Raw genomic sequence first — 72,089 nt, 5'->3', positions numbered from 1 at the left:
ACCAGAAACGGACCCTTTGGTCCAATTCATTCATGCTGGCCAAGTTTCCCAGACTAAATTAGTCCTATTTTCCTGCCCATAACCTTCTAAACCTTTCTTGTTCACATACCCACCCAAATGTCTTTTAAATGTTGTAACTATGCCTGCACTTACCACTTCATCTGGTAGTATATTCTATGTACAAACTACTGTTTCTGTGAAAAAGCTGCCCCTCATGTCTCTTTTAAATATTTCTCTTCTCAACTTAAAATTATTTCCTCTAGTTAGGAACTCCCCCAGCCTAGGGAAAAGACCTTTGCTAATCACCTTAACTTTGGCCCTTATGGTTTGTATAAACATCTGCAATTGGTCGCCCCACCCCCCACCCACCCTACCCACCTCCTACGGCCCAGTGAAAAAAAGTCCCAGCCTATTCAGCGTCTCCTTATAACACAAATCCTCCATTCCTGGTAACATCCTTGTAAGTCTTTTCTGTACCCTCGCCAATTTAATAATATCGTTCCTGACTCAATATAAACCCATCTAAGCTAACGTTAGATTAGATTCCCTACAGTGTGGAAACAGGCCCTCTGGCCCAACCAGTCCACACCAACCCTCTGAAGAGTAACTCACCCAGACACATTTCCCTCTGACTAATGCACCCAGCGCTATGGGCAATTTAGCATGGCCAATTCACCTGACCTGCACATCTTTGGACTGTGGGAGGAAACCAGACCACCCGAAGGAAACCCACGCAGACACGGAGAGAACATGCAAACTCCACACAGACAGTCGCCCAAGATTGGGATCAAACCTGGGACCCTGATGCTGTGAGGTAGCGGTGCTAACTACTGAGCCATCGTGCCATCCGGTTACAGATGCCATTATGTGGGCTAATCTACAAAGAGTGGTCAAACTGTATTGAAATATTTTGTAACTTATTTAGTTCAGACATGGGATATGCTGCAAGCAACAGCAGTATTTATTGCAATCTTTAATTGCTACTGTCAAGATGGTGGTGGTGAGCTATTTTCTTGGACCACTGCCATTGACTTCCCTATTAAAAGCCCCATTGAGAGGTGTTTTTAGGCAGTGTGGTCCACTCCTGGCATGGTGTACTATGTCTATAATTCTACACACAATTCATGTGATTATTCCCTGCTGATGCATGCAGCCATTGATCAGCAGGAAAAACATTGCTGCATGCAACTGTGATTTAAAACAGCAGGAAAAACAAGTTTCATATGCTAGCTCCCAATGAAGAGATGCAGGTTAATAGTGTCCCATGATTCCCACAACACATTCAGTAGTTATCCAATTTAATCTCCAGCGCCTCCTTTACATTTGCAACACTCGGTTGCACCACCATTTACTTTGTAGCAATGTGAGCTCTCAGTATTCCACTCCAGTTCCTATTTACTACGTAAAGCAGGGAAAGGACTAGCGTGTTCATACTTACATTAATAAATGTGCAACTCTGTGTTGAGATTTTTTATTATTAATGAGGAGCCAAGTATCAATCAGCCGCCTGCATTCTAAATTTCAGAGTTTACTTTGAACCAGTTGCTGTACAACAGCTGCTGTTGTTGGACCAATCTCTGCAAATCTAAAATAAACACAAAACAGTGCAGATGCTGGAAATCTAAAACAGAAACAGCGAATGCTGGTGAAACTCGGCAGACATCTGGAGAGAAAACAGAGTTAATGTTTCAAATCCAGTGATTCCTCTGGACCAGAAACATTAACTTTGTTTTTTTCTTTATTGACGCTGTCAGATGTGCTGTTTTAACTCAGTACTCAGGTTTTGTCACTGCAAAGCTAAATTAGGTAGAAAGTTCTTTCAGCAGATAGTGATGCACTATTACTCCGACCCCTAACTGAAGTTAGTTCACATTCAGTAATATGCACATTTAATATCTCTTTTCTCTTGCAGGAAAACCGTACTGCAAAATATGTAGCAGAATTGGACTGGGAGATGCAAAGTTTGCAACATATTAAGAGAGTCTAAGTACTGGATTGCTAAAATGAGACATACTCTGTTTATTGTGAATTCAATTCTGAATTTAAACTTTTATTTAGAAGCTCCTTCATTATTGTAAGTTAAAATAGCTACACTCTGGAAATTAAGAAAAATATTGAAAATGCTATTTTGATTTGGGTCGTTATAACATAGCTCTTCCTTTTTGTTCTTTTGTCTACTGCTCAGCTAGCTTTGCACTTGGTGAAAAACTTCCATTTTAACCCTCTTCTAAACGACAAAAAAAGTCGATTGCCTTTGTTAACTTTGTTTCTCTCTCTACAGATGCTACCTGATTTACATGGAATTTGCATCATTTTTGATTGGAAATTTCCAATGTACACAGTAAAAATGCAATCTGTAGGATTCAATTGTCAATAAAATTCATTTTGTTATGCGTGCGTCGCACAGCCAATTCAGATTGAAGCTTGCATTTTCATTAATGACATAGCACTGACAGCAAAGTGCTTGCTGATGTAATTTGTAACTGCAATAAAATAGGGCACTTATGTTTCATTTAACATAATAAAATTGTCAGGGAAAAGGACTCTAATGCTTTTCTTACTGTGACTATTTGCAGAATTTCTTCCATCTGCCCAAGTATGTAACTATAGCAACCTATTACCATCTGCCATCATCCTTCATTTGTTCAGATCATATGGAGATAAAATTTCTTTTTTAAAAAAATGCTGTAAGAAACTAATAGAATTTACAAAATCTATTCAAGCGTATTATTACATTTGACAGTTAACAGCCTTTACATTATGTTACTCCTGCTAAATTATAGTCCTCCACACTACTGGGAATAAGTTTGATAATGCAGCATATTTTGTGAAACTTGGTTGCACCCATCTCCCCAATCATTTTCTTTGGCCCTATAAGGCTGATAGGAAAGTTTTCAAACTTTTGTTACTTTTTGCAAATGTATTATTACCAATAACCTACTAAATAAAAACTGTGCAACTGGTTGCTATGTAGATCTGGAACGGTGCACATTTCAGTGTTTCCATCTCAAGATGACTTTAACATGCTTTCTGAAAGAAAGTTTCACATGACAATAACAAGTCATTGAGTGTCTAGATACACCAATCTTTCATGATGGCGACTTTGTCTGGAGGTGCATTGATTTCCAGTCATCAATGGTAGTGTCTAACATTCTTATTCACGTAGTCAAGTTTTTCTTTTATGGACTGAAGTTGTTGTTTCTAAATTTGCTAACCTTGAACATTACATCCAGGCTTTACTCTAGATTTGCCTCAGATTGACCTTGTTCCTCAAGCTATTTTGAGTAGTTTAAATCTTCATGTGTTTACTCTTTTATTCATACAGTCATATTCCAGCTCATTTTGAAGCCTTTAATTTTTACATCCTGGACTACTTTAATTCAATGAATATTTTAGCCTTCTGTTGGTCCAATATATTTTCTCTTTCATGATTTGCTCTGGTAACTGTCCAGTCTATTCAATTATCTTTTTCCATTAAATTTTCCTTGAAGGCTGGACCACTTCTATATGGTCCTTCAGTGGTTATTTAGTTTCCACTATAACCTGATTTAGTTCTTTCACCAGGGCATCCCTGCTGACACTAATTTTAGAAAGGACTGTCTCGTGAATGCTTTGCAACTCTTTGTTGTGTATGCTATGCATCGCCACCTGCTTTCCTAGGTTAGTCACTTTCCCCAACATTGACTTGAGCTCAAGACAATACTTCTACAGAAGTACTGAGGAAGGGTCACTTGACCCGAAGCATTAACTCTGATTTCTCTCCACAGATGTTTCCAGACCTGCTGAGCTTTTCCAGCAATGTCTGTTTTTACTTTTACAACTGTTTCTGTTGAGCCTGATCTACTTTATGTGCGAGTTGCTCCAGACTTTTCTGCAAACCACCAACAGAGATGTAGAGTTGTACAGCACAGAAACACACCCTTCAATGCAACTTGTCCATGCCAACCAGCTATCCTAAATTAATTTAGTCCCATTCTCCATCACTTGGCCCATATCCCTCTAAACTTTTCCCATTCGTATACGCATACAGTTGGCTTTTAAATCTTGTAATTGTACCAACCTCCACCACTTCTTCTGACAGCTCATTGCATACATGCACCACCCTCTGCATGAAATAAATGCCCCTTAGGTCCCTTTTAAATCTTTCCCCTCTCACCTTAAACCTATGCCCTCTAGTTTTGGACTCCCCTACCCCAGTGAAAAGTCCTTGTCTATTCCCCTTATCCCCTCATGATTTTATAAACCTGTGTAAAGTCACTCCTCAAACTCTGACACTCCGGGGAAAATAACCCCAGCATATTCAATCTCTCCCCATAGCACAAATCCTTCAACTTAAGCAACATCCTTATACATTTTTTCTTAACCATTTCAAGTTTCTCAGTTATTTTCTATAGCAAAGAAACCAGAATTGAATGCAGTATTCCAAAAGTGGCCTAACCAATGTCAGTACAGCCACAACATGACATTTCAACTCTACTCAATGCACAGACTAATAAAGGCAAGCCTACCAAATGCCTTCTTCACTGCCCTGTCTACCTGCGACTCTGCCTTCAAGGAACTATGAACCTGCGTCCCAAGATCTTTTAGTTTGGCAACACTTGCCAGCTCCCTACCAGACCAATCTTTTTTCATTCAATGAATGAAGGAGATCTTGTAGTTCATTTTGCTACCTTTTGTGTTCTTTAAGCTCTTCATTCATCTTTGTGAGCTTGGTGGAAGTTTTCCTTAAAGACTTTATCATCTCAAAGACCCTGGATTTATCTCGTGGTAGCACTTCAATGTTTTCCTCATGAACTTTAATTTTGCTGTTCACAGCAGACAACTGAGTTTTTACCACCACTAATTCAGAAGAAAGTGAGGTGTTTCATTTTTCTTTCATAGTCAGTCCTGCGTATGTTTCTTGAATATTCTGCCACAGTGTCTGTTGTATCTTTAACATGGATTGTGACTAATGGGAGGTCATGGCATTCTGGTATGCCTCCATTCTTGGTCCATTAAAACATCCCTCCATTCCTTGCATATTCATGTGCTTATCTAAAAGTCCTTTAAACACCCCTATCATATTTGCCTTCACCACCACTATTGACAGCACATTCCAGACTCCTACCACTCTCTTCCAGCACATATGCAACTTTCTGGATGATCGATTGTATGGAATTAGTGAACTGCTATATGCTGACAGTCTTACATTCATAGTTTTCATCATGGCTTTCCATATCTATGGTAAATGTCTTTTTTAGAATTTGCAAGACTAGAATATTAGTGTCTGCCTCTGTGACAATCTTAGCCAGTAACAAATAGTCATCAGTTTTTTTGAGGACAGATCATTTGGAATTTTGGCAAACACATCAGATGACATTGATGTTTTCCAAAAGATCGATATTGTGAAGAATAAGTGCACCATTCCTTGTCTCATTATAAGCATCACGGAAAAACATAGAAATATAGAAAGTAGGATCAAGAATAGGCCTTTTGAAGTTTGGCATATCGAAAATGATAACGTAATTACCTGTGTAATGGCAAATATCCCAACTTCTATTCTGGTGTCTGTATTGAAGCTTGCCTTAGGAGAATATCCTTCTGTGCTTCATGCCCCCAAAATTGGAAGACAGGTTGTAAGTAACAATATTTGCATTTTTGCTCGATATAAGAAAGAAATTTTTCCTTTGTCTTTATTTTTAATAGCAAGGGTCTTTTGAAATGTTTTAATGCAAGGAAAATGAATAAATTGCAAAGTTAGGTAAGAAATAAATGAATATAAAGAACAGTCTAAAATGACAATGTCACTAAAATTGTCTTATCCTCGATTATTTAATTACCTAGGAAATTGACTGTTTGACAGACTGGTTGGAAGATTGAAAATAATTCAGATTAATGCTTGAAATACTCTCTTTCATTCTCAAGCAAAAGCAATAGGACCAAATTAACAAATTATTAGACCTGGTACACAGTCATTCAGAATGGAAGTACATATTGAGAATTACTTTCTAGAGGTCAGTAACCCCACATAGTATTTTAACCTTATAGAGTTACAATAGTGATTAAACTTTAAAGCTTACAATATTGACTGTAAAGCACTTTGAGGTATCCAGTGATCATGATAAACAGTATATTACTAAAAGTGTTCCTTTTTATGATAGATTGTTAACTTCCATGAATGAATTCCTGATATACACCATCCCATCCTGTTCTATCCTGCATTGCAGGAAGGTTTTCAACAGCAGTGCCAATTGTAGGAGTCTGTGAACAATTGAAGCTAGACATAAGTGCTCAGGCAAATATGCATTCTAAAGCATAATTTACAAACTGAAAATTCAAAATTTGAAATCTTGCCACACTGATTGACACTATTGCTATTATAAAAAATATAACCTTCACATCTTGCCAGCTATTTAATTTGGCATAATATTCTCATTTCTCTGCTTTTTATCAGTCATCATGTCAGAATGTCAGAAATGAGTATTTACCTCGATTTCTATAACTCTGCCTCCCTGGTCAGACTGGCAATGACTGGCAATGGAAAGCCTCTGGCATAACTTTCTGTTGGTATGTCAAACTAAGGTTTAAATAATTTGACCTTTTCTTATGCTAAAGGAGCACCGATTGACACATAAGAAAATAAGAAATTCAAGGACTGGAATTAACTCCTTCAGTCCCAAAAACTATTCCATTACACACTCTATCATAATCTACCTAATTTTCAATGAATTATTTTCACCATTATTTGGCAGAGGTTTTCCTTCAGGGTTGGTATTGCTTCTGGGTGCTGCACCAGCCCCAGGTCACTAACTGGTGTTTGGCTCTCGAATAATTAAGAGGTGTCTATTGGTAGGCAGGTCCCTGAATCTGGAGGGTCAATCAGTGATCTGCTAGTGTAAATGGGGCAGCATGTGTAATGGAAGTGAAGTAAGAGAGAGAGAGAGCACTTCAACATTGAGGCATACATTCTCCAATGTTTTTAAGTATTTAAGTAAAACATAACTTGGCTTATTGCTATGAGCTAGATTGACTGCAAATTAATTGCAGTCAACCATTATTGAGCCAAGAGGTTAGATTAGAGTGGTGCTGGAAAACCATTATTGAGTCAAGTTTATGTACACCTCCGACAAGAGAGAGACAGCAGAGAGGGCAATATGTCAAAATTCTTAGATCTTGCAACATACAAATAAGCTTGACATCATCCAGCACAAAGCAACCTACTTGATTGGCACCATGCCCATTATGATCTCATGGTGCCTTCTTTATTACTCCTTCTTTATAGGGTAATATCCAGTTGATGTTAAAATTGATTGTCAGATTCCTGTCAAAACGCTGGCCAGATAGATCACTTCTTTTCTAATCAATTTTTAAACTCATATCTGCTTGTTAAATGTTGCAGTCTTTGTTTTAGTAATTTAAAGAAAACAATAGAGATGAAGATAAACAAGGGAAAGACCACTCTATTCCTTTACGACACAGATTCAAAGATTTGTAAACACAGTAGAAATGATCCATATGGAAGCAATTCACACTAGCACAGCTTCCAAACATCATTGTAACTCTAAGACAGTCTAGTGCTTCACTTCAAGCAACCCAGCACAGCTCATTTCTAGGGGAGATTTTATTTTCTAAAAATCGAAAGAGGGGGGGATCCAAGATGGCGGCGACCCAGTAAGACTGAGTCTATAGTGCTCCTCCCAAGACTTGGGCACAGTGGGTCACCTACCCCCTACCAAGCTCACCAAATCATTTATAAATCATTTATAATAGTTTAGTAACTGAATTAGTGGTGTAATATTACATTTAAGCAACTTTATCCTAAGTTAAAATGACTAAAGGGAAGGGAGCCCGCAGCTCTCAGCAAGCAGGAACCCCTCCCCCACACTCTCCAGCTGCAGCAGAGGCGTCCACAGCCGCCCCGGGGGACTTACCTACAGTAGCAAGCCTTGCAGAAATGCTTTCCAAGCTTGACTCGAAGATCGATGCCTTTATCGTCGAATCCAGGAACCGTTGGGAGTCGCTGTCGGCCGCGCTGAAGAAGCACGACCGTGAAATTGAAGAAATTCAACGCCGAGTCGGAGGGGCGGAGTTAAAGGCCGCGACCTCGGAGACAACCGCTCAATCGGCCGTGGATCAGGTCCGGACTCTCGAGCAGCGAGTCCGGACCTTGGAAAATCATATTGACGACCTCGATAATCGAGGTCGTCGAAAAAATATTCGTTTGCTGGGCCTTCCCGAACGGGAAGAGGAAGGCCAGCTTACAGCATTCCTGGAGCAGTGGCTGCCACAACTTTTAAATCTGCAAGCTGGATCAGGCCAGGTAAAGGTGGAATGGGCCTACCGGGTAGCAATACGCGGGCCTGGCTCGAACCAGCGCCCACGCCCGGTCCTGTTCCGGCTGCAGAGCTACAGGGAGAGGCAGATACTCCTAGAAGCCTCTAGAAATCTCGGAAAAGACCCCCAAGCTATGATCTACAAAGGATCCAAGATCATGCTATTTCAGGACTTTTCCCCGGCTCTGGTTCGAAAGAGGAAGGCATTCGACGAGGCGAAGAAGCGTTTAAGGGACTTAAATGTACAGTACTCCTTACGCTACCCAGCGATGTTACGCTTTAACCATGAAGGATCTGTATATAACTTTGGATCACCAGAAAAGGCTAAGGAATTCTTGGACTCTCTTAGATAAACTGTAGGACATAATGGATGTTGGTCTGCCTTCCCCCCCCGTTTTGGTTTATATCCCCTCCCTTTTTTTTTCTTACCTTATTGCTTAATATTATTATGGGGGGTGGGGAGAGGGATTTGATTTTCTCCCCCCCCCCCCCTTGGAGTTGTTTTCTGTTATTATTTTATGTATATATGAGGGGTGTATGTATATGTGTGTGTGTGTGTATGTATGTATATATATATATATATATATATATGTATGTGTATGTATATATATGTATATATAAGTTGGGGGATTTGGTTAATGTTGGTGGGGGGAGGTGGTTACCTTATTTGATTTTACCTCTGTCTTTAGGAGCGGGGTTGTTTTTCCCTTCGTTATTTTGTATTATCATATTTAATTATTATTTGTTGAACTGGTAATTTTATAGTTATATGTTTATATATGGTATTAACATTACCAAATATACCCAGGTGTTGGTAGGGGTGGGGGTGGGGTGCTCACTGTTAACTCTAGCTTTGTATTATATTTGAATTTTCCTCACTTTATTGAGGAGTGCCTGGGTCAAGGGTGGGGCATTGGTTGGGAGAGGATATGAGGGATTTTTGGAGAGGAAGTGATGCCCCCTGGGAACAAGGGGGAAAGTCTCCACTTAGATACGTTTTATATTTTTTTTATTTAGAAATAGTTTTTTACTGTATTGTTGTGGGTGTATTAAAGAGGGTTTATTTTTGTAAATTTTACATGTTCCATGCTCGGGATGTTCTGGATAGGGTTCCCCCTCCCGAGGGGTCTCGGATTGGCCCAGAGGATTATGGTTGATCAATCGGTTAAGTGGTGCACCTGGAATGTCAAAGGGAGTAATTCGCCACTTAAAAGGAAGAAAATATTATCAAATCTTAAGAAGGAAAGAGTTGATATAGCTCTCCTACAGGAGACGCATCTGTCAGATAAAGAACACTTGAAATTACGACAGGGCGGATTTGATCAGGCCTTTTTTTCTTCTTTTAGCTCAAAAAGCAGGGGAGTTGTTATTCTTGTTCGGAAGAATTTCCCTTTCAAAATCCTAAAGCAGATAAAAGACGAATCTGGACGATATATCTTGATTAAAGCTCTCATAAATGGAGAGGAATATGGGATTTTAAATTTGTACTGCCCCCCGGCACACCCCTTTAAATTTATAACAGAAGCCTTCTCAAAATTGATGGCTTTTGATGCCCGTCATATAATTATAGGGGGAGACTTTAATTGTATTATGGATCCGGAAATAGACAGGATTCCCAAGAGTACTGCAGGAGTATCTCCCAGATCTAGACAATTGATGGATCTGAACAAAGAATTAGGATTAGTAGATGTATGGAGATGTCTTCATCCACAGGGTAGAGATTTTTCTTTCTACTCTAATCCACATAAATGTCATACCAGAATTGATATGTTTTTTGCCCCCTCAATTTTTTTAAATTCCATATCATCCTGTAAAATAGGTAATATAGCAATTTCTGACCACGCTGCTGTATATATGGAAACTAAGGCGAGGAACAGTGGGTCATCCCCTCGGCATTGGCGTATGGACCCCTTCTTAATGAAAGATAGTAAATTTGTAAAGTACTTCTCTCAAGAATTTAAAACTTTTTTAGAAATTAATTCAGGTACAGCTAGCAACCCGTCAATGATGTGGGAGACCATCAAAGCTTACACGCGAGGCTTGATCATCTCCTACTCAGCGACCCAGAAGAAATTAAAAGGAGAACAACAGCGTTTGCTTGAAGCCCACTTAAAAGCGGCTGAAACAGCATACACTGATAGACCCTCTATTATTAAATTGCAAAGGATTACAGCTCTTAGGACAGCTCTAAATACTACACTTACTCAAACGGCTAAGAGGGAAATATTATTTGCAAAGCAAAGATTATATGAATATGGCGACAAACCGGGTAGATACTTAGCATTTCTTGCAAAGAAAAAAAAGGCCCCTCAGACGATTATGTCTATCAAGGAAAGTACGGGTATTTTGACTCATGATCATAAAAAGATTAATGCGACCTTTAGAAAATTCTATTCTGAGTTATATAAATCACAGGATTGTGAAGATAGGGCGAAGAGGATGCAGTCATTTTTTAAAAATTTGACTTTTCCAGACCTAACTCCGGAACAAGTATCGGTCCTAAATGCTCCTCTTACACCCCAAGAAATAGTTGATGCAATTAGGCACCTTCAAAATGGTAAGACGCCGGGCCCAGATGGCTTTCAAGCTGAATTCTATAAAGAATTTACAGAAATACTGGTTGGTCCACTTATGGACATGTATAACTATGCATATAGTCAGGGCTGTCTCCCGCCTTCGCTGAAAGAGGCAAATATCTCTCTTATCCTCAAAAAAGGAAAGGACCCAGAAGATTGTACATCATACAGACCAATATCCTTGCTAAATGTAGATTTTAAAATCCTCTCTAAAACGTTAGCACTGAGATTAGAAAGGATACTGCCACATATTATAAAGGAGGATCAGACGGGGTTTATTAAGGGCCGTAGATCATCCAATAATGTTAGAAGGGCTCTGAATATGATTCAAGCTTGTCATCAGGGAAAGATACCAGGAGTAGTGGTTTCATTAGACGCGGAAAAGACATTTGATAGGGTCGAATGGTTATATTTGTTTTACACATTGGAGAGGTTTGGTGTTGGACAGGTGTTTACCAAATGGATCTCAACATTGTATAGTGATCCCAAAGCAGTTGTGGTTACCAATGGATTAGGCTCGGATAGCTTCAGTGTGGGTAGGGGCTGCCGTCAGGGATGTCCCCTCTCGCCATTGTTATTCACGCTAATAATTGAACCACTAGCAGAAGCTATACGAGCTGATCCTAATATAGTGGCCCCAAGGATTGGTACAGGTAAACATAAAATTACCCTTTATGCAGATGATGTTCTTCTATTCCTCAGTAACCCTTTGATGTCCATACCTCGCTTAATCCAAGTTATTAATACATTTAGTGCATTCTCAGGCTATAAAATTAATTTTTCAAAATCGGACGCTATGCCAATGGGTGGCCTTGCTGTGATACCCCGCTTAGCGGACGGTTCCCTTTTTCCCTTTCGCTGGTCCCTGGAGGGTTTCTTATATTTAGGCATTTTTATTACTCCAGTATTTGGTCAGTTGTATAAGGCTAATTTTGTGTATTTATTGGAAAGGATAAGGCAGGACCTCCAGCGATGGGGAGACCTGCCAATTTCCTGGCTGGGTAGAATAGCATTAATCAAAATGAATATCCTGCCCCGTCTCCTATATCCTATGAGAATGCTTCCGGTGATGCTGCCGAGGACAGCTTTATGTAAATTATACGGCTGGCTGAGTTCCTTTATCTGGAACCATAGGCGACCCCTCATTAAGCTGAAGAAGCTACAGCTTCCACAGGCAAGGGGTGGATTGGACTTCCCAGATTTTAGGAAATATCAATTAAGTTCCCTATTAAGTTATATAGCTGATTGGGTCTTGTCTGATCCACAATCAATCTGGTTGGACATCGAGGCTTCTCAAGTAAAATACCCACTTATTAACATTTTATTCTCAGACAAGAGGAAAATCATTACAGATCACTGTAAAAACCCTATAATACTGAATACAATCAAGGCTTGGAATATAATGCGGCAAAATGAGGGTAATTCACATAAAACATCCCCCTATGCACCGATAGTGGGAGCATGGGGATTCCAACCGGGGTTAACAGATGCCACTTTTAAACTCTGGAGAGCCAGGGGTATCTCATGTCTTGGGGATTTATTTAAAGATGGGGTCCTGATGTCTTTCGGACAGCTGCGTCAGAAATTCGGATTACCCAATGGAGACCTCTTTCGATACTTCCAAATTCGAGATTTTATACAGAAGAAGACTACGTTATTAGATAGTCTTTATAAATCCGATAGAGAATGTAGTGTCCTACGACCAGTGGGGGTATCTTCCGTCAGTAATATTTATCATTTGCTACATGATGAAGTATCGGGAGATATGGATAATCTGCTTAAAACATGGGATCAGGATCTGGGACTAGAAATCTCCACAGAAACGTGGAATGATATCTGGGAAAATGCTAGAAGAATTACTATTTGTAACAGAACCCAGGCTATCCAGCTGAAGATACTTCATAGGGCCCATATAGCACCGGTTCGATTGGCAAAATTTAAGGCAGGAGCATCTCCAATGTGTCCTAAATGCAAAATAGAGGTGGGCACTCTTGTACATTGCTTATGGACCTGTCATAAGATCCGTGGATATTGGACTAAAGTAGCAAGTACCCTGACAGAAATTTTAGGAACGGAAATAAAAGTGGACCCCGTATCTCTCCTCTTGGGCTTTTCGAACTTTCCCTCCCTGGACACGTACGGGAAGAGACTATTTTCTATTCTTTCTTTCTGTGCAAGGAAAAATATTTTGATGAACTGGGTGGCGGAGGGCCCCCCTGGACTTTCAAATTGGCACAGACTAATTATGGAATGTATTCCCCTTGACTTCCTTACAAATATGGTGCACCGAAAGACCGAATTATTTTATAAAATATGGCAGCCCTTTTTGAATTACATAAATACAGATATTTCGGCTATCCTAACAAGGGCTTTTATTTAATTGAGACTACAGACCTGGCTGGTCCGCGGCCCCTCGGGGGAGGAATCCCGCACGAATACGGGTTTTATCATATCTGATGTTAACACATCCCGAGCATGTAAGAGACTTAAATATACACCCTGGTTAGTTGTAGGTTAGATTAGTAGATAGTTGAGTTTTGTCTGTTTGTTTTTTTTTTGTTGTTTTTTTTTCGGGTTTTTTTTTTGTTGTTTTGTTTTGTTTTTTTTTTGTTGTCAAATTTTGGCTATTGTATATTTGAGCTAATTGTATATCAATGTTTATATCTGAGAGTTTTGTTTATTTTTGTAAACTTGTAAAAATGTTAAATTTCTAATAAAAATATCTATATATAAAAAAAAAATCGAAAGAGGTTCTGTGGAGTGGTCACTGGCCCCAAAACATTAACTCTGATTTTTCTTCACAAATGCCGCCGGACTTGCTGAGCTTTTCTAGCAACTTCTGTTTTTGTTTTAGATTTTTTTTCTGTCTGTTTTAGTGTATTGATGGGCTTGAAGTGATAAGAATTTCAACTATCTTCTGGAATTGTAGATAACTCTTTCTTATTTTGTTACTATTTTCCCGGTTTTGTTTCCTGCCATTACTGAACTATCCTTGCCACAGCTTCAGTTCCTGTTTTGTTTTAGTAAAACTTTGAAAATAAACTTCTCTTCTACTGACTGTGCCCTTTAATCTCAGGCTAATAAGAACTTCTTAGCCTAACTTCTTACTTTGAAATTCCTTTCTTAATAATACTGCTTAGCAGATATTGAAAGACTTATCAGCACTTTGGTGCTTGATAAATGTTCCTCTATCAAATGATTCCCAGCATAGACTGGATCAATCTGGAAAGTTCTCTCTCACGAAGCCCCCTGGATAGTTTCCCAGGAACTCTGGATAACGTTCACTCACACGGAATTATGGGTATTGTTATTTACCCCTCTAAACGCAAGTGTTAACCCCAAACTCCAAGAGCTCAAGCTTACAGCTAGTGACACCAAAATGCATATATATATATCTCAGTTTCATCCAAACAAATATCCACTCTGTTCACCACCATTGTTCAGTGAAAGTAGTTGCGGTTCAAATCGTGGACACGGGTGATACTCACCATGTCAATGGCCCTTGCAAATTCACATAGAGATTTCACTGAAGCAGATGTTATCATCACTGAATTTGAAAGGAATGGATACTAGCTACAATCAACTCTGTTTGGCACAGAGCCAAGTCCTCTACACCTACACTGTAATGCTAGGTGCCACTGCATGCATAATTGCTTTCATGGTTGATTTGGAGCTGAGATGGGAAGGTGAGGACAGATACAGGACGAGGAGGAGAGTGTAATGATGTTAGTGTCCAGGAGCAGCAATAAGCTGTTGTGGAGGCCAGGGAGCGCCCAGCTGAGACAAAGGTCACATCTACAGGGCCCCTCAAGATGCTGCATTAAGTCTACAGGATGGCCAGAGCCTTTTGCCATCAAATCCATTTCCTTGGGATCCATGAGGCGCATAGTTGATGCAGTTTCTGTGTTTCCTGGGGCACAGTGACAGAAGTATGCCAGCTGCTGAAGTGAGACCTGAGGGGCTCAGGAATTGGAGGCCATGCTCTCCTGGTGGCAGTAAAGGTGATACCTGATACCTGTGTGGGATCTCTCAGCTGTGCACTCACAATGGATCAGGACAGTAACACCATCAGTACAAGAACGCACCAGTTCATTTCATTTCATTTCCCAATGATGAGATCAGTGCTGCCACCCAAGCAGTCCATTCAGGATAATAAGTTGCTTCTCCCAGGCACAGGGGACCATTGACTACATACATGTCATGCTGAGAAGGCCACATCAAAATGCAGCAAAGTTAATCATAGAAAGAGCTTCCATTCAGTTCAACTGCAGATGAACTGCAATCACTGTTGCTCCTTTTTCGAGGTGTGTGCCTGCTACCTTGGCAACTGCTACAACTCCATGGGGGCAAGGTATATAGTTAAGGGATTGGCTTTGAGATAATATGGCAAGAAACCTCACTGGTACTCATGAAGAGAAACTCTTTGTGAAATTCATTAAAATTAATACTTAGCCAAAATATCATAAGATTTTGCACATAATCATTAAAATGTATGCTTTCTGCTTTCAGTTATTTTCCAACTGGATTATTTTACATGTGACCCACTTATGGAGCAGTTGTGAAGTGTGACACAGACTCAGTTATCAGAACAATGGCACGGAATTAACATAACCTGCAAGAACAAAACTTTTCTTGCTATCGTCAGTACTCTTAATCTTAAGGAAGAATGAATTCAGACATGTTGTTCAGTTGTTAATCAGCAATGACTGATTTTCTGAATTATTTAATACATTCATTGACAAAGCTGAGCAAAAGCAGCTGGATAGCTTTCTTTCTCATTGATTTTGGATTATATTTTTGACAGCTTTCCTGTTACTGACCCAAATTTGCCACTTGAGTTACAGTAGTTCCCTCTTGTAATTCTGGTTAAATTTGCTGTAATTGTTATGAAAGTCTTTCCATCAGCTTCCTGCTCACCTTATTGTTTCTAACCGTGCTTGAAATGAGGCATGCTATTGAATATACCCACTTCAAAAATGTATTAATTTGGGCAAAAATGCATGATGTGATGTAATTTCTATCATCAGCTGGCTATTAAAAGCTGGTTGACAGCTTTTGTGCATTCCTTGCATCAAAGATTGTTAAGGGAGACTTGAAAATTAAATGACTAATGCAGCCTCTGAACACAGCCATTCTTTAAAAAATATAATTTGGCTTTCCCCTGCAAGAACCTTTTGGGGAATGCTACAGTCATTCTCTACTTCCTCCATGTAAACTCCTGGCAGAGATTGTGGGCCCTGCTGCACTGGCACAACTATGATAAGGTGAAATCATCTGGATGCAAGGCACAAATTTGTTGTGGGTGGAACTCCTGAAATAGCCAAAATGCATCAAACTTTCACCAGCATGGAAAATCACATTTATAATGGCTGCTCTGGAAATATACGGGCATTCCTTCATAAGTTTTGTAACAATGCTAAATGGTTTTGCATTTTATTAATGGTTGTGTGATTAATCATAGAAAGGAAATCACCCAATTAGAATTAGTCAAGTAGTGTGAGAACTGATAAAGGTGTGTAGTCTTGCATTATTTTGGCTTCACACCAACTACAGTTTTATTGCACAAAGCAAAAAATAATTATTATCTTTCATGTTTACCTTCTCATGTTTGGAGAATCTCAGTTGTGCCTCCAAATACATTGAAATGTAACCTGCTTTTGAAATTAAATGAGAAGAGATCTGTACATATGTATTTCATAGAGTTCTGTTCTTGATCGGCAAACATATAAAGGGTAATTTAAATCTCTCTACAGTGGACAGGTGAGTGTCAATTGGGTTAGGGAAGTACATTGGCAAATAAGTGAAACTTGACCTCATTCCATTATAAGTGTGCCTATCTCAGGGCTAACTATGCCAAGTATGGATACTTAAAGCAATCCACAGTGGTGAGGTGAGTCCATAACGATGCATTTAAATGAGGAAATATTCCTCAGGTTTTCCCACAGTGCAGGAAATCTACTTTGAAAGCAAGGCAAGAGCATTTAGACCCAGCAGATCTTGGGACAAGAGGAGCAAAAGCATTTCCTCTAGACCAACTGCAAAAATATGACTCTCTTCCATGCAATTTGATGATACCCTTCTTCATTATGCATTTTCTCTCCTTCGTAATTGAGGTATACTAACCTCCCCCACTCCCCAATTATTTGTGATTGCTTGGAATTTTCCCACATCGTCCTTGCCTGAAGGCTTTGACTTCTCTCTTTCCCACTTTACCAGAATTCACAGGTTTATTTAAAATCACAAGCTTTCATGTGGCGTCTCCTTCATCAGCACCTCATTTTCCCTGACAAAGGCGCAATGCTTCATAGCTTGTCATTTTAAGTAAATCTGTTGGACTAAAACCTGCTGTCATATGACTTCTGATTTTGTCCACCCCAGTCCAACACTGGCAACCCCACATCATGGCTTTCCCACTGAGCAGCTAACCAGGCTCTCAACTTTACCAGTTACAAGGCATGAAACAAAGTAAATAAAAATGTTAATGACATTCTGCTGTTAGATTTGGAAGGACTTCTGAATCTGCAGGAGTCTCAATTTCCTTGTCACAATAGATTCTCCCCATAAATTTTCTCTAATCATTTTAATAACTTAGGTCTACTTGCTGTAGTTTTGCTGAGATGGACGCAGTCTTGAACTAATATTTTATGGAGTTGATTCAGCCAGCACAGAATCATTCATAACCATTTTATTATAAGCATGCATTTTCATTTTAGTGACTGCTTTGTGTGGGATCTCATTAGCCCTTGGCTACAGCACACAATTGTTATGGCTGAAGACAAATGCCACTTCAGCACTTTATTAGCAAATAAATGTATCTGCTGTTGAGCTTGGCAGTGATCACACACTGAGTGCAGTCTTCCATGCAAACTTCAAAAACTAATTTATCTTACTAGCCTAATTAATGCTTCTATTCCAGGGATTCATCATTATAAACTTCCTTCTTTAAATAGCATGTTGAATTAGTTACAATTCAAGTAGAGTTGGCCAGAGGTTTCTGTCAAGCGTGTTTAATGAAATAACATAGTGTTACTTCTATAACTGTATTAACTCAACAAAGGATTAGAAAAAAGACATGCTGCTGAAACATTTTCATCTTGCATTGATCAGGGAAAATACAAGAATGCCAAATAACAAAGAGAACAACAATTTGTGCTTCTGGAGATAAAAGAGTGTAATGACTGGTAGGTAAGTGAACTCTGATTGGAAATGCACTGCAAAATAAATTGTAAAAAATATTTTTTGTTTGTTTGGAAAGGTACATAACCTGGCCAAATTTTGCCTACAGGTGAATAAAATGAATAAATGTTATTTAGGACCTTTTTTTAACGTGTGATGTAAACTTTAAGATATTATTGTTCCTTTTCAGATATAGTTATCAATAGCAGTTGTTAAACTGATGTGGAAATATGGAAACTCTTTGGAGAGAGCTTGAGTTTGAATCCTCAGTCTTGAAGCTGATTCTTCATGCTCATGGGTCCTGAGTTACATAGAGGTATACAGAAAGAATAAAAGGTAACAGCTACTTCAAAGAACCTGAGGACATTTTACTGTTTCAAAAAGACTACATATATGTATATTTGGAGGAACAAAAACTGAGATCCACAGTTCCTTCTCCACCTATTTCTGCATTTATCAAGAGCTGATACATTAATGTCAGGTTGTGAACAAATAATGCCTTTATAGTAGAACTTCCTTAATCCTTTCTGCAATACACCAGTTGAATATTTTTACAATAACAGGAGACAATTGAATAAGAAGACAAAGCTTCCTTCTGATTCTTCTACATTGTGATACGAGGTGCATTCCAAGGTCTTTTCTGATAGTTCATTGACTTTCTGGAGCAATGTTTCCCAAATGTTTTTCCAACGTGAATCCATTTTGAAGCTGACTGGTTGTTGTGACCACTTGATGAGAGGCTCAGTGGTTAGCACTCTGCCTCACGGCACCAGGGATCTGGGTTTGATTCCACCCTTAGGTGACTGTTTGGAGCTTGTACATTCTCACCGTCTTTGTGTGGGGTTCATCCAGATGTACCAGTTACTTCCCACAGTCCAAAGATGTGCAAGTTAATGTGCATTGACCATGCTAAAATTGCCCACAGTGTCCAGGGATGTGTAGGTTAAGTGGATTAGTCATGCGAAAAGCAGGGTTACAGCAATGGAATGGGTCTGGGTGAGATGCTTTTCAGAAGGTCAATGTGGATTCAATGGGCTGAATGGCCTGCTTTCACATTGTAGGGATTATATGATTCTAAGCAATAGGAGAAGAAGACCTGTGAGAGCAGGGCAAACAGAAAGAGCTCCATGGAGCTCATGACAACAAACCTTCAGCTTGCAATCTCATTTTGCATCCTTGCCCCCACTCTTGGAACCTCTGTTGTAAATGTACATTTGCCTCTTGCATACTTTTCAAAAACCTGGATAATGGGATTATTCATGGAAACCTTCTGGGGATGTGACATAGATGGCTAACTGGACAATTAGTATAGTTAAATCCCTGAGTGAAGTATTGAGTAGGGTCTGAATATCTGTGTGTGCAGTTCAAATAGAACAAGTTAGGGACCATAACCAAGTTTCATGTGAATAGCTGAGGAACACAAGTAAGGCCCAAAGACACTGACTTTCTGTAACTAACTCCAAAAGATACTGCTATCTGGACCTGGCTGACCATTAACTGCCATTAGGTGAGCAAGTGGGCCATTGCAGTGATGGTGGAAGACATTCAGGAGGGACTGGGACACCGACAACTATGCTGGCACTGTCTTTATACAACATCATTACTGAATGTAGCGTAAGCCCATCTGCAGTTCAGACAGCAATCCATGAAGCTCCAACTAGTAATGTGGACCTGTCTTTGGGACAAGGTTAAGAGGCAAGTGCTGTGAAGATCTGAAGAAGAGGCACTTGTCAACAATGAAAAAGGAAGATCCCAAATAAAGGCTTCCTGTATGCTCTACTTCAAAATACTTGAGGAAGGTAGAAGGTTATTACAATATAAGAAATAGTAGCATGAGAAGACCCTATGGCTTGTGGAGCTTATTCAACATGATTATGGCTGAGCTTTGGTTTCAATTCTGCTTTCCCACCTACTCTCCACATCCCTTATTCCCATGAGTCAGCAAGAATATGTCTACCTCAACTTTAAATATATTCAGTGATGAAACATCCATAACCTTCTGGAATCAAAAATTTCAAACACTTTAAATGAAGAAATTTTGATTCAACTCTGCCCCAGTTGATGGTCTCCTTGTCCTGAAACAGTGTTCCATCACGTTCTTAGTTCCTCAGCCACGGGAGACAAATGGATAGTTGAATGTTTCATTGAAATTACTTTCAATTTTCCTAACCTCCAGAGAATATAGTCTCCAATTTACTAAACGTCTTGTCATTGCATAACCCTCTAATCCCAATGAATTTAGTGAGCCTTCACTGTATAAGTGCTTTCTTGCTTAAATATGGAGATTAAAATTGCGCACAATTTTGGGGGCAGAATCTTGTGGATGTGGTGGATCTTTTGCTGATGAGAGTGTAGCAAAATCAACATATTGCCCCTTTTGACAAAGTGTGTCTCACCTTATGTCATTCCAGCACTTGAAAAGCCAGCAAGTCTCTGGGAGCAAAAGTTCTGTATACCGACAGTTGTCAGTCAATCTGAGGTTGTCCTATACTCAGCAATACCACTGGGGAAGCAATGGTTACTACTGGAACTACGCCCCCTTGAGGCCTTGGATTGAGGACAGTTCTGGGCATAGGTGGTAACAGCAAGAGGAGGGATCATTAGGCGGGCGCAATGGTGGAGGGGGACTCAAGAGTAAGGCATGGGGAGAGCTCTAAACTGCCTCCATCCCCACTTTCACATGCTGCATTTCTCATTAAGGCGTGAAATGCCTTTGAAAAATAGATTCCTCATCTGTCTGGTGAGGGCAAACACATATATTACCCGTTGAGTTTATATCAACAGCAACAGAGTGAGGTTCATGAATGTGGATGAATTGCTCACTTGTGGCACTCAATTGGTGATGCGTGGGAAGGCTACTATGAACCTAATTACAGATGAGACAGAAAGATAGCAGGGTCTTACATCCATCGCACTCCCATCTCTTGTCAACACCTTTTCTATCCATCTAATTGTTGGCAGCCAAATGGGATGATCATGGCTCAAACTCCAAAGTACTGCATTTGAATTCCCTCTCCTCACTGTCTTGTTGCCCCAGTCTTCAGGGGCTCACCAAACAACTGTTGAATGTAGCACTGGCTGGAGTTGCCACTTTGTTTCTGTTCTTATGTCCCTGTTGTTTGCTTCTCTCTGTTAGCATCCTTGCTGATTTTCTATTATTTTTATTTTGATTAACTTATCAGTCTTGGTTTGGAGCTGAAGATGCTTTGTGAACTTTGGGACAGTTTATTGAAAAAGCAAAGAACAGATCAAACAGCTTCTGGGCAGCATGGAATAAGTCATAGTCATAGTCATAGAGATGTACAGCATGGAAACAGACCCTTCAGTCCAACTCATCCATGCTGACTAAATATCCTAAATTAATCTATTTGCTAGCATTGTGCACATATCCCTCGAAATCCTTCCTTTTCCTATACCCATCCAGATGTCTTTTAAATGTAATTGAACCACCCCCACCACTTTCTCTGGCAGCTCATTCCATACATGCACCACCCTCTGCATGAAAACGTGGCCTCTTAGGTCCTTTTACATCTTTTCCCTCTCACCTTAAACCTATGCCCTCTGGTTTTGGATTCCCCCCTCCTCAAGGAAAAGTCCTTGTCTCTTCACCCTATCATGATTTTATAAACCTCTATAAGATCACCTCTCAACCTCCTACGCTCCAGGTAAAATAGCCTCAGCCTATTTAGCCTTTCCCTGTAGCTCAACCCCTCCAACCCTGGCAACATCCTTGTAAACCTTTTCTTGACCCTTTCAAGTTTCACAACATCTTTCCGATAGGAAGTAGACCAAAATTGCATGCAATATTCCAAAAGTGGCCTAACCAATGTCCTGCTCAGCTGCAACATGACCTCCCAACTGTACTCAATGCATTCAGCTGCAACATGACCTCCCAACTGTACTCATAAAGGCAAACATACAAAATGCCTTCTTCACTATCCTGTGTACTTGCAACTCTACTTCCAAGGTCTTTGTTCAGCAACAGCCCTCCAGACCTTCTATTAAATGTATGTCATGCTCTGATTTGTCTTACCAAAAGACAGCACCTCACATTTATCTAAATTAAATTCCATCTGCCACTCCTCGGCCCATCTGATCAAGGTCCTGTTTTACTCTGTCCACTACACTGCTAATTTTGGTGTAATCTGCAAACATATTAACCATAGCTCCTATGTTCACACCCAAGTTGTTTATATAAATGATAAAAAGCAATGGCCCCAATCCTTCTGACACAATGCTGGTCACAGGTCTTCATTCTGAAAAGTGCTCCTCCACCACTACCCTCTATCTTCTACCTTTGAGCCAGTTCTGTATCCAAATGGATAGTCCTCCCTGTATTCCATGTGATCTAACTTTGCTAATGAATCTACCATGAGGACCCTTGTCGAACATCTTACTGAAGTCCATATAGATCACATCCACTGCTCTTCCCTCAGCAATCCTCTTCATTACTTCTTCAAAAAACTCAATTTCGTGAGACATGATCGCCAAGCATGTTGACTCTTTCTAATCTGTCCTTGTCTTTCCAAATGTATGTAAATTCTGTTCCACAGGATTCACTCCAAAAACATTCCCACCACTGATGTCAGGAAAGGGACTGGAACATCTCATATTAGAGAAGACCATTCACATGTTTGATCTTTAAAAGTAGCTCTGAGATGGTGTCAAATTTCCATGTTTGATCATTTCTGAGTTACACTAATCAAAACTTCATCACAGTGAAGTTGACTTGTCAGTTTACTGCTGCAGGTAAATTAATCTTTGTGCCAGGTTTCAGGGAAGCTGACTTTTGTGAGAAAGTAGACAGATTGAATAAGATGAGTTGTGCAAGGAAATCGTATGAGTTAATAAATGACTTTAATAAAATATAACTTGAACAATTGAATGGTGGTATCCAAAGTGAAACATGTTCTAAATCCCAGATTGCTCTCAAGTAGATAGGCAGAAATAGAAATGGGAATTAAACAAAGCAAGATCTATCATTTCGCCAATGGAAGAGTGTACTTTTAATAGAAAGCTGGCAAGACCTTTATATTAAAAAAATGTTAAGAACCAAATCATGATTAAAAACAATATGAAAGCTTCTGCTGGGTGCTTTTGCAAAGAGTCCAACCTAAGGCTTACCGAATTATTGGTACTTTGGAGGAAACTTTCACGTCTAATGGTGATGGAGAATGTTTGATAATGGATCAGACATCATTGTGTATGCTAGCCAATTTTCCTCTGCTTGAATATATAGGCCTTTCTGTTAGCACTCATTTTTTGTGCAGCAGCAGCAGCAGCCAGATTGAAAAATTTCCCTCCTCCATGTACCTTCACAAGTGAGAATAATCCTGAATTTCATGTGCTCATGAATAGATGTGTGGCTAAATGTGAATGCGTTAAGTTAATGCAAAATTAGTCCTGACTGATCCTGATGGGCTTCACCCTAGAGCACTAAATGAAATGTGTTATGCTGGCCACTAGCTCAAATATTTGGCAGTTCACAGAGGTCTGGGATTATTCCCATAGAGTGGAAGGTAATCCATATGGTGTATTTATTTGAAAAGAGGATTATGTAGAACCTGGGAATTATAGGTTAGTTAGTTGTTGATTTCAGAAAAGCCTTCCCTGAAGTGCAAACAGATGGTGATTAAATAAGGTTGCATCCTGTGAGATTGATAGTCAGATTTTAAATTTGATTTTGAATTAGTTAAATTTGCTCAAGCAGGGATTTTTTACTAATTGTAACCACATTCAGTCTGGTCAGTAGTCAGTTCTGTATGAATCAGTGCTGAATGGCACTTTAGGTTAATGAGTGGCTGTAATAAAATACAACTCATAAGGCTGAAGTAAATAAAACCCAGAATGTGTTATAAGCTATAAATTACTCTCAAGTAGATAGGAACAAACAGAGAGGAAGTAGTCACAGAGGAAGTAGTTACCTGAATCACTCTGAGCCAGATTGAGGGACATAGTGTAGAAATGAGCACCCACTCTAACACAGCTTATCTGGAATATTGAATCACTTAATGCCCAGAGAATTCACTCTTAGTTTGGAGCATCTTCTTGCATCATTCATCATCTCATACCACTTTCCCTGACACAGCAGCAATAAAGAGACACCCACACTTAAAACTTAAAATGCCATCATTTCTTAAATGCAAAATATGTGGAGATAATAGGACCACATCTCAGTGACCCACTCAGTGCTCTTTACGATATGATGGCATCCATCATTCGTCAATCCTACGTGGGGTTCCCCTTGTGGCCTTAGCTGAGGCAGAGGCTTTCTAATGGTAAAAGAATGCTTTCAGAAACTTCCATTATTCTACATTATATTTTACATATTGTTGAAGGTTACTGAGGTTAGCTAACACATGGTTGGAAGTTAGACGACATGGCAGATTAAATGCGATAACTGCAGCTAAATCAGTGACTTTGTATGCTGTTCTTTTAGCCATAACATTTCAGGTGAGGATAAACACAGAGATATTTATGGTTTTGCCATGGAACTGATATGCCTGCAGTCCAAGGAAATAAGCCATTTGATCTGACGAGTGATGCCAATGCTAACAGTATGAAATCAAAAGTGTGGCTGTGTTGAATCATGGACTGTTTTTAGAGGGTGATAGCAACACTTTGACAAGCTTTATTGATCTTCAGTTGAGTACTTTAATGAAGAAGACTTTCAAGATGCGGCCTCATACAGGAGAAACAGCAAGTTCTAAATATGCAGAAAGCTTTGAAGAAGCATGATGGGGTGATATCAAATACCAAATTTCAAAGACATGCTTTCTGTGAGATGAGACAGAAAGAAAGTCGACAGCACCATTAATTCATAACTTATTTGAGGGAGGCATCAGACAGATGCAGTTACTTTGCAACAGACTTGAACCAGATAATGAATCATGTGGTTCAATATTGCAGGTTGGACAAATTAAGGAATAATTTGTCAGAAAAGGGAGGTGACTTAATGTTGCATGACACTTTGAAAATAGCAGCTTAATTGGAAGCAGTAGAAGGACAATTTCACAGGATGAAACTCAATCCTACTCTGTCATTAGTGTGACAAATGTGGTGGTTAACCAAGTGGCTAAACGAATTCCAGGAACATGTAAAACAGCAAAAGTCTAAGAGACGCTGTTTCAGATTTGACTACTGGGGCACAATGAAAGCAACATTCTGACACTCTGTCAAGGGGAAGATATGCAGAAGTATGGGAGCAAAGATCATTTTGGAAAGAAGTGCAATAACAAAGCTGACAGAGATGGAAGTCTAGCAACTATATGAAGCAAAGAATGATAACTGGAGTGCAACTGTGAGAAGATGCAAAATGTGAGGACACCATTAGTAGTTGTGAATACATGTTTTCTGTCAATGGAACAACCATGAGAAAGTTGGTGGGCAGTTGAAATAAGTGTTATTGTAGATTCAGACAGTGGCAGAACTGGAAGGAACATGGAAGGAACTAACGATAAAGAGAGTCCTTACACACCTTGAAATTGTATCAAAAAGCTCAATCCTTACACACCTAAACTCCAAACTGTTGGATCTATCATTGCAGATGTGAGAACTGATAATCAGAATGTAGAGGCAGATCAAGATTTGTGTAAAGATTTGTAGCTTGGGTGCTGGTTGCCGTAGTTGTGGCTTTGTTCATCGAACTGGGAAGTTGATTTGCAGATGTTTCATTCCCTGTCTAGGTGACATCTTCAGTGCTTTGGAGCCTCCTGTGAAGTCCTGTTGTGCTGGGTCTTCTGGAATTTATTTGATTTCATTCCTGTTGCTCCTGGTTGCCAGTTCCGATTGTTTGTTGCTGGGTTGCCAAATTGGGCCGAGGACAATGTGTTTATTGATGGAGCCCATGGATGAGTGCCATGCTTCTAGAAATTCTCTGGCAGTGCTCTGTTTGGCTTATGCTGTTATCGTAGTGTTGTCCCAGTCGAATTTGTGGCCCTTGTCATCTGTGTGCATGGCTACTAGGGACAGCTGGTCATGGTGTTTAGTTGCTAGTTGATGTTCATGGATACAGACAGTTAGTTGACTACCTGTTTGTCCTATATAGTGTTTCATGCAGTCTTTGCATGGAATCTCGTACACCATGTTGGTCCAGCAAATGATGGGTATTTGGTCTTTTGTCCTGCTGAGTTGTCTGAGCATGGCTCTCAGTTTATGGGCTGTAATGAATTTGAGTGGTCGGAGAAGTCTGTCTGTTAGTTCTGAGACTTCATATTCAACACTTCATATTCAACAGCCAGATATATAATCAAATCAATTGGACACCTATGGGCTCACCCATTTCTGAGCTAATAGAAGAAGCAGTGATGCAAAGACTGGAACAAACAGCCCTTCCACAAATTCACCCTAAACTCTGGATCAGATACGTGGATGACACTTTTGCAATAATTAAGAGAACAGGCAGTGAAAACACACCAGATTATCAACACCATGCTCCCGGGGCTCAAATTTAAATGAGAGGACGAAACGAACAATCAATTCCCATTCCTGGATGTGGGAGTAGAAAGAGTACAGAAAAGGGAATGCACCACAAAAGTGTACAGAGAAACCTAACACATGGACCACATCCTGAACTACAACAGCAACCACCCAAACACACATAAGAGAAGCTGCAGTAGGAACCTATTCAAAAAGCTCACAACTCACTGCAGCATTCTCAACCTGTGAAGAGAAAAAGAACACCCCAACAGACCCTTCGCAAAGAATGGATATACCCGCAGCTTAATTCGCAGTTGCCTGGCAGACAAACAAAGCGACAAGGACATGCCACGACTTAACTCACTAGCCACCCTACCTTATATGAAAAAGATCTCAGAACTAACAGCCAGACTTCTCCAACCACTGGTATTCATGACAGCCCATAAACCAATAGCCACGCTCAGACAACAACTCACCAAAACAAAAGACCATCATTTGCAAGATTTCATGCAATGACTGCATGAAACACTACATAGGACAAACAGACAGATAAAGAGCAATCCACATCCATGAACATAACTAACCACTAAATGCCACAACCAGCTGTTCTAGTAGCCATACAGACAGATGACAAGGACCACAAATTCAACTGGGACAACACTACAATCATAGGACAGACCAAACAGAGGACAGCCAGAGAATGTCTAGAGGCATGGCACTCATCAATGGACTCCATCAATAAACACAGAGACCTTGACCCAATATAGCAATTACTGCAACCAACAACTGGAACCAGTAACCAGAAGCAGAAGGAACAAAACCAAATAAATTCCAGAAGACATAGCACAACAGCGCTTCACAAGAGGCTCCAAAGCACTGAAGGTGCCACTTAGACAGGGGAAAAATTGTCTGCAAATCAACTTCCCAGCTTGGGGAACGCACCCACACTACAGCACAGAGGCAGAATTCACAGTAATTGAAGAGAATGGTGAGCTTTTTTTGAAGCAGAGAACATGTCCAAGCCTTGAGGGTACATATTGGATCTGGTTCTGAAAGAGTCTGAAAGATTTATGACTTGGTTGAGTGCTATGAGCACCACCAACTGTAATGAACTCATCACCTCACTCTCAGGTCACCTAGAGACACATGATAAATGGGACACCCATGTCCATGGTGGAATTGAAAAAAGAATGATGCTCTGATGTCTTAATAGTGGAGTAAAGTGGGAATGACCTAAGGCTAGGTCCTCCCAAAAGTCTAAATAATAATTTAGAGCCTACTCTTGTGACAAATAGTTGCAGTGAAGCAATAAATGACATCTTGTTTACTCTACAAAACTCTTCTCAGTAGATCAGAAGGTAACAACTCTTTCAAACACTGAACCTGCAATCCCCTAAAGAGCCTGGCATGGTGGCTCAATGGTTAGCACTGCTGCCTCACAGTACCAGGGACCTGGGTTTGATTTCAGCCTCGGGCAACTGTCTATGTGGAGTCTGCACATTTTCCCTGTGTCTATGTGGGTTTCATCCGGGTACTCCGGTTTCTCCCACAATCCAAAGATGTGCAGGTTTGGTGAATTGGCTGTACTAAATTGCCCATAATGTTCATGGATATGTAGGTTAGGTGCATTAGTTAGGGGTAAATGTACAGTAATAGGGTAGGGGAATAAGTTTGAGTAGGATACTCTTTGCAGGGTCAGTGTGGACTTGTTGGGCTGAAGAGCCTGTTTCCACACTGTAGTGATTCTACTCTATGATTCCTTCTTTCATGTGATAACTAGAATAGTTCCTTCTCTCATTCAGTAACACAGAAAGCAATTACATTGGGGGTCATATGACTGTGAAATATCACCAGACAAGATACAGCCTAGAACTGCATTCCTCCAAAAAGACCTTGTTCCCGGTTACTGCCTCTGTGGAGAAAATTCAGTCCATTTACTGATGACATTAATGTAAGTGCAATACAGAAAACGTTTTGACAACCTATCGCTTACAATACTTCTAGAGATATTTACATCATACAGTGTAAACTCTTAAGGCAACAAAACTGGAGCTCCCAAATCTTGAGATTTTATTCGCAAAATGTTGAAGTGCTGGGATCTGGAAAGAAAGCAATTACGGAGTTGGGATGAATAGCTGGTTAAATGCAAAGCTTGTGATGCAAAACTTATCATGCATATGTCAACCGAAATACTGTGTCCAATTTGTCCACTTTAACTTTTTGTGGTATGGGATGGTTGGATAGGATATATTGAGACTTTGAAGTAGCCCAGACAAGGCCCACCATACTGACACTAAATTTTATTATCATTCAAGCCATGTAGAAATTCAGGGACCTTACTTTCTTAGGGCTTTGTGCCACCATCACCATAGCCAGCCACCCCTCTTCGTCACTAATACCTGATAACTATGTTTTCACTGGTTGAGGTCCTACTTAATAGAATTTCTTCCCAAATTTCTTCAATACCTCTTCTGTTTGTTTAAGACCTTTCTTAAAATCCACCTCTTTGACACAGCTTTTAACAATTCAATCTTTTATTTCTGTATCCTAAGCTTCAAACTTATTTTCCACTAAATTCAGGTTCTGGAGGATATTAGTCATGGCAGAGCTTCCAGCCATTGTACCCTTGGTTCTGAACTTCTTGTATAAACTCTTCACTTTCCCATCTTAGCTTCTTGTGCCTCCTTGAGAACTGTCTCCTTAATTATTCCTGTAGCCTCCACCCCCAAACTTGACTCTTCATTTTGCTCAGGTTCAAAAATCCTTCCGCATAGTGCCTCAAGATATTTTTGTCATTCACAATGTGGTTATTGCTTTTGTTAGCCCAAAACATGCTGAGGTATGCAACTTAGCATAGTTTAGCTTCCACATGCTGGAACTTGCAACTCACTGTGAGAAGAATCATGAGGCCATCTTCACAATCTTTTCTTAACATTTTAGCTACAAAACTTTTATGAAATCAGCAAACATCTGTCAACCTATTTGGATTGCATAAAATTCTGCATGAGCACTTTAAGCATTTTGTGAGATGCATTTTCAACTTCAATGGGATTAGCAGGATCAGACCAGTCACTACATCCCTTTTGACTTTCCATTGTCTTCAGTTGTGTACATCATACTATACTTTTCTAACTCAATAAATTTGGTTAGAGAGAGTACAAGGATATCATCTTCCTGTGTAGCAGGCCTGGAACATATAGTCAGTCTCCGTGAAGACACAGATTCAACAAGGATGCATGGTCAGTGCGAGGGAGACTTCGCCTGAGTTAGACAAATGCTGCGTGAGTATATTTGGGAGTTTGGTTCAGATTGGGAATGCAGTGTAGACGAGTAAAGACTGTTTCATGTAAAATTTACTCGAAGAAGTTTGCTGATTGAGGACTTTGGTGAAAGGCAGGGAAGAGATACTTGCTCTTTTACTCTTTCTCACTAAGTTCATTGGTTGGGAAGGGAAGACGAGATATGGTAGCTCAGCTGAATCAAGTGGAATAAGTGGCCTGTAAAATGCAGGAAATCTTGAATACTATGATATCTTAGATGATTGCTAGTGCAGGAAATGCTGCCAGCTGCAGAAACTTGAGTTCCATATTTCAGAGCATGAGGAGCAGTTAGAGTCATTGTAATATCCAGGTTACAGCTAATGCCATATGCACTTGAATACAGAAATAGAAGGACAAGGAAGATGAATGTATGATGTAAAGATACTGCAAAAGGGAGTTTTTGACTTTATTGGAGACTGTGACTAGCTCTAGGGAAGATTGTACATGTACAAGCTGGATGAGTTGCATCTAAACAGAGCTGGGTCTGTGTTCCTTACAGGACATTTTGTTAGTGCTGTTGGCAGGGTATGAACTAACTTGGCAAGATGGAGAATGAAGAGGGAGTATTAGGTGAGACAAGAATATTAGATAAGAATACTGGGGTTCTCAGAATACTTGAAAATTCAAGTCGGAGTACCTTATAGAATACTTAGTTAATTGATCAAGTCAGAGTAATGAGGAAACTAATGTAGTCTAAATCAGCATTACCAGGCATGTACATGAATGTACAGAATATGGTAAATAGGATTGGGGAGTTACAAATGCAGATTGCCATGTTGTTGCGGCAATTACAGTTGCCTGACTCAAAGAAGGGCAAGACTGGGTATTAAATATTCATAGGTTCAAGGTTTTCAGAAACAATAGAAAAAGGAAGAAAGGAGAAGGGCAAGCAGTATTAAAGACAGCATTGCAGTGCTGAACAAAGACGATCTCTCAGAAGGTTCAAAGGTAGAATCAACTGGGGTAGAGCTAAGGAACAAAAAGATTTGCTCGGTATAAAGTTTTATAGACCACCACTAGTGGGAAAGATGAAGGATGAACAATTCTGCAATGAAATTACAGAGAGATATCAACATTATAGAGTAGTTGTAATGGGGGACTTCAATTTTCTAAAGATAGATTGGGATATCGGTATTTAAAGGACAGTGAGGGGAAAGTATTTCAAAATTATGTTCATGAGAGTTTCCTACAGCAGTATGTGTTCCGTCTAAGAAGAAAGGATGCATTGTTGGATTTGGTTCTTGGAAATGAGGTGGACAAAGTGACTATTTAGGAGACAGTGAATATTGCATCATAAGGTTTCAAATGATAGTGGTGAATGATAATGGATAATCCAGATGAAGAATAATAAACTGATGGAGAGCCAATTTCAGTATGATAAGAACAGAGTTGAACAGAATTGACTGGAACTAAAAGTTGGTGGGGAAATAAAATCTGTAACTGAGCAATAAGTGAACTTCAAAGAGGAGATGGTTTGGTTACAGTCAAGGTATATTCCCTAAAAGCGAAAGATGAGGCAAATAAGTCCAGAGCTCCCTGGATGATAAATGTGAAAGAAGTTAAGGTTGAGAAAAAGTTAGGTAGAAAATATAACTGAGAACCAAGAAGACTACAGAAGGTGGGGCATGAAAAAGCGTAATAGAGAAGTTTGGAGGAATTATGAGACAGGGCTAGCACCCAGTACAAGTGGGAATTCTTAACGTCTTCTATACATTGATTTTAAAAAGCAAGGTAAAAGGAGTAGGAGTGTTTCGGGCACAAAAATTGGATTTACACATGGAGATTGGGACATAGTTATGGTATTAAATGAATGTTTTACATCTATCTTCAGCAAGGAAGTAGATATTAGCCAGGCCATGGTGGCAGATGAGGAAACTCTATCACTTTAAGGGGTTCAAAATAGACAAGGAAGGAGTCTTGGACAGATTGTTAGTACTTAAAGCTGACAATACAGATTAAATTCATCCAAGGACTTCGAAGGAAATTGCAGGGACAGTCTTCCCTAGGCTTAGGCAAGGTACCATCAGACTGAAAACTTGCAAACATCACATCTTTGTTCGAACACATTTATAGCAATTACAGACCAGGCAGTTTATCTTCAGTGGTAGGGAAGCTTCTAGAAACAAATTTCTGTGACAGACTTAGTAGTCACATAGAAAATGATAAGTTGATTAGGTTGAGTGAGCATGGATTTTCTGAAGAGAAAATCATGTTTAAACTAACCCGCTATAGTTTTCTTGAAAATGTGTTCTACGTAGACTTTGAGAAGATGTTCAGTCACAGACAAGCTTATGATGAAAGTTATAGGTCATGAACTAAAAGGGACTGTGGCAACTGGATACAAAATTAACCAAGTGATAGGAAGTAGGGAGAAATGATCAATGGATATTTTTTAGGTTGGAGGTTCCACAGAGGTCAGTGTTGAGACTTTTGTTTTTCCTGATGTATATTAATGATCTACATCTTGGTGTTCAGGGGATAATTTCAAAATTTGAGGACTATATGAAACACGGAAGCATTACAAAATGTGAAGCAGACAGTGTAGGACTACAAAACAAGGTAAACAAGTAGGAGGTGTGTGTGCATTCACAGCAGATGAATTTCAAAACAGAAAAGCCTGAGGCGAGGCAATTTGGAAGGATGAGCATAGACAAACTAGATAAAATAAGGAGTACAATTCTAAATGGAGTGCAGGAGCAAAGGGACCCTGGTGTATATGTGCACAGATTATTGAAGGTGAAAGAACAATTGGAGAGAGCTGCTTATGAAGCATGCAGTATCACGGGCAGTTTTAAGGGGATAGTGTACAAGAACAAGGAGGTAATGCTGAACTTGAACAAGACACTTGTTAGACCTCAGCTGGAGTACTGAGCACAGTTCTGGGCAGCTTTTAATAAGAAAGATGTGAAAGCACTGGAGAAAGTGCAGACAAGGTTGACAAGAATTATTTCCGGGATGACAAAATTCCATTTTGATTGAAGAGGTTGGGATTGTTTCTCTTGGACAGAATACAAAGAGGAGATTGGTTAGAAATTTTCAAAATCAAGGAACTGTACCTTTTTGTGAAAGAATAAAGAGTAAGAGGAGCGAGATTTAAAGTGATTGGTAAAAAATGCAGATATGAGATGAGAAAAAAAACATTTTTCATGCAACGATTCATTCAAGCCTTGAATGTACTGTGTGGAGTATGGTAGCAATTTATGGTGGCCAGTTCATTGAAGCATTCAAGAGAGCATTGGATGATTACTTACATAAAAACAGTGTATGAGAAAAGGTGGGAGAATGGCACGAAGTCATTATGCTCATTTCGAGAGCTGTGCAGATATGACGGACCTTCTTCTGTGCCAATACATTTCCATGATTCTCTGATCGTGTGCCATAGGATCTCAATGGTATGGTAGCCTTGAACAAGATTAGATTTAGTTCTTGTGTCACCTCATTCTCTGCAACTTACTTTGCTGCTACACTTCAATTGCTAACCTAAGCAATGCCATCCAGCTCTGCAGCTGCTTTTCCTTTTATTAATAATGGGAACGTGACCCATCCACCTTCAGGTTTCAGTATACTAGCAGCAGCTGCTTGCTGTCCTCACAGCAAGTACATGCAGCATATTGCTGACACCTGATTGAACAGGGGAAACTTATGGATTTCCTGCTTGTATTTGCCAGTAAATATGTTCCTCCTGCTGATTTCCTGCTCTGTGTCATACCCATGTCCTGCACAGTGTTTGCTGCCTGTCACAGTCACTATCTATATAGAATCATCGAATCCCTTCAATGTGGAAGCAGGCCATTCGGTCCAACTAGTCCACACTGACCCAAAGAGCATCCCAATCCCTATAACTCAGCATTTCCGATTGCTAATCCATCTAACCTACACATCGGTTGACACTATGGACGATTCAACATGGCCAATCCACCCAATCTGCACATGCTTGGACATATCAGCAGTCTTCACATAACTCAACAAGTCTTTAATATAGCCTCTCACTAATTTCTGTAGAACGTCTGAAAACATCCATGAAAGGATGAGAGTAAGATTTGATGTAGCAGAAACTCAATTGGAAATAAGCTTCTGTCAGATCACCAGGGATACATTTCCTTAACATCAGCTCCTTTTTGTCCGTTATTTTGATCACCCTTGATCGTAAATATGTTCCTTCATTCCAGATGCTATTGCTGTGAATTGTTGACGTTGCTTTTTAAGGTGGTAAAGGTTGGAGGCTTGGAAGGTGCTGTCAAATGAGCCTTGGTAAGTTGGTTCAGTGCCCCGTATGCATGGTACACACTGCAGTCACTGGTGGCGTGAGTAAATATTTAAGAAAGTGGAGGGGCGTTGATTCTGTGAGTTGCAATTGTACTGAATGGTGTTGAATATTGTTGGAGCTGAACTCATCCAGACAAGTGACAGGGATCAGTGGACATTATCACAGCAGAGGTAAAATAACTGAAAGAAATGAATAAAACTGAACATAACAGCTTAGATTTTCTGAATGGCTATGTAAATTAAAACACTGAAATAAAACAAAGAATTACAGATGCTGGATATCTGTAACAAGCAAAAACAGAAATTGCTGGAGAAACTATTTCACTGGACTCAAGACATCAACTCTGTTTTCCCTTCACAGATATTCCAGACTTGTTGAGTTTCCACCTTAACATATTGGAAATGGAATGATTTAGGATTCTCCAGAACAAAGAACAGCAATCCTACACAAACACAAAGGTTTGCAGGAACATTTGGAGATTATTTAAGTAAGCTTCTCCTTATTTCTTTACATTTTTTCTATATATAGCTATGTGATGAAGGAGCAGAAAACTAGTGCTTCCAAATAAACTGTTGGACTATAACCTGGTGTTGTGTGATTTATAACATTGTACTAAATGTCAGCATACAACCATTTTGCCAATTAATCCCCATGCAAATCTCTTTCAGATTCTTTGAATACCAAATGCAAGGATATTCAGGATAATGAATTGTATCCAGGGCATCCTATAACCATTGAGTACCCATAACTTGTGTCTATAGTATAGAGGTACACACCTCTAATTGTCAGAGCAGCAAAAGGTTAGATTTTCAAGGCAGAATTATATGGCAGGAATTCTCAGTGATACCACAGCAGCATTTAATTTTCATATTCAGGATCTTTTCAAGTTGCCAGTGAGACATTAGTAACATAAGCTAGCCAATTGCCCATAGATACATAAAGCATGTGACCATTGCCTTGTTTGCTTAAGCAATAAATATTATGACACTCTCAGGGACAACAAGCAGCATTGTGTAAAGGTTTATCAAGGTGTTTTAGAGTGATAGGAATATAAGTAGAATCATTTGGCACAGTATTATTTAATGATCAATGTCACTAATTACAAATTGGAATGATTGTATCTTGAATCTGTTGTGGAGCTCCACATCACACTCCCAGCAGGAAAGCTGCACATCCAGGTAGCATGAGTCAGAGGCAAGGGTACAGCATTGTAGCCTCATGTCTTTGTGCCCTGATTCCTGGGAGAGTGACTTTCTCCTGGGAATTGGGATCTTAGAATTATCTTTTAAAAATAATGAATTTGTTTGCAGTAATAGCATAAAGTTACAGATGTACACATGTATCTCACAGGGAGCTGTCAAATGCTGTCATGGAACTAAGGGTAGGTGACGGTAATGTCACTGTACTAGCAATCTAGTACCACAGACTAAAGTTCTGTGGGCATTGGTTCGAATCTCATTATAGCAGATTATGAAATTTAAATCCAATAATCTCAGGAATTAAAAGATAGTCTAATGATGGCCATGAAATCATGTTGATTGTAATAAAAGACCATCTATTTCAAAGACACACTTATAGTCTCTGGACTATATGTGACTCTTAACGAACCTAGCAAGCTACTCAGTTGTATCAAGCAACTACAAAGTCTAAATCAGACGTGCCACCCAAAATATACCTGGAAATGATAAGAGAGTTCTTTCAACCCTGGAAGGTTCTGCTTACCTAACTCTGGGCCTACTGCAAAATTAGAAGAGTTGTCTCACAGACTATTCAAACAATGATCAAACACGTTAATTCTCATTGAATCATACCTTACAGACAATGTCCCAGACAGCACCATCACCATCTTTGGGTATGTGCTGTCCTATTGCTGGAGGTGGTGGAACAGTGGTTTGCTGTTGGGAAAGAGTCTTACTGGAAGTCCTCAACATTGACTTCAGACTTCATGAAATCTCATTGGTCAAAGGTCAACCATCAAACATGGGCAAGGAAACCTCTTGCTAATTACCACATACCATTGGCCACACCAACCCAAACCATCTCACCTGTTCAGTTGATGAATTAATACTTCTCTATATTAAACACCATTTGGAGGAGCACTGAAGTTAAAAAGGTTGCAGAAGTTTCTCTAGATGGGGAGGTTCAATGTCCATCACCAAGAGTGGCTCAGTAGCATGACAGCTGACAGAGCAGATTGAATCCCAAAGGACATAACTACTAGACTGGGTCTGTGGCATGTGATAAGGAAACCAACACATTCCATAAGCAATATTTGTATAATGCTTGTTCAAGGTTTGTGAAGGTTTGTAGCTCAGGTTGAGGTTTAGGGTGTAGGTTTGCTCGCTGAGCTGTTGGTTTGATATCCAGATGTTTCATTACCTGGCTAGGTAACATCATCAGTGGCAACCTCCAAGAGAAGCGAAGCTGTTGTCTCCTGCTTTCTATTTATATCTTTCTCCTGGATGGGGTTCCTGGGGTTTGTGGTGATGTCATTTCCTGTTCATTTTCTGAGGGGTTGATAGATGGCATCTAGATCTATGTGTTTGTTTATGGCGTTGTGGTTGGAATGCCAGGCCTCTAGGAATTCTCTGGCATGTCTTTGCTTAGCCTGTCCCAAGATAGATGTGTTGTCCCAGTCAAAATGGTGTTTTTTTTTCATCCGTGTGTAGGGCTACGAGGAAGAGAGGGTCATGTCTTTTTGTGGCTAGCTGGTATAATGCTTGTGGCAGGCATCTCCAACAAGCAGAACTGACCCATCATCCATTGATGTACAATGGCATTAGCATCACTGAATCCTACAGCATCAGCATCCATTTCATAGAAGCCGGTCTGACAACTCAAGTAAATGTGTGCCCGCAATAACAGATGAAAGGCAAGGTAAACTCCTCCTGACACTCTAAAGCTGACATGACCAGCTATCCTTAGTAGCCACACACGCAGATGACAAGCAACATGAATTCAACTGGGACAACACTACTATTATAGGACAAGCCAAACAGAGAACAGCTAGGGAATTCCGAGAGGCATGGCACTCATCCCCAGATTCAATCAATAAGCACACCGACCTGGACCCAATATACCGACCACTGCAGCGGACAGCTGGAACTGACAACCGGAAGTGGCAGATTCAAAACACTACAAATGGTGGAGGAAAGAACACAGAAGCACTTCACAGGAGGTTCCCAAACACTGAGGATGTCTCCTAGACAGGGGATGAAACGTCTGCAACACAAATTCCCAGCTCGGCGAACAGAACCATAACAACAAGCACCCGAGCTACAAATTTTCTTACAAACTTTGAACTCTAAAGCCTGTTTGCTATCTATAAGGCACAAATCAAAGGTGAGATGGAATATTCCCCACTTGCATGGATGAGTGCAGCTCCAACAACATTCAAGCTTGACATCACACAGGACAAAGCTGCCTCTTGATTGCACGACATGCACAAACATTCACTCTCTTCAATCATTATGCACACTAGCAGCACGATGTATCATTTACAAGGTACATTTCAGTAATTCACTAAGCCCCAAGCCTCCGTCGATAGCACCTTCCAAATCTGCAACCTCGAGAAGCGCAAGTTAAGCAGATGTATGGGAACACCATTACCTGGAAGATCATCTCGCAACCTCCTCCCCACCCCCCACCCCACCCTCGTCCCCTTCTCCCACTAAACCCCAACCCTCCACCCCCAAAAACCCCAAAAGCCATAAACTACCTCACTTGGAAAAATACAAGATTCCCTCACTGTTTCAAGGTCAAAAGTCCTGTAATGTTCTTCCTTCCTATCAGCACAATGAATTTCCACACAGCCCAGCATGGGGCTGCAGCAGTGTAAGAAGACAGCTCAACACTACCTTCCCCAAGGCAATTAAAGGTGGGTAATTAATTTTAGCCCAGTCAGCAACATCCACATCCAATGAAAAGATTGAAAAGAAAATTAGATAGAAGGCTTGAATTCCTGAACAGTGTGCGTGTGTATCAACATGACTGAATGAAAGAGTGGATATTTAGATTTAGTGTGGTTCTTCATAGTCATCACTTGTAATATATTAAGACATAAAGTCTGGGTGGGATGCAAGAAATTTTAAGTGCGCACATATTTTACTTCATTATAAGAAGGAAATAATGTATCCTTCCAGCTTAAAATGACCTGGCCATTTTAAACATCTTTTAGCATGTTTCTATGTACAATGGGAAGTGGTACAGGCCTTGGCACTATATGGCCATTTTTATCCATTTTCTATGACCTGCTTTAATTCTGTACTGCTTACTATTTAAGAGCATCTTTCTTTGTTAGAGTTTCCACTGGATAAATTTTGATCACCTCCACGAAACAAAATGCCCCTTTTTTAATCTCCCTTACTTCATAATTTACAATAGTATGTAATCACCTAGCAGCAACATCAGACCTCCCGGTCACTGAAGGACACATTTTCCAACACAGACACTTTATACTGCAGACATTTGCCTATGTTCTGAATTTGTGACTGACCTTGGAAGTATAAAATGGTGACAGCTCTAAGGGTTGGAGATGTTTCGCACTGTCTGGCATCTGATTGAATGCACACTTGATTGGAAATTTTAGACTCAAATAGAGTCTGAATGGCTCTCTGGAGACTACTTTGTACTTTCTCCTGTACATTTTATCCTTTGTCATGGACACTGGCATCCCATTTGTTCTCATGATTTCTTTTTCATCACTGAGTGAACTTTTAATGAAATGAATGACTGACACTAAATAATTATATCTATTTGACTACTGAACCCGACCTTTCCAAAATTAGGTTATATTGCCTTTGATCATTAGAATGCACTGCATCAGCCATTGTTTTATCCATAATCGTAGCCCCATTTAGGTAGTTTTCCAATTCTTGTTTTTTTATTACTCAGTTCAATGGAACCATTGTTACCATTTTAAAATATAATCTGACACATGAGTACTGACTACCAGTGGCTTGTGTTTGGGATAGAGTGTTGCCATCAAGTCTCCTTTGTTAGTGTTAGGGTCTGTTCAGTAGTTGGTGGTGGAGGATGGGACACAAGTAAGTCTCAGGAGAAGAAATTCTTGTTTTAAATAATAAAATTTAGTTTGTCATGTTTCAGCAACAATATACAAGTTACATTAATCCTTAGTCGAGAGTATGTTGCTGGGAAGGCACTGAAGGTCAGGCAGCATCCGAGGAACAGGAAAATTGACGTTTCAGGCATAATCAGGAAAAGGCTTTAGACAAAAGGGTTTTAACCATTAGACAAATTGACTACAATAAACAAGGGATAGAAAGGCACATATGCTTCCATCAGAAGACTGTACCAGCTAACTGATTCTCCACCCAGAGCCTGTCTGACATCATCAGACTAGCTGGAGCTCAGTATAGATCAAACATTTGGGGCAGCACAGTGTTCAGTGATTAGCACTGCTATCTCACAGCGCCAGAGACCCAGGCTCAATTCCTGCCTCAGGCAACTGTCTGCGTAGATTTGCACATTCTCCCCGTGTCTGCGTGGGTTTCCTCCGGATGCTCTGGTTTCCTTCCACAGTCACAAAGGTGTGCAGGTTAGGTGAATTGGCCATGCTAAATTGCCTGAAGTGTTAGGTGCCTAAGTCAGGGGTAAATGTAGGGGAATGGATCTGGGTGGGTTGCTTTCCGGAGGATCGGTGTGGACTTGTTGAGCCAAAGGGTCTGTTTCCACAGTGTAGAGAATCTAATCATTAACTTTCTCAGAACCTTTAACTCAGACAATACGTCCTATTGTAGTACAGTAGGATCTAATTGAGTTTAGTCTGTTGAGCTTAAAAAGAAAGTAGACCTGCCCCTTCTGGACCACAAGCAGTGCTGTAAGTTCTCTTTTCTCATGTAACTGGCCTTTCTTGCCTTACTTTAACTGCCAGCAATCCTGAACCTCTGAAAACATGACCTCCATGGATTTAAAAATAAATCCTGTTCAAATGGAGCCTCACAACCTTCAAAACAAATTTTCTGCTTGACTGACCTTCTGGAAGTGGATACATTGCCTCACCTTTAACAATTTCCATTAAAATTGGAACTGAAGTTGGATATAGTTCTAAGGTTAATTTTTTCAAAAATACATCTTTCCCTTCAGACTTCTATTCTTGTTTGTATTGGGGGGTAAGTTGTTGTGGATAGTGAGTGATGATGAAAATTTCTTCAATATTAATATCACACCTATCAGGTCTTTCTCTGTTTTGTTTTTGTTTGCCTTGCTTAATTTACTGTGTTGTATTTTTCTATGTTCTATGTTCTATTTACCCAAGTTTAACAGCATTGGGATGATGCTGCTCCTTTAACAAGGATATAGTGTCCTTGTCTTTTTTTTTCAGAGGGGTTGTAAAAGCACAAGTTCTGTAATGTCTGATTTATCTACTTGAAAAAGCTTTTAAGTTTATAAAAAAACACACTTGTACAATGAAAGGGGAGTGGCCAGTTTGATTTGGTTTTAGCAAGCAGTCCATTTTTGAGGTTGCTGGGTTAGGGAAACATCTTCATGCTGATCCTCTCTCTCTCTGACATCTCCCCTGTGTTTGATTTTACATTTTTTGCCAAAGAGGGTGCTTATGGGGATATTGCAAATATTTGGAACAGCATCGTTAAGTTGCGATAGAGTTGTTCAGGTTTTCAGAGAGGTTAAGTTATTCTCTTCTCTTTTGTTTGTGTTTCATTTGCTAATCTGTAAACAAATTTTGTTTAATTTAAAACTGAAGGGTTTTGATCAGTTGGACTCACAAACTCTTAACATTCGCCTGTACCTGTGTTTTTGTTTTTGCCACTGTTTACCTATTATTTACTATCTATGCTACTTAATTATGTGATCTGTCTGTATTGCTCACAAGACAAAGCTTTTCACTGTGCCTTGGTTCACGTGACAATAAATTCAATTCAATTCAATTCAATAAAACAACTAGAAAATTTAGGGTCTGGCCTACCTCTTGCAATATTTTGAAGGAGCCTGGCCTGGTCCATATCAGACTGGGGCCTCTTTGTGGGATTTATTCTATAGTTCCAAATTGGGATTATGGTTGCTGGTGATAGGTCTTAGTGTCTTTTGTTCCGGGTATTAATTCAGTTGGTTTAAACAGTGCTGGCATAGTAATGGTCTTTCAATCACTAAGAGTTTTCTGGGGATGGAAGAAGTGACTTTCGGGGTTTTTCAAAAGGTGAACAAGAAAAAGCTGCTAGAATTGACAGCCAGGCTGGGGTTGGAGCTGCCTCCTTCCGTGAGCAAAGGAGAGATAATTACAGCAATAGCTCAGCATTTACATTTGCCGGAAATGTCATCAGAATCTTTAGAGATTATTAAAATTCAATTGAAAATGAAGCAGCTAGAGTCAGAGGCAAATGAATGAAGCCGTTTGAATTATGATTAAAAGCAGAGGAAAAAGAAAGCCAATGAATTGCTTTAGCAGAAGGAAAAAAAAGAGAGAGAGGAGAGGAAGAAAGAGAGGGAGGTTTCATTTCAGAAATTGGCACTTAGACAGGAAAGTCAGCGTAAAAGGATGGAGATGAAGGCTGAAGGTAAGCCTAGTGAGAAGGAGTGTGAGGATGAGCAAACCACTGGTAGCCAATGGCCTGGTGAGAATCAGTTTAAATATATTCGCGCATTTCCAAAATTTGATGAGAATGATGTAGAAGGTTTTTTCATCTCATTTGAGAAGGTGGCTAAAAAATAAAGTGGGTTTGTTGATCCAAACAAAATTGTAGATAAAGCTATGGAGGTATTCACACCATTATCAGAGGAGGTATCTGGGATGTATGAGGAGGTGAAGAAAGCAGTCTTAAATACATATGAGCTTGTACCAGAAGCTGACAGACAATGTTTCAGAAAACTAAGGAAGGACCATGGTCAAACCTACATTGAGTTTGAAAGAATCAAACAAAGTAATTTTGAAAGCTGAATAAAGGCATTAAAAATAGAGCAAACCTATGACACCCTTAGAGAGGTGATTATTTTGGAGTACTTCAAAATTTGCTTTGCGAGATAATGAAGTTCATATGGAAGTGCAGAGAGTTAAAACAGTATGATTAGCTGAAATGGCTGATGATTATGAGTTGGTTCATAAATCAAAGTTTGGCTTCCAACATCAGTTTCCATCTGTGAAGGATAGAAATTGAGGAAAAGTGAAAATTCTCACATTGTAAGGGAAAGGTAGATCTTGGTGAAGATCATAACTTACCACAGAGTTAAAAAGAAACCCTTGAAGGGGAAAGAGAAGTTAAAAACTCCATGTTTTCACTGCAATAAAGTAGGCCACATAAAATCGCAGTGTTTGTGGGTTAGAAAAAGCACTGGGAAGCAGGATGTAAGAAAACAGGTTAAGCCAGTGAATTTTGTTGGAGTGGTAATGGCAAGCACAGTGGAAGCTAGAAAGCTGCACAGAATGTACAAGCTGGTCGGAGGTTAGTTAAGGAGGAAGTGCCAGATCTTCTTAAACCATACACCTGCAAATGTAACGTTTACTCCCATAGGCCAGGAACAGCAGGTGAAGAGGTTACCATATTAAGAGATACAGGATCCTCTCAATCTTTGATGTTGAAACATGAGGAGATATATACCTCTGAAGGACTATTGCCAGAAAAAGTGCTAGCAATGGGAATTCACACTGAGACAAGAAGCACTCAGTTATGCAGAGTGAGGTTAGAGTGTCCAGTGAGGAGTCAGAAGTTGTGCCAGGAGTACTGGACAAACTCTCAGCTCCAGGAATACAATTTGTCCTTGCTAATGATATAGCTGGTTCACATATAGGAGTGTTGCCTACTGTGGTTGAAAAGCCAGTGAAAATGCAGGCAACTAAACTATTAAAAGGTGCATATCCTGGAATTTTTCCTGACCATGTGGTAACAATGTCACCAAGTTACTAGTTGAAACAAAAAAATATCAAAGAGTACAGATAAGAAAGTTGACTAATAAGAATTAGCAAAGACTCTCTTTGGTCAAATGGTTGACACAAAACAGGAGCAAATGGATGAGAAAGCAGACATCCTTAGTTCAGGGAAATTAACTGAGTTATAGCAGAAAGTTGAGAAACTAAACTATTTGTATTAAAAACATACATCAAGAAGAATCTAGATGTATCCCATTATGCTATCTTAAAAATAATGTTTTAATGAGGAAATGGAGATCATCACATATTCGGGCAGATGAGAAATGGGCAAAAGTTCATCAAGCTGTCTTGCCCATGGGTTATAGAAATGAGGTATTGTGGGTAGTACATGAACTACCATTTAGGGGTTCGAAAAACTCAAGCTAAAATACAAAAACATTTTTTACTGGCCTGGACTGTACAAGGATGTAGTTGAATTTTGCCAGACATGTCACACATGTCAGGTAATTGGAAAACCACAGGCAGTAATAAAACCCATACCTTTAACATCCATTCCTGCATTTGAGGAATCTTTTACAAGAGTCTTAATTGATTGTGTAGGACCCCTACCTAAAACAAAAAAATGGGAATCAGTATTTGTTAACAATAATGGATTTGTCCACTAGATTTCCAGAGGCCGTTCCATTTTGCAATATCACAACTAAAAGAATTGTAGAAGAGTTACTCAAATTTTTCACTAGATTCGAATTATCCACAGAGCTACAGTCAGATCAAGGGTGAAACTTTACATCAAAATAATTCAAGGAAATTATGGACAGCTTAGGAATAAAACAATTCAAATCTACTGCGTACCATCCAGAATCGCAGGGAGCATGAGAAAGGTGGCATCAGACATTAAAGACCATGTTGAGGGCTTATAGTCAAAACTATCCAGATGATTGGGATAAGGGAATTCTGTTTGTGCTTTTTGTGGTCAGAGATGAACCAAATGAATCGATCAAATTCAGTCCATTTGAATTAGTTTTTGGACATGAAAGGGTCCACTAAAATTGATTAAGGAAAAATTGGTAAGTTATAATTCAAAGACCACACATTTGGACTATGTGTCAAATTTTAGGGAATGGTTAAATAGAGCAAATATTTCTCTCATCCTTAAAAAAGGATAGGCCCCAGAAGATTGCACATCATACAGATTGCACATCTTTGCTAAATGTAGATTTTGAAATTCTTTCTAAAACATTAGCATTCAGGCTGGAGAGGGTTTTACCATACATTATAAAAGAGGATCAGACGGGGTTTATCAAGGGCCACAGATCATCTAATAATATTAGAAGGGTTTTAAATGTGATTCAAGTCTGTCATCAGGAAAGAATATCAGGAATAGTAGTCTCTTTGGATGCGGAGAAGGCATTCGATCGGGTTGAATGGTCATATCTCTTTTACACACTGGAAAAGTTTGGTGTCGGAGAGGCATTCATCAAATGGGTCTCAATATTGTACAATGACCCCAAAGCAGCCGTGATTCCGAATGGTTTAGGCTCAAATAGCTTCAGTGTGGGTAGGGGTTGTCATCCTCTCACTGCTACTTTTTAATGCTAATAATTGAACCACTAGCAGAAGCTATACGGGTCAATTCTAATATAATGGCTCCGAGGGTTGGTTCAGGTAAACATAAAATTACCCTTTATGCAGACGATGTTCTCCTTTTTCTTAGTAATCCTTTGATATCTGTGCTCCGCTTGATCCAAGTAATTAATTTATTCAGTGCGTTCTCAGGTTACAAAATTAATTTCACAAAATCGGAGGACATGCCGATGGGTGGCTTCGCTAGTATGTCCAATTTATCGGACGGGTCTTGCTTCCCCTTCTGGTGGTCTCTGGAGGGTTTTTTATATTTAGGGATTTTTATCACCCCAGTTTTTGGTCAGCTGTACAAAGCCAATTTTGTGCACCTATTAGAGAGGATAAGGCAGAACTTTAAACGCTGGGGGGATCTCCCGATATCTTGGTGAGGCAGAATAGCTGTAATTAAAATGAATATTTTGCCTCATCTCCTATAACCTATGAGAATGCTCCCTGTGATGTTGCCGAGGCCAGTATTGCATAAACTATACGGTTGCCTTGGTTCTTTCAGTTGGAATCATAGACGACCCCTTATTAAATTAAAGAAGCTGCAGTTCTCACAAGCAAGGGGACGACTGGATTTTCCACACTTTAGGAAGTATCAGCTGAGTTCTCTATTAAGCTCCATAGCCGAATGGGTCTTGTGTGACCCGCAATCAATCTGGCTGGACATTGAAGCTTCTCAAGCAAAGTGTCCCTTATTAATTTCTTATTTTTTCGATTAGATGCAAGTCATTATGAACCATTGTAAAAACCCTATTGTATTAAATACAATTAAAGCTTGGAAGATAATGCGGCAAGATGAGGGTAATTCCCCAAAAAAATCTCTCTTATCCTCCTATAGTGGGAGAGGCTGAACAGGTTGGGGCTGTTGTCCCTGGAAAGTTGGAGGCTGAAGGGTGACCTTATAAAGGTTTACAAAATTATGAGGGGCATGGATAGGGTAAATAGGCAAAGTCTTTTCCCTGGGGTCAGGGAGTCCCGAACTAGAGGGTATAGGTTTAGGGGAAAGATATAAAAGAGACCTAAGGGGCAACTTTTTCACGCAGAGAGTGGTGCGTGTATGGAATGAGCTGCCAGAGGAAATGGTGGAGGCTGGTACAATTGCAACATTTAAGAGGCATTTGGATAGGTATATGAATAGGAAGGGTTTGGAGGGATATGGGCTGGGTGCTGGCAGGTGGGACGAAATTAGGTTGGGATATCTGGACGGGTTGGACCGAAGGATCTGTTTCCATGCTGTACATCTCTATGACTATGACTCTATGGCACACAGATGCTACATTTAAAACCTGGAGGTCCAGGGGTATCTATTGCTTAGGGAATCTGTTCGATGGGGAGGTTATGACATCTTTTGAACAGCTGCACCAGAAATTTGGACTGCCTAATGGAGAATGTTTTTGATATTTCCAAATTCGAGATTATATACAGAAGAAGACCACATTATTAGGTAGCTCTTATAAATCGGATAGGGAAAGAAGAGTGCTATGGCCAATGGGTCCACCCTCGGTCAGGACTCTTTATCACTCACTACAGAACGAAGTATCGAAAGATATGGAACTATTGTTTAAAACATGGAATCAGGAATTGGGGTTGGAAATCCCTTTAGAAATATGGGACGACATCTGGGAAATTGCCAGAAAGATCTCCATTTGTAATAGAACCCAAGACATCCAACTAAAGATACTCCATAGGACTCATATAGCACCGGAACGATTGGCAAAATTTAGGCCAGGAACATCTCCAATGTGCCCTAAATGTAAAATAGAAGTGGACACTCTCACACACTGCTTATGGACATGTCATAAGATCCATAAATGCTGGACCAGAATAGCAAATGCACAAACAGAAATCTTGGGTGCAGAAATTGGAGTAGATCCAGTATCGCTTCTCCTGGGCTTTTCGAACCTGCCCTCCCTGGATGTGCATGGGAGGAAATTATTTTCCATTCTCTCCTTTTGTACATGGAAAAATATCTTAATGAATTGGGGAACTGAGGGCCCTCCAGGACTTTCAAATTGGCACAGGTTAATCATGGAATATATTCCCCTTGACTTCCTTACAAATATGGTACACCAAAAAACTGAATTATTCTATAAAATATGGCAGCCCTTCCTGAAATATATAGATACAGATATTTCGGCCATATTGTCAAGGGCTTTTACCTAGTTGTGGTAGTGGTTCTGGCTGGTCTGGGGGCCCCCAGGGGGAGGAATCCCATATGAATACAGGTTTTGTTATGACTTGATGTAAATTCATTCTGAACATGTACTTCATTATTTAATTACTATGTCATTTTTTTGAGTAATGTAAGATATTCTATTATATGCTTTGGTTATTTGTAGGTTAGATTAGTTCATAGTTCAATCGGTGGCACAGTGGTTAGTGCTGCTGCCTCACACTGCCAGAGACCTGGGTTCAATTCCTACCTCAGGCAACTGTCTGTGTAGAGTTCGTACATTCTCCATGTGTCTGAGTGGGTTTGCTCCGGGTGCTCTGGTTTCCTCCCACAGTCCAAAAATGTGCAGGTTAGGTGAATTGGCCATGCTAAATTGCCCATAGTGTTAGGTGAAGGGGTAAATGTAGGGGAATGGGTCTGGATGGGTTGCTCTTCAGAGGGTCGGTGTGGACATGTTGGGCCGAAGGGCCTGTTTCCACACTGTAAGTAATCTAATCTTGAGGTTTTTTTCTTTCTTCTTTGTGTTTGTTGTATTTTGGTTATTATTTATTTAATATTTAATGGTATATTAGTGTTTATATTTGTTTGTGTTATTTTGTAAGTTTGTAAAAAATGTTAAAAAAATTTCCTCTTTCTTCAATAAAAATATCTATTAAAAAAAGAGCAGGGGAGTTGGCTAGACAGCACTTAAAATTATCACAGCTCACAATGAACCAGGAAGCAGACAAGAAATCAAAAACTCGCAATTTTGCTATTGGAGATAAGGTGTTAGTGTTATTTCCAGTGATAAATGAACCTTTGAAAGCAAGGTTTTGTGGACCCTATCAAATCAAAAGGAGATTGACTGAGGTGAACTATTTGATAAGGACTCCAGACAGAAAGAAATCTCACAGAGTGTGTCATGTGAATATGCTCAAAAGGTAGTTTGATAGGGAAGGAAAGCAAGAGGAGAAGGTGTTAATGATTACAGCACTGAGGGAAGGTCCAAGTTCAGAGGATTTTGAATTGGACATTCCTCAAATTAAATTGGACAATGAAGAAGTTGTCAAAAACTGGGTTAACTTATTGAGTTACCTTCCATAGGGAAATCGAAATGAGCCGAAAGAATTATTGTTATCGCACAGGGAGATATGTAGAAATAACCTGAAAGCATATCTAACTAAGCATGATGCAGATAAAGGAGATGATGTTCCAAAGCTGTGTTGACCACAATCCCAGTGTTAGCCACACCTAATTATGCAAAGCCATTCAAGGTGGTGATTGATGCAAGTGATGTGGGTGTCAGTGCTGTGCTCATACAGGAGGATGATGAGAAAAGAGAAAGACCAATCAGGTATTTCTCCAAGAAATTGAACATTTATCAGCAGAACTATTTGACAGTTGAGAAGGAGTCTTTGAGCTTGGTGTTGGCATTGCAATATTTATGTTTATGTTACCAGTAACGTATCTGAGACAATCATATGCACCAATCATAACCCACTGAGGTATGTGAAGAAATTTAAGGGCAACAATTCCAGACTGTTTAGGTGAAGCTTGTTGTTACAGCCATTCATTTTGAAAATTGTGCATGTGGCAGGACAAGAAAGTATGATTGCTTACACATTGTTGAGATTTGGATGAGAAACAGAGGCATTTGGTGGCAGGAATAAAAACAGACTGAAACAGAATGTCGTAGTGCATGTTTGCATGAGTATAGTCAATCTAATGTATATGTGTATTGTAATGTACTAACAGTGGAAGATTAAGGATTTTTAAAATGAAGCCATCTTAAAATATTATTTTTTTTTTAAGGGGAAGTTGTGACGATTCTGTTTCTTTAAAAAGGTTATGGTGTGCTTGGATTTTTTCTTCAGGGGGTCGTAATGACACAGGTGCTAAAATGTCTGCATTTATCTACTCAAACAAACTATTATGTTTTTTTAAAAAATGCTTGTACAATGAAAGGGGAGAGGCCAGTTCTCCCATTTCAGGGTTTGGTTTGAGCAAGCAGTCAGTTTTTGAGGCTACTCGTCAAAAAAACAGCTCCATGCTGATTCTCCCCCTCTCTGACATCTCTCCTGTAAGAACCTGTGTTTGAATTTAACTTTTTTGCCAAGGGGGTGTTTATGGGGATGTTGCAAATATTTGGAAAAACATTAATTAAGTTACATTGGAGTTGATTGGGTTTTCAGATAGGTTAAGCTATTCTGTATTCTGCTCTCTTTTGTTTGTGTTTCATTCGGTACTCTGGAAACAATTTCTGTTCTGTTTAAAATCCAAGGGTTTTGACCAGCTGCATCACTCCTGGAATATCCACTGTACACCTGCTTAGAACAACTAGAAAAGTTTGGGTCTGGATTACCCTCTTGAAATGTTTTGAGGGGGGTCTGGCCTGGTCCATAATAGCAGATACAAACAGGACATCCAAGTTAGCTTGAACATTAAATTGCACAGAGAAATAAGATTACATTAGTGACTTCTGTTTATAGTTCTGAGCTGAAACATAATTGGACACTCCATGAAACACTGTAATAATCTGTTTCATGGACTGATCAGCAGATTGCCATTATTGACACTTCAGTGGGAGCATGAGATTATAGAATTCTGTTTTTTCCAATAATAGTGTGAGGTTTGTCATTGTCCTGATACCTCGGTAATGTGGCATATTTATAACCAAACTTTGGAACTCTCAACGGTTGAGTAATTTTCAATAGCCGCAAGTAATCTTTTCTATTATTGCTAGTAATGGATGTTCCTCTATAAGTCAGTAATATACCTATTACCAGAGATTTACCGAAAAGAATCATAAACTTGCAATAAAATGATCCAAATGACAGTGACGATGCTGGTTCATCATGATAGAAATCATTAAGACAAAGTGAGCAGCCCTTAATGGGCTTTGTACGTAAATTATTCAGTTGGAAACACAAGTGATTTACTGATGGTGTTTGATGATGAGAAAGTACCATGGAAAAGTAATGGGAAAGAAAAAACTTTCAGTTGTGAGTAAAAGCACTTTTGGATATATATTTTCTTAAAATAAAACCAAGTTGAGTAAATTGAACAATTGGAAACATGCAATTTAATGGTGGTGGTTAGTAGGTGAAAATTGCCACAGGTGATTTGGTGGTGGAAAGGTTGTGTAGGACAGCACTTCAGATTATATAACAAAAACAAATGGGAAGAGCTTTTGGTGATGGAACAGATAATGTCCTTACCTCAGCGTCAGGAGACCTGAGATCAAGTTCTATCTGTTCCAGAGGGGTGTCCTATTGCATATTAGGAAAATATTTAAAGTTAGGTGATAGCTTTATGAACTTAATTCCCAGTCTTTTAAAATTATACAGGAATTGGTATCTTCATTCCTATGTACATCTGTTTGATATTGCAATTTTAAAAATAAAGTTTATTTTAAGTTCTACAGATAAGTATAAAAGGTCTGTTACCTGAAATAATTATGCAACTGGAACATTTTATCTATTACTCAGTGAGCTGAAATGAAAAATTCATATCTACAGACAGCCGAATCGCATGGAGAAAATACTAGTGTTGTGGCATAGTATGCAGAGTCCTGCACCAATGTTTATTGAATAATATGAAATTTGTAATGGGGAGCACATTTAAGGAAAGCATAAAAGTCATACATTTATTTGTATTTTGCAGGATGTTGGGAAATAAGTGCACCAGTGGTTTTTGAGATGCATCAATTTTCATTGGGCTTCTGCCAGATAATGGTTGTGCTACTCTTACTGTTTGGGTCTGCTGCCTTCTCTGTTTGCATTGTGCGATGCTGTCCAAAAGTCATTAAATTCAGTGTAAATCACCATGGAAGGAGTAGATGAGATAAAAACCTGTGACACCTGCTCTTCAATGGAGCAAGAATAACTGAACATCTTTTGCCAGCATCAGTTGTTACTGGCTCTTCAACGTGCTTGAAGAAGCTTAGATTGCTTGAATTACTGGGGAGATTATAAAGCTTTTGTTTTAATTTACACACATATAAAAGTCATCCCTTCTGATGTCCTGACAGCATATGAGACTACTGTGATTCCACACCAAGCCCAAATGCTTGACCTGCTGTAAGAAGTGCTGAATAGCATTCCGAAAATCATTTCCCACTTCCTGAATTATGTGTCATTAATGTGTGCAGCATTCTCTACATTAAATGTTAAATTTCTTGGAAATTGCCATGTCTTCTTGTTCTTTAATACTGTTTTTATGAACTTTACAAGATTAGTTTAACATGTCGATATTTTGTTTGTCTTTTGATAATCATCCTTCTGTGACTGGCAGGTTACATGGGGTTTTCAAATAAAGTTTTCATCAGTTTTCTGGTGAAGTAAAGAATCACCATTCAACTTTGAAGGTTGCCATTTGGTTACTTGAACAGACCATGTTCCTGTGCCCCTTGCACCCCAAACCACCCAAGTCAGGGATTTTGTTACCCCCGTTGGTTTTCATGTTCCAACCCTGAAAGCTAACCCAGCTGACAAGGAATAGTTGTATACAGATCTCCATGAATCATTCACAATTCCCTTGCCAAGGATAAAATTGCCATCCTTGTCAATTTCAGTGGCAGAATTGGCCATGAAGGGTTTGTTTGGAGATTATGGAGTTGGAACCTGTCACAGAAAATAATGCCTACTCTTGGTTCTATGCAAAGAAAAACAACAATCCACCACCAACACCTTCTTTCAACAAAAAGATCACTTGAAGATCACCTGGACACATCTCCATTCTAAACATTAGCACCTGATAGACTGCAGTGTGATGCAAAGATTGTCCTGCAGCATTGTTTCAAGCTAAAACTCCAGTAAAGGCCAAGAGACAAACCATCAAAAAAACTTCAAGTCAGCAATGTGCTGATCTCATCTTGTGCAGATAGATACCAACCAGCCTTATATACCAAACTGGAACACCTTGAACTCACTCTGAGTCCACTCCAGAAAAACTATAGGAGTGTTAGAGTGTTGGAAACTTCCAGTGAGGTCATGGATCTCAGAAACAAAAAACAGTGACTGGTTTTATGAATGACAAAGAAACCCCAAGATCTTTTGATTGTAAAAAGTTTACTTCATCAAGTTCACTTGGTTCAGTTGGCCAACCACAATAAAAAGAATGCCTACTATAAAGCATGAGGCAGCCTTCAATGTAAACTGGGTAGCACCTAAAACAATTGCTGAATCACACTTGCATGAAAAGCTTAAATGTGTGCTGTTCCTGGTGACATAAGAAGCTTCAATGAAGCATGAAAGTTGCCATCTTGTCAAACCAAAGAAACCCTGAGGAGAGTCAAAAGCAAGAAACTACATTCCAACTAGTAGTCAGTTCTGGATCATTGATCAGATCAATTTGAAACACTCTTCAGTACCAAGGGCACAGTGAATGTAATACCATCATCTGCATCCAAAAACACCATGTCAAAAAATAACAGGATGACAGCACAACTCTGAATCAACTCTGATGGACACTGAATCCATCATCAAACAGATGACAAACAATAAAGCAGTTGAGTCAATGGAATTCCATCTGAAGCATAGAAGCCTGTGGGATCTATAGTGTATTCCAAGCTCCATGAGGTTTTCATGGCCTGTTGAGAATAGGGCAGAATTCTACAGGATATCTGTGATACTGTCAACATCTAGTGAGGAAACAATGGATAAATGTCAGACTGCATCAACATCATGAGATCATCCTCCTTTCTATTGCTTAGAAGTTCCGGCTCAAAGACTTGAGAATTCAGCCTACCGTTGTGGAAGGAAACCTTGCAGGAAGCCAATCTTGTTTCAGACAAAACAGAAGTATCATAGACATAGTTTTACAGCAGATAACAACAAGAAAAATGCAGTGAGAAAAACAAAAGCTTGTATGTCACTTTCATTAACCTCAGCAGGGCATTCAGCACAGTGAGCGTTGGTGAGTTTTGGAAAAGTTATAAAGAGATGTTGAATGATAAAATAGGAGAGCCTTAGAGAGATGGGGAGTCAGAGAGTCACAGAGAATCATACGGTCATAGAGAGAGTCATAGGGCCATAGATGATAGAAAGACATAGAGTAATACAGTAGGAAAAAAGCTTGCTTGAAAAACATAGTTTGCTATTCCTGGTGAAGCAGTTTCATGAAAATCAGCATGAACAAATCATACACAACAATATCTTAAATTCTATTTGAATTTCCAGTACAGTTAGGTCTGTGAACCTTATAATAATGAATTTCTAGCCCTTTCCTAACCCATAGTCAGTCAGCCCCGCAATGTACAAGAATACAGTTATGACCAAACTGCAAGAGAGGTTCCCTTATTCATTACGGTACCTGATGGAAATTGATCCAAACTATTGAGCTTCTGGGTGAGGAAGACGAAGTGGCTCCCCTTCCTTATTCACATACTTTCTTCGAGGAGTAAAAGTGAGGACTGCAGGTGCTGGAGATCAGAGCTGAAAATGTGTTGCTGGAAAAGCGCAGCAGGTCAGGCAGCATCCAAGGAGCAGGAGAATCGCCGTTTTGGGCATGAGCCCTACTTCAGGTTCCTGAAGAAGGTTCCTGAAGAAGGGCTCATGCCCGAAACGCCGATTCTCCTGCTCCTTGGATGCTGCCTGACCTGCTGCGCTTTTCCAGCAACACATTTTCAGCTCACATACTTTCTTAGTTGGTTGCAAAAAGGTTAATTTATAAAGAGGTCCTTCCCTTGTGAATACTTTTCCCTCAGACCCAAATGAACTTGTGTTTTGAAAGGAGTCAATTTCTGAAGAAATGATATCAAACTCAAAAATGTTAACTCTGTTTATCTCTCCACAGACTGCCTGAGTTTCTCTAGCATATTCCATTTGTGTTTCAAATTTTCAGCATGCCCAGTGTTTTGCTTCAATGTAACCAGGCTTCCTTCAATTAAAAACAAACTGTGAGCTTATTCATTATTAAATACGAGAGAAGTGAGTAACTCAACAAACTTACATTCAGATGAGCAATAATATGAATCCAAAAAGATAAAAGTTAAAAAAAAAATGGATCAGTCTCTAAATATTTTGTGGAAGGTGGGTAGTAGAGTGTTGTGGAGGTTACCATTTGCCTCAGCATTGGTAGTTGGACAAGGGGCTTTATGAGCCTTACATTTCCAGGTTGGTTGAGATTCTGTTATACTGATTCCTTTTGACTGTGATTGAATACCAACATTGAGGATAATAGAGCATCGTTTTGTTTTTCTGTTTCCTTTTTTAACTGTTTTGCTGCAATCAGAACTAGGGTGTGATCCTTCAACTGTGACCATCATTGCATATTCATGCTCAAATCCAGGCTAGTACATATGAGAGCATTCAGTCCCACTCATACATTCTGGTAAAGTTTATGCTACCTTTACAACCACCGTCCTTGAGTTTTCTTCAAAATATGTCTGACATAATCTGCAGGGACTGGCTTTGCTGTTGAGCTGGGGATTATTGGCCCCTCTGTATCTTTGCAGTCACAAATGATCATAGTGAAGAGTTTTGATTTGCCTCTTGCTTCTCTGAATGATTGTTGTTTGAAGTTCCCTTCACATTTGTAAGTGTGAAATTATGTTGATCTTTCGCTCTCTCATGACAACCACTTAATTTACATTCACAGCCATTTCTGGTTGTATCAGCATTCTTTTAAAAAATACATTTTGGCAAATTGAAAATGTGCACAGCATGGGCTTCAGACCCCCAGTCATTATGACATGTTTTTTGGAGGTGGCATAACTCTTCGAACAATAAAAATCAGCTGGAGTCTTGCATTAGCCTGCTCTCTGAGAAGAATACAAACCACCAAGCCTTGTCAATGAGGGAACTGGGCTGAATCGTGTCAAGCAACTTAGCTAATTTTGTCACCGTAATTTGATGCTGAAACAGGCAAGGGAATGGTCAATAGGCTTTCTACAACAAACAGCATTTTTGGCAGAGTGTACAAATAAGTTTGAAAGAACCACAGCCTTACAGCCCAGAACCAGCTTAAAGTGCCTTAAGCCTTAGTATCCTTTTCTATGGAGTAGAGTCATGAGGTGGACACCTTCTAGAGGACTCCTCCAGCACACCTTTGCAATTCAAGATTCATCAACCAGACCACATCGCAAATATTAAAGCAGCCAACATCACTGCATTCAGATCAACTTCCTGCAAAGCCAACTGCATTAGGCTGGTCCGATTATATTTTAAGGACAGCTCACTAATGATTGGAACAAAGTGCACCATTCAAATGTTTCACAAACTTCTTGAAGAAATCTCTGTCTTTGTATTATGTCGCTAGTGAGAAATCTAGGCTGCAGTCCTCTGACACGAGGTGAGGAGATCTACAGACATTTTTCAGACGGAGCAAAGAGCTACCATGATGTAAAAAAGGAGAAGGAGGTTCCATTTATGTACACAGCAGCAAATACACCTTCTGTTGCACCCACTTGTGGGAGAATCTGCCTGTGACTAATAGACCTGACAATTACCAGCCTGCCTGCAACCAATGAATACCACCTTCCAATATCTTTGTCTGGGAAGAAGTCACAGCTGAGGTATGCTACAATGAAGATACATGTCACTGCTTAATTTAGTATTGAAAATTGATAGACATCTTATAGGGCATTTTTTTTCTGCCTTGATAGGAAATTTCCTGCAATTTTTAACCTTGAGTCATTTAGTTGGAAATTCCTGTGCTTTGCACCTTTGTAAATATTACGAGAACCTAATCAAGGATCACAAGTTCCCCACTCATTTAAAGCAGGCAAGGTTAAATGTCCTGTTCTTTCTCCTGCTAGAGTGCTTCTTAGAAATTCAACCAGAAGTTCATTACTTCAAAAGTACACGGTCATTCTTACAGTAGGTAGGTTTTATAGGACAAAGGTGACCTTCCTCTGACAGGCTCTAGTGAAAGAATCTCTACAGACTACATCACTTGACTTCCTGCCTTGGCATCTCATATAAAGCATGAGTGCAGTATCCTGTAGGTGGAGAGGACGTGTTACTGTTTTGTAGATTGGCAGCCTTAAGCAGGTCTGTTCCAGCTGTTAGCATTCTAACAAGCCTGAATCTGTTTTTCCACTGATTTCCACTTTCTATTAGAGAAAGTGAGGGCTGCAGATGCTGGAGATCAGAGCTGAAAATGTGTTGCTGGAAAAGCGCAGCAGGTCAGGCAGCATCCAAGGAACAGGATTCCTGAAGAAGGGCTTATGCCCGAAACGTCGATTCTCCTGTTCCTTGGATGCTGCCTGACCTGCTGTGCTTTTCCAGCAACACATTTACAGCTCTGATCTATTGGCAGTTAATCTATTGGCAGCTATCGTATCCTGTATGGCCCCAAGGACACCAGACTGCATACTGGTCATTAAGTATACGATTAAATTTACTCTTCATTGTCAGGCTCACCAGTCTATGCTTACATGGAGAAGGAAGCATCTACTAGTTCTAGGCCTCCTCTGAATTATAAAGCAACCACACTGGCTACAAGGTGAAAAACCTCCCTGACCTTACCACAAATATGAATTGCTGACATGAATCAATTCGCTTATCGATTGCTTCAGACTGATGTTACAGCCCCTACCGACATGTAAATACATCTTGAGTGCCATGTAAGCAATTGCCGTGTGTTACTATCTCTAAACTGTTAATCCAGAAGCCCAGGTAATGTTCTGGGGATCTGAGTTCTAATCCCACCATGGCAAATGGTGGAATTTGAATTCAGTAACAAAAAATCTAGAACTAAGAGTCTAATGGTGACCATATATCTATTGCCAATTGTCGGTAAAACCCATCTGGCTCTTTAATGTCCTTTAGGGAAAGAAGCTACCATCCTTACCTCATTTGGCCTACATTTGACTGCAGACCTACAGCAATGTGGTTGACAATTAACTGCCCTCTGGGCAATTAGGGATGGGCAATAATTGCTAGCCTCGCCAACAATGCCCTCTTTCTGTGAATGAATAAAATGTAAGCCCGTGAGTTGTAGCTTCTGTGATCTGAAACAATGGTCAGCCCTGTTCTTAGTTTCTGCTGCGAAAGTATCATATTTTCACTTATATACCAGTCCTCTATTTCGAGAATACGAGAAATCACAATGGGTCAGGCAGCATCCATGGAGAGAGAGCAAGCTAATGTTTCGAGTCAAGATGACTCTTCATCTGAGCCTCTAATTCATTCATGTTCTCCAAATCACTCATGGCTTATATTATTTAATTTCTCCAGCTGCAAGGCTTCTTCAAAGAATTCTTTCACAAGATTTGGATATTATTAACTAGGTGAGCAATTGTTGCCCATCACTAATTGCTCTTGAGAAGTTGGTAGTGAGTTGCCTTCTTGAGCATTTGCAGTCTACATAGTGTAGATGCATCCATACTGCTATTAGGAATGGAGTTCTAGGATTTTGACCCAGCAACAGCAAAGGAACAGCAATACAGTTGGAAGTGAATGTAGTGGGTGACCTGGAAGGAAACTTACAGGTGATGGCCTTCTCATATGTCTGCTGTCCTTATCCACCTATTGGGTAAAGGCTTGAACTTGGAAAGTGCTGTCAAAGCAACCTCAGTGACTTCTAACAGCACATCTTTTCAATGCTATTCATTACTGCCATTGTTCATTGGTGGTGGAAGGAGTTTAAGGAGATAAATGGGGAGCTAATCAAGAAAGTGCTGATGTGAGGAGTGGAGAAAGCAAGTGATAGACGTGATGGTGTTGAAGGAGATTGGTCAAAGGAAAGTGGCACCATCTTTTGCTTCAGGGCCTTTTGTAAGCTCTGGTCTTTTAATTCATATTTCTTTCATCAACATCTCCAACAATATTACATCATCGCCATGGAGCATGTGAAGAAATTTCTTCATCCAACCCTTTTTCGTCTTCATCTTTATTTTCCTGTTTAGTTTCCTGTTAGGAAAAGATAGCATATGCTAAGAATGGATGAAGGTAACCTCTTGGAAATAGAGCAAGAAACTCAATGCCTCACAGGAGAGTGATAATAATTGGCCAGGATAGCACTCACATAGCCAAGACGTTTGGCATCCCCAGCAACTGGATTGATTTTCTATCAGCTTAAATGTTTGGTTTCTTCAAGAGAGCTAATACTATGACAGGCAATTCCCAAATTTTCAATGTGCATTGCTGGAAAATGAGGCTCCTCAACAAACAAACAGGTAGATAAAATTAGTGCCTCATTCTTAACTTGGACACTTACAACTGTCTTGTCTAAAAATTGATTTAAATACCTTCAAGATCAAACTGTTATCTCTAATTTTCTATGTGGCACTGGTGTCCTGGTGATCTAGATGGTCTTTTGGCATCTTGAGGGAAGATTGGGAGGGTGGCATTTCAGATGGTGATGCTGTTCAATGCGATGGTTTCTCCTCTTTTTTCAGTTATGAACAGGCTTCCTATATATTTATTTTAATTTCTGACCTGCATCTGCTGTTTCTTTTTATCTATTTGTCCTTGGTGGATCGGCTTCTTGCCTTAGCATTTTAAGTTTTTTGGATAATTTTAACAGTTTTCCATTGTTTTGTTTAGATCCTATTTTGTTACATTTTTGTTTGCTTTACTCAAAAAGGCTGCATTGTATTCTGGAAGCTTATGGAAAGCGGATTGGAGGATGCCATGAGATTGGTACAGGGGAAATTCCAGTGTCTCTGGCGGTGGAATGTGTATGGTCACTGCCCTTCGTGACATCCTGTGAGATTGATGCCACATGTCTAAAATTCACGTCCATTCAAATCGGAAATGTCAAATAACTGCACAGATTTTCATGTCGGAAATTCTCGGCATCAAGCTTCTAGAAAACAAAAGTGCACATGAATGAGCTAAGATTAAGTAACAATGAGGGTAATAATGAGTAGTAATCCTGGATAAAAGGCCTGTCATCACTCACTACTGAGAATGTCGATTTGGCATCTGTAACTTATAAAATGTGAGTATTACAGTGGCAGAAAGGACGTTTGAGGCCTCGTCTACTGAGGTATTATGGGCTGAGGTTAGAAACAGAAAAGGAGAGGTCACACTGTTGGGAGTTTTCTATAGGCCTCTGAATAGTTCCAGAGATGTAGAGGAAAGGATAGCAAAGATAATTCTGGAAAGGGCCAAAAGTAACAGGATAGTTGTTATGGGGGACTTTAACTTTCTAAATATTGACTCAAAATACTATAGTTCAAGTACTTTAAATAGGTCAGTTTTGTCCAATGCATGCAGGATTGGTTCCTGACACAGTGTGTAGACAAGCCAACAAGGGGCAACGTTGTGTAATGAACCTGGCCAGATGTTAGATGTGAAGGTAGGTGAACACTTTGGTGATAGTGACCACAATTTGGTTATGTATACTTTAGCAATGGAAAGGAATAGGTATATAATGCAGGGCTAGAGTTATTGCTGGGGGAAAGGCAAATATGATGCCATTAGCCAAGATTTAGGATGCATAGGATGGGGAAGGAAATTGCAGGGGATGGGCACAATTGAAAGGTGGAGCTTATTCAAGGAACAGCTACTGCGTGTCTTTGGTAAGTATGTACCTGTCAGGCAGGGAGGAAGTGGTCTAGCGAGGGAACTGTGGTTTACTAAAGAAGTTGAATCTCTTGTCAAGATGAGGAAGAAGGCTTATGTTAGGATGAGATGTGATGGTTTAGATAGGGCGCTTGAGAGTTACATGTTAGCCAGGAATGACCTAAAGAGAGAACTAAGAGCCAGAATGAAGCATAAGAAGTCATTGGCAGATAGGATTAAGGAAATCCTTAAAGCTTTCTGTAGGTATATCAAAAATAAAGTAATGATGAGAGAAAGATTAGAGCTAATCAAAGACAGTAGTGGGAAGTTTTCTGTGGGGTCCAAGGAGATAGGGGAAGTGGTAAAGGAATATTTTTTGTCAGTATTCACACTGGAAAAAGACAATGTTGTCAAGGAGAATACTGAGATACAGGCTACCAGATCAGATGAGATTGAGGTACACAAAGAGCAGGTGTTAGTAATTCTGGAAAATGTAAAAATAGGTAAGTCCCCTGGGCCAGATGGGATTTATCCTATGGATTTTCTGGGAAGCCAGGGAGGAGATTGCAGAGCCTATGGCTTTGATCTTTATGTTGTCATTGTCTACAGGAATAGTGCCAGAAGACTGGAACATACCAACTGTTGTCCTTTTGTTCAAGAAGGGGAGTAGAGACAACCCTGGCAATTAAAGACCAGTGAGCCTTACTTCGGTTAGGGGTAAAGTGTTGGAACAGGTTGTAGGAGATAGGATTCATAGTCATCTAGAGAGAAATAAGTTGATTAGAGATAGTCAACACAGTTTTGTGAAGGGTAGGTTGTGCCTCACAAACCTTATTGAGTTCTTTGAGAAGGTGACCAAACAGGTGGATGAGGGTAAAGTGGTTGATGTGGTGTATATGGATTTCAGATTTCAGATTTGATAAGATTCCCCATGGTAGGCTATTGTAGAAAATATGGAGGCATAGGATTGAGGGTGATTTTGCATTTGAATCAGAAATTGGCTAGCTGAAAGAAGAAAGATTGTGGTGGTTGATGGGAAATATTCATCCTGGAGTTCAGTTACTCGTGGTGTACCACAAGGATATGTTTTGGGGCCACTGCTATTTGCATTTTTAAAAATGACCCAGATGAAGGCATAGAAGGATGGGTTAGTAAATTTGTGAATGACACTAAGGTCGGTAGAGTTGTGGATAGTGCTAGAGGATGTTGCAGGTTACAGAGAGACATGGATAAGCTGCAGAGCTGGGCTGAGAGGTAGCAAATGGAGTTTAATGCAGAAAAGTGTGAGGTGATTCATTTTGGAAGGAATCACAGGAATAAAGTGTACTGGGCTAATGGTCTGTAGTGTAGTGGTAGTGTAGATGAGCAGAGAGATATCAGTGTCCATGTACATAGATCCCTGAAAGCTGCCACCCAGTTTGATCGGGTTGTTAAGAAGGAATTCGGTGTGTTAGCTTTTATTGGTAGAGGGATTGAGTTTCGAGTCATGAGGTCATGTTGAGGCTGTACAAAACTCTGGTGCATACAGTTCTTGTCATGGCATTATAAGAAGGATGTGGAAAGGTTTTGGGAGAGACTTACTAGTATGTTTCCTGGAATGGAGGAAAGGTCTTATTAGGAATGGCTGAGGGACTTGAGGCTGTTTTTGTTTGAGAGAAGAAGGTTGAGAGGTGACTTAGTTGAAACATATAAGATAATCAGAGGGTTAGATAGGGTGGATAAGAGAGCCTTTTTCCTCAGATTGTGATGGCTAGCATGAGGGGACGTAGCTTTAAATTGAGGGGTGATAGATATAAGACAGATGTCAAAGATAGTTTCTTTATTCAGAGAGTAGTAGGGGCGTAGAACACCCTGCCTGCAACAGTGCCAACTTTAAGGGCATTTAAATGCTCATTGGATAAACATATGGATGAAAATGGAATAGTGTCGGTTAGATGGGCTTCAGATTGGTTCCACAGATTGGTGTAACATCCAGGGCCAAAGGTCCTGCACTGTGCTGTAATGTTCTATCTTCTATGTATGTTCTATAACTTGTCACTCTTGTTACTCAACTTCTCACACAGTTCTTCAATATTCCTCAGGGTCGAAAAGTGTGGCACTGGAAAAGCACAGCAGATCAGGCAGCATTCGAGGATCAGGAGAGTCAAAGTTTTGAGCATAAGCTCTTCATCTGAAAGGCCTGCAGTCCTCACTTTGTTCCAATATTCCTCACCATAGCCCACATTGTTCAGGGTCTGGGGAGAGACCCGTCTGCACCATTAACGGATAGCCAAAGTTTGTCTGGGTACACAGTGGCTTTTTAAAGATAGCATGGATGTTGGTTTGTCAGGAGATATCCACAATGTGCCAATTTAAAGTGGGAATGGCAGATGGCCGAATGGTGCTAGAAGTTAGTGAGAGTGAAGGTCACATGGGCAAGGCACATTTGGTAAGAGGTAATGAGCAAACTTGCTAAATCTTGAAGCGAGGAACCATTCATTAAACTGAACAAAGCCAGAACAGCCAAAAATACATAAGAAGGTGTCTTCTCTTTGTTTGGCTTTCTCTGCAGATGTATTTTCATCATGTTACTTTCATTTTTGATTCATTTTGAGCAAGAAATGGAAAGCCTCAAACAAAAATGTACGTTGCTGGAAGAGCTCAGCAGATCTGGCAGCATCTGTGAAGAGAAATCAGAGTTACTGTTTCAGGTCCAGACTCCCTACCTCAGAACTGATGGAAGCTCGGAAAATGTGGACAGAACACACAAAGGGTGGAGGGAAGGGGGAATGGGTGGGCAAGGAGGTGGGGATAGATCCCAAAGAAAGAGAAGACAATTGGAAAGACAAAGGAGTGGGTAACGATCTGGCTGGGAGGGTGAATAGCTGTTAATGGAGACTGTTAGTGGCTAACAGTGTGTAATGGCAGACAAAGGGATAACGAGGCCTGATGTGTAGGGTGGGAGCTAGGGCTTGGGAGAGTTCAGGCCCTAAAATTATTGAACTTGACATTGAGTCCAGAGGGCTGCAGGGTCCCCATGTGGAAAATGAGGTGCTGTTCTTCCAGCTTGCACTGAGCTTCACTGAAGCACTGCAGCAAGCCTGAGACAAAGCTGTTGACCAGGGAACAGGGTGGTGTGTTAAAGTGGCAGGCAACTGAAAGCTCAGAGTCTCTTTTGCAGGCAGAACATTAATGTTCTGTGAAACCTAGTCACCTAGTTTATGCTACATTTCCCCAGTGTGGAGGAGAGCACATTGTGTGCAGGAGACTAGATTGTGTGGCATGCAGGTAAAGGCTGCTTTACCTGGAAGGTACGTTTGGGCCCTTGGATGCTGCGGACGGAGGAGGTAAAGGGGCAGGTGTTACACCTTTGGTGGTGGCAGGGAAGGTGCCATGGGGCTGTGGGGAGGTGGTGTTTAGAGTGAAAGAAGAGTGAACTGGGGAGTCCTGGAGGGAACGGTCCCTGCGGAAGGCGGACAGGGAGGGGAGGGGAATGTGTGTCCGGTGGTGGCATCTTGCTGGAGGTGGTGGAAATGGTGGCTGATGATCTCCTGGATGTGGATGCTGGTGGGATAGTAGATAAGGACAAGGGGGATCCTATCGCTGTTGTGGGAGGGAAGAGAAGGGGCGAGGGCTGAAGTGCTGGAGATGGGTCAGACACAGTTGAGAGCCCTGTCGACAACAGTGCTGGGGACTCCTCGGTTGGGGTAGAAAGTGGACATTTTGGAAGCTCCTTTGTCGAAGTTGGCATCATCGGAACAAATGTGATGGAGATAGAGGAATTGGGAGAATGGAATGAAGTCTTTACAGGAAGTAGGGTGTGAGAATGTATAGTAGGTAGCTGTGGGAGTCGGTGGGTTTATAGTGGATATTACTGGCCAGTCTATAGCCAGAAATGAAAACAGAGATGCTGAGAAAGTGAAGGGAGGACTCAGAGACAGACCAGGAGAAAGTGAGGGCTGAGTGGAAACTGGAAAGAAAGTCGATGAACTTTTCTAATTCCAAACAAGAGTGGGAAGCAGCACAGATGATATCATTGATATATCATAGAAAGAGTTCCGGGGGACGGAATAGGATTGGAACAAGGAATCTTCCACATATCCAACAAAGAGACAGGCATAACTGGAGCCAATGTGGGTACCCATGGCCACCCGTCTGACCTGAAGAAAATGAGAGGAATTAAAGGAGAATATGTTGAGGGTGAGGACGAGCTCAGCCAAGCAGAGGAGGGTGGTGGTAGATGGGAACAGTTCAGGCCTTTGCCCCTGGAAGAAGCGGAGAGTGCTGAGACCATCCTGGTGGGGGATGGTTGTATAAAGGGATTGAACGTTCGGAGTAAAGGGGAGGCAGCTGAAGCCTGCAAACTGGCGTAAAGCATCAGAGGAATCATGGATGTAAGTGGGCAAGGACTGGACTGAGGAGAAAAGACTGAATCAAGGTAGGAAGGGCTGAGTTCTGTGGGGCACGAGCAGGTTGAAACAATGGCTCTACCCTGTCCGCCCTGTTTGTGGATTTTCAGAAGGAGGTAGAAGCGAGTTGTGCGAGGCTGGGGGATTATCAGCTCAGAGGCCACTGGGAGGGAGATCACCAGATGAAATAAGATCATTGACTGTCATTGATACAATGGCCTGATGTGCCATGATGGAGTTATGGTTCAGGGGAGGTAAGAGGAGGTATCTGAGAGCTGGCACTCAGCCTTTGCAATGTAGAGGTCAGCACCAACATTATCGGCAACTTAGTAACAAAGGCAGGGTCGGATCTAAGAACACGGAGTGCAGTCAGTTCGGAGAGAGATAGTTGGACTGGGTGAGGGTATGGTTGTGGGGTGCAGAGAAATTGTGATGACCAATGCCATGTCGATAGTTCTCAATGAACAGATCGAGTGCAGGCAAAAGCCCAGAGGGAGCGGTCTAGGTGGAGGGAGAATGTTGGAGTGGAAATGGAAAGCCTCACCTGATGGAAGTGTACATCAGAAATTTGTTCTCAGAAAATAAAGCTCAAGGTTTAGCCAGTTTTCTAATATGTGTTCTGAAGCAACACTTCCTGTGAAAGAATAATGTCAGAGAGGTCAGTGTAACTTTAAATGGCCAAAGATCCTGGGAGGTATGGCTGAAATGTTAAAAATAACCATGTTTACCACTTTTCCAGGGGTTCCACATGTTTTCTGTCCATGGATTGACACTGGTGACCCATAATGATTAACCCCTTCACTCCTTCCATTAAATATCAGAGTCTTTTTCGCTTTTCCATGGACATCAGGACAATTACTTAGAGTAAAATATCAGGCATCAAAGGAATTTTTGCTTGTCAGATGGCAACTGACAATTTTTGGAAAATTCTCCAGATGATTAACCAATTATGATGGAATTGTGACAATATCATTTGCGACACTGTCTTTTTCTGTTTTTCACTCAGATGGTACTTTTAGATTTTGACTCTGGATTATTACATTTATTAGAGTCAAAGAGATTTACAGCACAGAAACAGACCCTTCGGTCTAACTTGTCCATGTCGACCAGATATCCTAACCTAATCTAGTCCCACCTGCTAGCACCCGGCCTATATCTCTCTAAACCCTTCCTATTCATATACACTTCCAGATGCCTTTTAAATGTTGCAATTGTACCAGCCTCCACCACTTCCTCTGGCCGCTCATTCCATACACGTACCACCCTCTATGTGAAAACGTTGCCCCTTAGGTCTCTTTTATAACTTTCCCCTCTCACCCTAAACCTATGCCCTCTAGTTCTGGACTCCCCCACTCCAGGGAAAAGACTTTGTCTATTTACCTTATCCATGCCCCTCATGATTTTACAAACCTCTATAAGGCTACCCCTCGCCTCTGATGCTCCAGGGAAAACAGCCCCAGCCTATTCAGCCTTTCCTATAGCTCCAATCCTTCAAACCTGGCAACATCCTTGTAAATCTTTTCTGAACCCTTTCAAGTTACACAACATCTTTCCGATAGGAAGGAGACCAGAACTGCATACAATATTCCAACAGTGATCTAACCAATGTTCTGTACAACTGCAACATGACCTCCCAACTCCTATACTCAATACTCTGACCAATTAAGGAAACGCCTCCTTCACTACCCTATCTAACTGTGACTCCACTTTCAAGTAGCTATAAACCTGCACTCTAAGGTCTCTTTGTTCAGCAACACTCCCCAGGACCTTACTATTAAGTGTATAGGTCCTGCTAAGACTTGCTTTTCCATAATGCAGCACCTCACATTTATCTAAATTAAGCTCCATCTGCCACTCCTCAGCCTATTGGCTGATCTGATCAAGATTCTGGATCAGTGGTGCTGGAAGAGCACCGCAATTCAGGAAGCATCCAACGAGCAGCGAAATCGACATTTCGGGCAAAAGCCCTTCATCAGGAATAAAGGCAGAGAGCCTGAAGCGTGGAGAGATAAGCTAGGGGAGAGTGGGGGTGGGGAGAGAGTAGCATAGAGTACAATGGGTGAGTTGGGGAGGGGATGAAGGTGATAGGTCAGGGAGGAGAGAATGGAGTGGATAGGTGGAAAAGGAGCTCGGCAGGTCGGACAAGTCCGGACAAGTCAAGGAGACAGTGTGGAGGTGGAAGTTTGAAACTAAGATGAGGTGGGGGAAGGGGAAATGAGGAAGCTGTTGAAGTCCACATTAATGCCCTGGGGTTGAAGTGTTCCGAGGCGGAAGATGAGGCGTTCTTCCTCTGGGCATCTGGTGGTGAGGGAGCGGCGGTGAAGGAGGCCCAGGATCTCCATGTCCTCGGCAGAGTGGGAGGGGGAGTTGAAATGTTGGGCCACGGGGCGGTTTGGTTGATTGGTGCGGGTGTCTCGGAAATGTTCCCTAAAGCGCTCTGCTAGGAGGTGCCCAGTCTCCCCAATGTAGAGGAGACCGCATCGGGAGCAACAGATACAATAAATGATATTGGTGGATGTGCAGGTAAAACTTTGATAGATGTGGCTACCTCGATCTGATCAAGAGCCCATTGTAATCTGAGGTAACCTTCTTCGCTGTCCACTACACCTCCAATTTGTCTGCAAACTTACTAGCTACGCCTCCTATGTTCACATCCAAATCATTTATATAAATGACGAAAAGTAGCGGACCCAGTCACCAAAATATTAGATTGTGAAGAGTATGTGGGGAGAATCCAACTAATTTTAACAATCTTCTCGGTTTGAACATAAGAGAATGGAAACATCATTTATTGACTCAAGTGTTTCTTCCCCTTTTATTCTACGATCATGGCTAATCCATTGTTAAACTCCAGATATTGAACTGGGCTTATTTTCACTTAATGCCTTGAGAAAAGAAAAATACATCAAAGTCAGATTTAAAATTTACACCAATAGCCATTTGAAAGAGAGCTCTAAATTTTTACTATCATTTCTATGTGGAAGTATTTCCTAATTTTACTTCTCAAAGAGCTGGAGCTTACTTATAAAATGGAAGGAATTTTCCAAAGAGTGGTCTCTCAGTTCCTATATTTTTACATGAAGAAAGGACCCATTATTTCTGTCAGGGGAATCATGGCTTCCACAAAAATGTGAAGCATTCTACAAAATCAGTCATGATTTGAAGATGCCAGTGTTCGACTGGGGTGTACAAAATTGAAAGTCATACAACACCAGGTTATAGTCCAACAGGTTTAATTGGAAGCACTTTTGGAGCACTGCTCCTTCATCAGGTGGTTGTGGTCCACAACTACCTGATGAAGGTGCGGCACTCTGAAAGCTAGTGCTTCCAATTAAACCTGTTGGACTATAACCTGGCATTGTGTGATTTTTAACTTCGTACAAACCAGTGACGTTGTAGTGCAGGATAGTTAGGGGAAGGCAAACCACACTTTAAATGGCCATCAGCACAAACAACCACTTTGAAAGCTGTTATGAAAGGATAAATAGGTAAGGTAAGTGTGGGGTTAATGTATCAGCCTGGAATATTGGTTGGGCCGACAAGTAGCAAGTAATATTCAGGTCACACAAATACCAGACAAAGACCACTTCCAATAAGAGACAATCTAACCACCACCCCTCGACATCAAAGAATCTCTTAGTATCAATACTCTTGCCGTTACCATTGATCAGAAGCTCAACTCAACTCACCACATAACACAGTGGACTATAAGAGCAGGTCTGAGGCTCGGAATACTGTGATGAGAAATTTACCTCCTGACACCCCAAAAACTATGCATTTTTTGTAAGGTACAAGTCAGGAGTGTGATGGAATATTCTCCACTTGCCTGGAATAATGCAGCTTTAACAACACTCAAGAAACTTGACACCATCCAGGACAAAGCAGCCCGCTTGATTGGTATCACGTCAAGAAGCATCCACTCCCTTCACCATTCTCAGTAGCAGCAAGACACATCATCTATAAAATCTACTACACAATTCACCAACAATCTATAGATTGCACCTTCCAAACTCACAACCACTTCCATTTACTAAAATAAGGACAACAGATGCATGGGAAAACCACCGCATGTAAGCTTCCCTCCAATTTCTTGCTGTTCCTTTACTGACTCTGGGTGTAAATCTTGTGATTCCCTCCCTATGGGCATTGTGGGTTAATCCAATGCACAGAACTGCAGTGGTTTAAGAAGGTAGCTCACTACCACCTTCTCAAGAGCAACTAGGGATAGGCAAAAAAATGTTGGCACAGTTAGCAATGCCCATGTCTCATGAGTGAGTCAAAAAAAGGTGGGTAGCTTACCAGGTTGGTAGGATGTTAGGTTCAAAGGGTGCCAGGTGCAGAGGGTCTCAAGCCAACTGTTTTTGGTATGTTGGGTTCAAGATAAATAGAGTGCCTGTTAGGTAGGGTACAGCAATTAGGGTGCATAAGGTTGGGCTGCCAGGGCACAAGCTGAGAACGATAAGTCATTGGGTATTTAGGATAGATTGGGTGGCTGGCAGATATGCATTTGGCAGAAGCTAAGGGGATGTTGGATCCCAGGAAGATGGGGGTGGGTGTCTGGTCAGACAGTGTGGGGAGTAAGTGTGTTGGGTCCTGGTGGGGAGAGGGAATTTTCTGATCCAGAGGAGAAATGTTGTCACCTCTTTGAAGAGATAAAATTGTCTTGAAGAACAGAGGGGGAAAATTTTGGGAGTTGGGGCTAGAAGTATAAATTGGGCCCAGAAGGAAGAATGGGGTGTCAAGTCCTGGGGAGGGTATCTGATCCTGAGTGAAGGCATATCAGATCCAGGAGTGAAGAGGAATATCAAGTCCTGTGGAGAAGGGAGTGTTGGTGGATCTCCATTATAGAGACCTCAGGACAAGGACTGTAAGGCATTGGGGAATGTGTAATTGTGGGCAGTGGGGTTTTGTGAAAGTTGTGTTTAAATAATTACCCAGGATTGATTATTTTCACAGTTATCCCAATCAACAATCTAACTTTCCCTGGGTAACTATTTGTAGCGGGACCATCCAAATTCTTCAGTTTAAATGGATATTTTCAGAAGGTTCCAGACGCTGAGGAACTACCAATGGATTCTATAATTTACTTGCTAATTTCCCTCGGAAGGTGCCGACATGCAATTCCCATCGACACTACAAAAACTCCTATCCGGCCATTGCAAAATCCGAGCCAATGTTTCTCCAGTCCTACTCTCCTCAGTGAGTGCCAGAAATTAATTAGTTTTACTTACAGTGTGGAAACAGGCCCTTCAGCCCAACAAGTCCACACCAACCCTCCGAAGAGCAACCCACCCAGACCCATTCCCCTACATTTATCCTTTCACCTAACACTACGGGCAGTTTAGCATGGCCAATTCACCTAACCTGCACATTTTTGGACTGTGGGAGGAAACCGGAGCACTCGGAGGAAACCCACGCAGACACGGGGAGAATGTGCAAACTCCGCACAGACTGTTGCCTAAGGCAGGAGTTGAACCCGGGTCTCTGGCACTGTGCGGCAGCATTACTAACCACTGTGCCAGAGTAATAGCAGATAATATTAATCAAAATACCTTTGTAACTTTTAAATTACAGGGAAAATAATCCAAGTTTGTGTAACATCACCCTGCAATTTAGCCCTTGATACTAGGTATCATTCAGACGCTGTACTCGATCTAAAGTTGACTGATTGTCCAAAAATTGTGGTTCTGAATGATGATCACAGTACTCTCGATGTGAATCTAACCAAGGCTTTGTAGAAGGATGACTTTGTATTTCCTGGTATTCCAGGTCAGCTAGATAAAAAAATCTTTTCAATTTTGATCTGTACTTGGTTGTGACGTTTTCATTTTATCATTGAGGCCCTAACTTATAGAATATCAGCAATCACATTTGCCAATTGAGTACCTGTTGATCTTGGCTATGCTGTCTCCCTTTCCACAGCCAATTTCCCAACTGGGTCAGTATTTACCTTCAATTACATGAGCATCATTTTTAATTGATAGTTTCCTCTGAGCTATTATATCACATGCTTTCCCTAAGACCATATATATATAGCGTCCACAAATATTCTGCTGTCCATTATGTTAATTTCTTCAAATATTCCATAGCCTTGGCTATTTATCATCTCTTACTTGTTAGCTCCAATCTGCTGAAAGTTTTCAAAGTTGCGGTGGTATGGTGGCTCAGTGGTTAGCACTGCTGCCTCACAGTGCCAGGGACCTGAATTTGATTGCAGCCTCGGTCGACTGACTGTGGAGTTTATACATTCTCCCCATGTCTATGTGGGTTTCCTCTGGGTGCTCCGGTTTCCTCCCATAATCTAAAGATGTGCAGGTTAGGTGAATTGGCTGTGCTAAATTGTCCATAGTGTTCAGGGATGTGTAGGTTTGGTGCATTAGTCAGGGGTAAATTACAGCAATAGGATAGGGGAATGGGTTTTGGTGGGATACTCTGCAGAGGATCGGTGTAGACTTGTTGGGCTGAAGGGCCTGTTTCCACACTCTAGGGATTCAATGATTCTATTCAGTCATATTATCCTCAATTATAGAGTCAATGACGGCAAGGTTAGACAAACTGATCTATAATTCACTCATTTCTCTTACTAGTTAATCCTAACCACTATAATAACGTCCACAATTTTATAATCTGAAGGAATATTCCCAAATCAAGAGAATGTTGGTACTTAATAGTTTAGGGAATTTGCAATGTCAGCTACTTCTTTTAAAAGTCTTGATTGGTGATTTGTCACTCCTTAATACATTTCGTTCTTCAGTATCATTGCTTTGCTTGTGTTGATTTTGGGAAGTCTCTATTCCTGATTCAAAATTAGTTTCTTTGGGAGTTCTGGCATACTAACCTCTTTCTCTACTGTAAATATTGATGCTAAGTAATTATTCAAACATTCTGCCTATTTTTTGGTCTTCATCTCTTGGGAAGTCCTACTTGTGGCAAATTCCAGCGTATTTTACCTTAGCTTGTCACTATCGTTCCAATCCTGCCCATATAGCTTGTACTCCCTGATGGACTGGTCTACTTCTGTTCCTATTTAAATTTTGCTTTTCAAACACAATCTAGAACATGTTGTCTCATAATCGATTCTTTTTCATGTATGTACATGACTTGACCATGAAGTTAGATCTGAAGTCATAAAAATGTTCAACATGACCTCTGTCTGTTATAAAATGCTTCCCTGAGTGCCTTTAAAAAGTCAAATAAGAAAGAGCAAGATCAGTCAGACTTTCAAACCCTTTAAATTGTTGAAAATGAGTTCAACTCCCAGTAATGCCATCATCAGATGCTTGAGGCAATCACCTTTCTCTGTTAAACCCATTGCTGAGATTTAATTCTAAAATTGCTTCTTTCAAGACAAACACAATGCCATGATGCCAAATTTACAGGAGGAGGCCAGGACATTTTTGCAGTTTAACCAGTGTGATGCCAGTGCATTTGTGGCAGCCACCTTTTTCCCATTGTAGAAACTAAAGCAGACAGTAGGGTGCAAAACAGGCGGGCAAGCCAACACTTCTAATTTTACGGTGTGTGGGCTGTATTAAGACTTATTTTTGTAAAAAGTTGATAATTTAAGTAACTCTAACCTACTGTGGGATGTAATTTTCTAATAATCCAGTATTACTTGGGTTCAAGATAAATAGTTAGGGTGAAAAATTCAACTCACATCAGCACACTTGCTACGGTGGTCCATAAGGATACCTGAAAATGCTCTCTTATTTTCATATATGTAGATTTTAAACATTGAAAAATAAAGATATTCCAAAAATCCTGAATAAATCCAAATTATTAATGAATAATTGCTTAGCTATTCATTTTTCTTCAATTATGGAAACACAAGTACAAATCATAAAGAAGTTTAGTTAATTTTCTTGCTGGGTGATTAATCCTTGGTATCTGTTATCTCATGCTCTAAATTAAATGCATCTTCCAAAGATATTGCCAGATGTCAGATATTGCTATCTCAGCAATTAAAAGGACTTCAATTTATGCAGTGTATTGTTTAATCATTCTTCCCTCTAAATTGCTACTGGCTGTTTAATGCTATTGTGGAATTAATTGATACTGGAGGGAATAGTGAATTAGGGCTGAGAAAGAGATGGATCCTAGCAATCAGAGTTAAGAGCAGATGGATGGTGACAATTCCTGTGTTTTCTAGCTGCTATTAATGTTCATGTAAAGCATAAAGTAGCAAATATAAAAGTGGATTGAACTTAATAAAGGATTATTTTTCAAATTGTCAAATATTTAATTATAAAAACGAATGCACATAGGAAAAGGAAATTTTGTAATAGAGTATAAAATTGTATAAAAGCTGTTCAATAAAATTATTTTAGGCAGCATTATGATATTTATTGACAATTTTACATATTGTACTTTTTCTTGCTGAACTGTGTAGGATTATGAGGGAAAAGTAACTAACACGAAAGGTACAAGAATCAAGAGTTCCATATTTTTATTAACATTTTAGATTGGAAGAAAAATAAAATTATAAAGCAATTAGGATTGGCAGGAGAGCAAGTAAATATTTTGAAATTCTTTTTTTCCGTAACTATTTTACACC

Source organism: Chiloscyllium plagiosum, unplaced genomic scaffold, assembly GCF_037043375.1.
Source record: "Chiloscyllium plagiosum isolate Xiang-an unplaced genomic scaffold, Cpla_swu_hap1 HiC_scaffold_4, whole genome shotgun sequence".
NCBI classification, from domain to species: Eukaryota; Metazoa; Chordata; class Chondrichthyes; order Orectolobiformes; family Hemiscylliidae; genus Chiloscyllium; species Chiloscyllium plagiosum.
This window is presented reverse-complemented; position numbering follows the sequence as displayed.